The following is a 72,089-nucleotide window of genomic DNA, read 5'->3' as shown; positions in this document are numbered from 1 at the left end:
AACGGCTTCCCAGTGGCAGGGAGGCTAGCTAACGCGTTTCGCCACACACCTGTGGCTTGTTCATATATATATATATGTATATATATATATATATATACACACTATACATTTTTATTAGCTACTTTCTTTCATTTCTCTTTTGTCATAAAAAAATGCAATAAGTGTGCAGTGCTCCTCATAGTCATTTTAGTAGTCATTTTAGTAGTTTGGCAGTTCTTGCTTTCCCACCTAATGTTTTAATTCTGGCACTACTACATCACATTCCTCTGGCTCTACTGTCTGTGGTGCTACGCAGTCATGTGCTTTCCTTCGTCAGATAGATCCAATATTTCAGGTCCACAACCTTCACTGCTGAAGCAGTACAATATATTACTTCAAAAGGGCCATGAAATCTTAGAGATTTCCATCTTCTGACAAATCTGTGAACATACACCAGTTCTCCTGGCATCAGTTGTGTTGTGGGGCTGTCGGGTACTGCTGTTATTGTGTCCATTTCATTATTGTGTGTGAAGGTTGGCGCTATCTGCTTGGCAATGCTTCTTACCGCTTGTGTTAGCTGTGTTAAGTACTCTTTAAACTCTTCTCCTAATATTGTTGCTGTTTTGTGGGCATCTGACACTCTTCTTACTGGGGATAGTGGTGTTTGCATGCGCCTCCCCTTCACTATTTCTTGTGGTGACAAGTGATGGTCTTTGCTGGGCTTTGTGCGGAGTTGGAATAGTGCTAAAGGTAGGCAATACACCCAGTTTTTCTTGAGGGTGTGACATAATTTTCATAATCTACTCTTAAGGAGACCGTTGAATTTCTTGACAAGTCTATTGGCTTGCAGGTGATAAATCGAGCACATGTTATGCTTTATTCCCAATACTATAGTTACTTCTTTCAATAGGTAATTCACAAAATGCATCCAGTTGTCAGAGCAAATTACGTCACAAATTCCCCAACCTCAGGAATACCTCTCTCACTAGAAATGTTGCCACGCATTTGCACAAAGACCTGCCTTTACCTAACATGTAAAGAGGCAAACCACCACTATTAAGTATCTCGCTCCGTTGCACCTCTCTCCCATGTCCACTTACTCAATGTGCAGCTCACGGAAAAGTCCAATGGGGCAGGGTAGTGTGCCTCGTAGTGTGCAAAGAGTCATTTTTGTATGTTTGACAATAGATTCAATAGACATTTTAGTAAGGTATTCTTGGAGGTTTGGAACAAACTAGTACTCCTGAATGTCTGCAGCTATGTGCTGTTTTGTCGTATGGGCAGGGAAATGCAATTGTTGGAATGCTATTTGCAATAGCTCTACAGGCATTACCACCTTTCCTGTTGCATTCTGTCCCCACAGGAGATCTGTTGGTGATTTTGTCTCGAAATAGATATGTAGGTAAAGGCCCGATGTGTGCGCTCTACACGCCCCTGACTAGAAATTGTGGAGTTGAGCTGCGCTGCTGTGGTCAGATTCGGTGCATACCTACTCATACCCAGTAAACAAAATCGTTTTAATGGGCGATGACCCGCAAGTCGCGCTCCTCCTAATAATATTATATACTAATAATATTATATACTTGTAGTAATCAATTCAACAGATATATATGCAATGCGATCAAAAAGTCCATATATTTGTGGTGTTTATTGTCACAGTCTTTCAGCCGACACGTGTTTCGACATAAGCGTTGTTCTCAAGGCTATAATCTTATGAATCATTTGAGATATGATCCAAACACATGATTCATTCAGGGGTAAATCCTTGTTTGAATTAATATGTTTCCATCTGCTAAAATACATTATTCAGGCTCTTGAATAGAATAATCTGTGAGAGACCAGTAATTTGGTGTTTCCGTAGTGCTTTATCAATCAGAGGTTTCTGTTTATCGGGGTTAAATCCCTGTCTGTAGTCTGGTATGGATCTCTTGTTGGTGATTGTGTACAATCCCTTTTAAGCCATAAATCCTGTTCTGCGGGTGAAGCTCTCTTTTGTAATTCTAACACCTGTGCTATTGACAAAGCATTGTACCCGTCTTTCCTTTGTTCTTCAGTTTTACTGTTTTGCATACACTCTGCAGGCAGCGTTTTTGAAAAATATGCTGCCCTTTTTGCTGCGGCATCTGCCACTGCGTTTCCTAGTGATCTTTCGTCACTGTTATTGGTATGTGATTGGCATTTTATCAGTGCTACTGTTGATGGTTCTGCAGGTGCCTTTATTAGTTAATTTAAAACTTCAGTGTGCTGTACTGGGGACCTGTCTGCTCTTCTGAACCCCCTTCTCCTCCACCTGGATAGCTCAGCATGTACAGTAGTGGGTATATATGCTGAGTCTGAATAAATCGTCACTGCACACCCTTTAGTTGCATGGAGTGCTTCTATTAGTGCTACCAATTCAGCGCTTGTGTGAATAGTGCATGGGCAAATGTTTTTGTATCAATATTTCACATTCTCCTTCTTGCAACCTCACCACTGCTGCTCCCACATGCTTTTCACCCGTTTCGGGACAAATTGAAGCTGATCCATGTACAAAATACACTCCTTCACTCAATGCATTTTCACTCGCTTTGGGAATGTCGGCTCCTTCCCCCTCACACGTGGCGCAATCATGATTCTGCAGGTCTTCTACTGTACAGGGTTCTGTGAGAAAAGTGGCTGGATTTACTGTTTTACAGCATACAACATGAATGTTTGAGTTTGATATTATTATTGTGTATGCTGTTGCTCTTTGGGTTGTTAGGGGGGATTTAGATCGTTCAAGTATTGCGAACAGGGATTGTTCCACAAACAGGGTGAAAGAACATCCCATCACGATGGTGGAACTTTATTCAATGGCGAAGGCCACTGTAGCAAGAGCCTGTTGGCAAGCAAAATGGCCCTACATCACAGAATCAAGGGTGCCGCTGTAATATGCTAGTGGTTTGTGACCTAATGATGTCTTCTGTGTTAACACCGCAGTCATTAGTGTTCCATCCGAGTGGGAGAATAAGAAGAATTCCCGTTCATAATCTGATGTGGTAAGGACGGGTGCTGTACAAATGAGTTCCTTTAATGTGGTAAAGGCAGTGTGCATTTTGGATGTCCGTGTTATTGTTTTGTTTTCCTTCTGTGCTTCTTTCAGCCCTTGTAATAGTGGTCTTGTATAGGCGGCATAGTATAATATCCACCCTTTGTAATAATTACATATGCCAAGGAATGTTTGCAGGTATTTCACTGTGTGGGGTCTTGCTGTTGCTCTCATTGTTGCAGCCCTATCGGGTATTATTCTCTTTCCATCCTTTGAAATCAATTGTGCCAGATACAATACTTCTGTAAGACAATATTGTAATTTGTTTTTGTCGACCTTGTACCCCTTATGGGCCAATAAGGTGAGTAACTGAATGGAGACTCTACTGCACATTTCTTCCCCTTCAATGCAAATTAGCAGGTCATAAACATACTGAATTATTTTACTTTGCCCTGCAATATTGCCGAGGTCTTCGTGCAATATTCTGTTGAAAATGCTAGGGCTTTCACAGTACCCCTGGAGCAATCTACAATGTTCGTACCTTTTCCCCCCTATTGTGAATGCTGTCAAGTATTGTGAGTCTGGGTGAAGGAGCACAAAGAAGAAGGCGTTTTTCAAATCCACTACAGTAAAATGTGTTGCCTTCTTTGGGATACTACACAAGATGGATGCTGGGTTCGGAACAAGAGGGAATTATTTTTGGCCAATATCATTAAGTGGGCGAAGGTCCTTCACCATCCTCCACGCCCCCCCCCTTCGCTTTTTTAATCGGATAAATTGCAGTATTACATGGGTAGTGGGCGGGGACAATAATACCTTGTTGGAGTAATACACGTATTGTTTCTCGTATTCCTTCCTCTACTTCCCTGGACAAAGGGTATTGCTTTACTCTGGGCAGCACTGCCCCTGGCTTTATTTTTATCCTTATGGGGGTCACTTCTTTTAATAACCCCACATCTTGGGGATTGGTGGTCCATACATTTGTTGGCACTTGCTGCAAGTCTGTATTGCAAAATGGCGATGCTGCACTGCCAATGGCCATGATGGGGTTCATGATCAGTCTGTTTTGTATCATTATATGACAGGGCATGCATATTTCCATGATTATTTCTCCATCTTGGTCATTGTCAGTGAACAACTCTTAATCTGTCAATTCAAGCAAAGCTTCATTTGAGTGTATGCATAACACAGTTCGCCATTCACACCTGTGTGTCCAGTCCAATTGCCACAATACGTTCTGCCGACACCTGCATTCCCTGCAAATCTAGCGACAGCACTGTACCAGGTAATATGTCAGGTGCTGCTACTGGGCGGAAAAAACAAAATCTGAAGGTACTCACCACTCTTTCTGTGTTATTTCTGATACTACTCTTGTTAAGGTTTTCAATCAGGCGATAGACCCTGGTCTCAGCCTACCATGCATCGCACAACTGAAATGCTTATTTTGTTTTATATATAGGTTCAATATTTGAGAGATACACCACTCATATCACATCTCTTTTTCAAATACCCCGGGTCACGGTGGACCAGGAACAAACCTGGTTGGTAAAGGTAATATTTATTTATTTAAAATAAAAGAAAATCACACTTTTTAATATGGGGCAGCAATCACCAATGTGATGATAATACAATAGGAGAGTAGGCAATGCACTTAAATGAACCCTTTAGCAACACAGATAGAAAACACCAGAGAATAGAGACACTTTTGAATTTTGGCAAAGATAGCACTCAAGTTAGGATTTCCCCCTGCAATATTCCTCAACCCACAAATAACAAATTCTGAATAGATATAAGGAAGCAGCAGGTAATGAGGAATAAGAAACCAAATTCAAATCCAACCTTCACTCCCCAAACAAGAGAGAAAAACTGATTTGAACCCTTGCAAGGTTAAAATGGCACTCGGAAATGGCTGAATAAAACAATGAATGTGTGCAAAAATCCTTAAATAAGTACAATTCTCTATGGGAGCAAAACTGGAAAGTTACAAGCAATCATAAGCAATAGATTGAGCAAAAGCATACAATTCAAAAATGAATTGAAGGTTTAAAACAATTGATAGTAAAAATAACACGTATAAAACTTTACAAAAATGCTAATTCCCGCCTGAAATTAACCAAACGGTTTCTAATGAAAAACGAGTGAAATATTGTAAATCTGGATGCAGTTTTGGGTTGAGGTGTAGCTATGGATCCTAGGTACAATATGAAAGTGAAATGAGGTCTCTAACTATTAAATTGAGTGAGTTATGCCAAATAGAATGAGGTGCGTTTTTGGAAAAATAAAGGTGCGACAAAGGAACAGAAATCAATTTTGACAAGGACAGTTTTACTTTACGCTAGGGCATTCAGGCTAGGCTACCAGCTTCAGATACAGTACACTCCAGAGTTGATCGGCGGAATCAACCCTAGCACCTCCACGCCCACCCTGGCGAACGCAGTCCGATTACCCGACGGAGGACTAAGAGTTTAGGATTTCACAAGACAAAATTATTAAAGATATTGGCGCTAGCACAAGGAATCAATGCAGGGTAGCAAGAATTATTATGACAATATTACAATTATCAGGATAAAGATAGAAGGGCTTAGAGATTGGGATGGAACAAAGCAAGGCATGGTTTACTATGTTTCTATGGTTCCTATTGATACTCACAGTCCACTTTTAGTTTTGGTTTTGGACAGTAACCAGTTCTGGTCACCACACGGGTCTGGTCTAACACAGGGCGCCCGGACAAACTCAGTGGGACAGAGTCAGTTGGGCAGGGACTGGATACTAAAGCATAGTTCTTCTGGACTGGCAGTTCTGGTTACTGGATCCTATAGGGCATCAGGATAGCAGGGAGTGGCATCTAGCCAGGTAAATTCAGGATGCTTCCCCAAAACCCCACAGCGTTTCCCTTGGTTATGGGGATTATTTTAGAATTGAGGCCTAGCTGAAGCAGGATCAGCAATTGCTTAGCCTTGTGGTTGGGATCTGGAGTTTAGATGGATAGATGCAAGATGAAGACAGGAACAGACAGTAAAAGGACACCGGCGTAGGAATCAGGAATCAGTGTGTGTCCTGAGTGCTAGTCAGGGGCCCTTATTTATAATGCCCGATGACATCATTACAGTATATGACCGGGCAGGATTCACTACCCACGCCCCTAACAATAGGATTTGGCAAGGGCATAGTCTCCGCCTTGCTCACAATTGGTTGGATATCAGAAAAGTGATGTCATGTTTATGAGCTGATTTTTACTGGATCTAGAAACTCCCACATTTCCTTTACTGAAAATCCGATTTTGCCAAAAATAGATATTTATGCAGTAAATCAGACATACAGGTTACATTTTGTGCAGCACAGATTAGTCCAAACCTCCAGTCTGTGCGACCTTGTTTCACCTTTCTGACACATTTTGGTAATTTTACACATTAAAGATTTGGCCCACAATTCCCCAATTTATTACACAGATGCGAATTGTCCCAGGGATTTATGTACAAAATTTGACATTTGCAACATGGATACTTTTCTGGTAATACAACATATATCACCGTTTCTGTCCAGAGTGTGCCACAACATTCTACCAAGTTTTCAAACACAGCTCACAATTCCACTTTTACGCTGTGAAAATTACACATTTTTACCAATTTTGACAGCTGAGATAGAAGTCTTTTTAAAGTTCTTTCTAAAATAGCCTTAAGACACATTGGAGTCATTGTCTGTCATTTTTTTCTTCCCAGCTGACACCAACTGGCAGTTTCTTCCAAGCAGGATGGGGCGCCTCTCTCTTAATTGAAGGTTTTATTACCCTTCAGACTTGACAGGTGAGTGTCCCATGCCTGCTATTGTCCCAGCCTGGAGCAAAGACGAATGTCTGATGAGCATGTGAACTGCCATTGTCCTATCCCATTCAAAGTTTTTCAAGCTGGTACTTCGCACCTAAGTGTCCTGGATTCCTACGAGGAGTTTCATAGCTGGCAACTGGAATTACAAGTTTCTGAGAGCTTGCAACTCCAGCCTATGTGTATTAAACTGTTTAATTTCTTACTTTAATTCGGTTTGCAGCTCCTCAGATTGCCACTGTCTTGGCATCTGTAGTCATTTTCTTTGCAGCAGGACTCTTATCTAAAGTATAGATATGGTTCTCCTGAACTGGCTCAGAGGGTAAAAAGTCTCTTTGAACTGCTGTGCCTGGGTACATTTTTTGTCAAGAAATAAATGTGTGTTTCCCATGCGAGTGAAAATGAAGTTGCTTTTGATTTCTCTGAGAGTTGGTTTTAATAGGGCCTTTTTACTCACCGTGGTTTCAGAATGACAGATGAAACGGCATCAAAGCATCATTTTGAAAGGATGAAAACAGTTTCATTTTGAAGGGGATTTTGGCTTTTGCAGCAATGGCAGGCTTTCCTTTTCACTTGATTCCATATATGTTTCAGAACACACTGGCCTATTTTTCACTGTGTCCCCTTGTTCCAGTTTCCCCAAAGTGTGTGAGGCAAAATGGTACAGCCATTTTTCTGTTGTTGCTGCCAAAAGCAGTTTTGAGGTCCTGGTGCGCACAGGAACCAGCGCAGCCAGGTTACTGTTTCTTGCACACAGGCAGCTCAGTGATGTAAGGCAATGCCGTTGAGTGGATCAATATATCCCACACTTGTATGCCATATACGAACATATCTGCATTGGTGGCAATTCCTTGCATTGCTGTTTCATTTGCTATTGTATGTATTAACATCGCCCGTAAGGTGTTGATTCTCTTACTGAGGAGATCCTTTCCCAATAAATTTACGGATGAGTCTTCATGGTACAGTAGGGGTGCTCTCAGTGTTCTACCCCCTATCTTTACATCCAAATCTTTAGTGTAAGGAACGGGATTGTTGCCAGATAGCAGAAACTTGCCTTCACATAGACATGATTTCTCCGCCCTGAGTCCACCATAAAGATGAACTGTTTGTTTCCTATCTCTGCTCCCAACAGTGGTTCCTCATCTGGGCGTAAGGTAGTTGATAGGACTGAACACGCAAGGGCTCTCTGTGGGCTGTCCTAATCTAGATGAGTGTGAGTTCTGGGGCATGAGAAAGCATTGTCGCTGAGCACACTTGCGCCCCGAAATGGTGCTGGTACACCATTTGCAGTGGTGACGAAGGGGTTGGCATGCGTGTGTCATTTGGTTTTGATGTGTGAGATGTGTTTGCATGTTTTGCAGTGGCTGTCTGGGTGCGTTGAGTGCTGCTGTATATCAGTTATTGTTTTGCTCATCCTGTGCATACCCTCCCATAGGCAATCCATAAGGGCTCCCTGGATGCGGGTGCCCATATTGGTATCTCTGACTGTCCTGATAGTTAGCCATAGGATGGCTACGACATTCCCTCGCAAAGTGGCCCCACCTTCCACACGACCAACATGCACCCTGTCCTCCTTCCCTAGGTCCTTGCACTCCGTACCCCCTCCGTATTTACCTCGGTACCCAACTCTTCCTTGTGCGAGCCTTCCTTGCCGTTGGGGTACTGTGTAGTGCTTTTCTCCACCCACCTGCCCTGGACCGTTATCTGCCCATGCAGATGCCATTCTAGCTTGTAATGCTATTGGACCCCCTCCTTCGTTTCCCTGCCGTTCTTCAGGCGTTCCTGCTGTTTACGCGGTGACCTTCACAAATTTTCTCTGTACCAGCTTTGCTTCGTCTGCTAATCTTCTTTGTGCTATTTATTTTTCTCTCTCTTTGATCCTCCTACAGTGGTGTACTATGATGCTCTGAATTTCTGGCCATCCCTTGGCTTCTATCCCAGCAATTTTATCAAGGGCCTTCTATACCTCTTTTAGGAGGCCTTTCTTGATAATGAAATAGAATAGGGAAGTGGATTGGTCCCAGGCTGTACCTGTCTCCACCCGCACATATCCTGCAACTGAAGAATGAACTGCAGAGCCTCTTTTCCACATCACCTATAGTGCATCGCAGAACTCAGTGTAAATCTGGGGTGTCGGGAAGGTCCTCGGCAGTGCATCCCATACTTGTGCTCTTACGTTATTAAAAGACGCCCGTCAGGTCGATCACTGCCCATTGTCACAGCCAGGAACCCCGCCTTCACCCACACCCCATCTGCTTGGTCACCCACTGCGGATACCAATAGGCTTTTAACAGAGGCGTTGCTAGGTCTGGAAAATATCAGGGACTAAGCTAATGTCGGGACTGGCGGGACTTGGGGCAAGCTAGCATTTGGTTGTAGCACCTGTGCTTTTATCTGGGGCTACAACCAAAAGACCTGGGGCTCCCTCTCAGCTCCCCCTAGAAACGCCTCTTGCTTTTAATATCCCCATTTGCTAGGGGGACCCTGAAGTGTTTTTCTCAAATGCGTAGATCCATTCCCAACCCCCCCACCCTGAGAGTGGAGGGAGTGCTTTTAGTAAATTTGTTTTGTCCATGAGCGCCGTAATGGGGTCGCCCTGCCCCCTTGTGAATGAGTGGCATTTGCAATTCTGACCTTACTTTTCCTTTACTTCCCTTCACTCCTTTTGTTTTTGCTATTGCCATTCGTCTATTGCGAAGCTTTCCATCCCACACCCCTTCTCCTGCTTCTGTCACCTGTGGAGTTGCCCACTTTATCTGTTGTGTTCCTCCCGCTGCCCCCTCCTCTAACTCAGCAAAGTCGCTCCAACATTCCTCTTCCCCATCTGATGCTACCTTTTCATATCCTAGGCTCATTGTTTCTCCTTCTCGTTCCACCCGGACCTTTCTGATTGGTGTGCTGTCTATTCGGAACAGGAAATCTCCAGATTTCCATTCATCTTCTGGTAGTGCTGTGCAGCTCTGTAATGGGGCGGTAACTGTGGCTGTCCTTCCCTCTGGGTTGGCAATGCTGTTTCTCATAATGTCTGCAATCGCGCTAATTCAGCCTGTGTATTCGTCATTAATACTTCCAAATCCGGGGCACATGTGGGGTTATCTGGGACATATGGAGGAGGTGGTGGAGGTGGTGCAGCTACTGGGGTTGTTGGTGCGCTTGGTTGTGCTAAATACAGTGGGTCACAATACCCTTCGTTACATTACATTATTATTACATTACAACATTTTTATAGCGCGCTGTGGACCCTCAGGCATAAAGGCACAAACAGTTGTACATACAAATACCACATAACAGTTGTCGCGTCGTAGTAAGAGAATCAGAAAAACATGAGAGGGACGGGCAATAATTGTATATGAACCAAACAGATAGGTTTTTAGCTCTTTTAAATGCAGACGAGTTCAGGAGTCAAGTTCTTTGGTAGAGTATTCCAAAGTTTGGGAGCCACTAAATAGAAGGCTCCCTTCTCTGCTTTGGCAGTTCTACATCTGGGCTGAGTAATCAGTTTCTGCCCACTGGACCTCAACCCCCTCCCATTAGGTTTATCGGCAATGGAATCCACCAAATAGGCTGGCACGGCAGCTAGCCTGCACTTGAAAGTAATTGTGAGAAGCCTGTGCAAGAAACGTGCTTCAATTTGCAGGCAGTGGAGGGCCCGCCTCTCACCTGTTACGTGATCTATTCTTGAGAGACCCAGTACTACTCTTACCACCCTATTTTGCATGGTTTGAATCCTAAGTAGATCACGTTTACTGATTCCGGCCAACAAGCTCCCGCAATAGTCGATCTTTGCACCAATGATGGCTCTGGCCATCTCTGGCACCAAGCAACATCCCTGATCTGCAGTTGGTCCACTGGAAGGGGGACAGCCTCTTGTTCTTTTAGAATTTTAAAAATGTCCTTGGCATTTGAGGTGGCGTTGGATATTCTTAAATTGTGGTTGTTCTTTTGTGCCTCTAGTATTGCTGATTTGTATTCCTTAGCTATAATCTTATACGATTGCAAAAGTGCAGTGGTCTGCGCAGATTTCCATAGGAAAAAGGCTTTAAGCATTAAGGCCTTAAGCTTTCTAAGGTCAGCCGTGAACCAGGGTTGGCTTTTGAACTCCTCATTCTTCTGCTTCTTATACCTCAAAGGTGCTAAGGTATTAGAAATACTGGCTAAATTAGAAGCCAAGTGTGCTGACATATCTAGAATAGTGGTATCGGGCGAGAAGCTTATAGTATTGTCCAATAACGGCACAATGTTGTCCACAGTAAGACGTTTTAAATTACAGCACAGTGTGTGTCCCTTAGGGGGATTTCTGAGCTTAAGAGGGAAATGGACAGTTATTGAAAAGTGTATTAGTGCGTAATCTGACCAAGGACATGGTGTGATGTTCAGCAGGTCTTGAGTAGTGGGTATAATTTCTTTGGTTCTGCCCCCCCCCCTCCTCCTCCTTTTCCTCTACCCCACCCTTTGGCATGGCTGGTGTTTCTTGGTTTTTCTCTTTGTTATTTGTAGGGGGTGTTTCTTCAAATGTCCTCCACAAATCTAATACTTTGCATCTGTTTTGGAGATTCTTCCCTTTATATTTGCCATTAAATATGTTTCTACACGGTCGAACACCACTTTATCGAAAGACCCTCCTTCTGGCCAAACCCGGGGTGGCCTCTCCCCTTTTACCTCTGTCAACCACTGTCTATGATATTTATTTATTTTGTCGCTGTAGAGAGGGAGGTGCTTACAAATATGCGAGAGTCAAGTATCTAAGCCCATGGTATTGCTATTTTTCTTTCCCCGTAAGATTGTGTGTGTTTTCGTGCTTATAGCACTACGCTTCAACCTTCAATATCCCACTTATATTTTCAATTAAATGAATATATCAATTACTTATGCTTTGCAAAGATAACCAAACAGAAGCATGAAAACATTTAACCAATTAACATTTAGACATAATGAACTGACAAATTTTACGAACAATGTTAAACAAAAAACATGAAACCTTAAAATCTGTCACTTATGCCCCTGCCCCTTGTTAATCCAAAACCTGTTTCCCTGCTCAAGTTCAACATTCACATCACCTCCGCCCCTCCTGGGCCTTCCTCCAAAAGAGTATAGATAACTAAAAAGAAGAACTACTACTATTTTCCCGAGCCCTCTAAATATGTGAGGCTCCTACTTTATCCTTATCGCCACTTATATTCCTGCACTGGTCAGGGCAGTGCTATGCGGCGCCACCTTCCACCCCCTTTCGGAGATAGGTTCCTGTATCTCCTCTTATTTCATCACCTTATTCATATAAAATCCTAATGGCCATAGAAGAAAGAAAAAACAATCTTGTTAAATTCAACAATCACTCTATTTACTCGTATGCAGCCCAACCCATAATGCTATTCCCTTAATTAAATCTGCTTTATACTCCTACCTTTAATTCTTTTTGCAATCAATACTCACATGTCCATGCTATTCCGAGGGCCTCTGTTCACGGTCTATCCAGAACGGGGGCTTCCCGTGGAAGGCCCTGCCAGGCTCCAGCGAGCAGTTGAGTATTTGCAAAAGCTAGGACCCACAGAGCGTGCCCTTTTTGTAGAAGTCTGCCAGCCATAGGTGAAGCCCCGGATCTCGCCGCAATACGGGAGCATCAAGAAATATCACATCAGACCGGTCACCACTTTGAAGGCGCCTGGTCACAACATGATACAAAATAAAACCAAATAAAAGGACGCACCCCAGTAGGGAATTAGACCAGGAGATAGGTTGCAAGTTGAACAAAGTTTTATATCAATAAAATGTGCATGCAGAGAACTCTGCTGCCCTGAGAGCGCTCTGCCAAACAATACATGAGCAGCACTTTATGAACTGAAACGTCGTCACGACATATAGTACAGTTTGACAGTTTCGATTGGATGGCCCACACGGCGTAGTATGGGCTGTAGGTGACGTCAGGCTCCAATTGGTTGCTGCGACTGGGGCGGTCAGTTGGCACATGGGTCAGCTGGGATTATCTTCACAGGGTGAAGGTCAGGCTTGTTTCACAACGTGTCACTGTTTACCCTCAATTCGCAGGCATCCCTCTGCTGGGTTCAGATTTGCCAGTTAACAACTATTCACTGTGGGCATCCCTCAGCCGGGTTCACACTTGTCGCCACAGTGTTCATAGGTGTGGTAATCCTATGCAGAATTCACTTCACTTGGTTTTCCAGCCCCCAGTTAGGTTTTCTCTTAGCCCCAGTCAGGCTTCACACATTCACATTTCAATCAGTGTTCTCCAATATGTCAAAGACTTTCGAGTGTATGAGGGTTTTGCTTGACCCTCGTAGGACCACTTTCACACTTCACATTGGCCTCTCCTATGGCCTCTTGGTTCTCGTAATTTCAACACACAACACAACCCACAAAGGCTTCAGTCAGAGTCCTTCGAATGAGCGCCGTGTGATGCCTGACCACTCTGCTTCTGACCTTACACTAGGGTTTATTTAAAGTTCAATTACACAAGTTCATTGTTCAACAAGGTTGCCGCCTGCAACCTTGGGCCCAGCACAGTTCGGTTTTACTGTCTTCGACTCACTGGCTGTGCTGAACTGTTGACGTTTCTTGTCTTGTGAGTCAAGGACGGCACCACAGTGACAATCGCTTCCTCCCGTTTTGGCTATCAGCACGGGAGAGCCGCATGTGCCATCGACACCTGTCACACCACATGCCAGCCAGACTTCCTGGTCTTATGATTTCCCTTTCGGAGGCTTTGCAGGTCTGTGTTGAAAAGGGCAAGGGCAGTTCCCCCTTCGTCGTCCCTCCAGGTCTCGTCACCGTTCTCCTCTCCTTGAACTGCCGGTCCGGTGTAGCTGTTTCCTCATGCGTTCGGCCTTGCTCAAAGTGTGCTCTCGTGCTCTGCCTTTTATTCCTGTGGGAAAGGGTGTGAATAGTTATGGTCAAATGCCTGACTCTTGTGTTGGAACATGTCAAGCGGCTTTGTTGTTAGCCCATTGTCTGTCACGGTGTGAGAAAGTGTTTGTGTCGGAAAAGGGGGGGGAGTAGATTTTCTAAGCATCCTACAGGGTAGGATGGGTAAAAGGTGTCACAGGAAAGGGGGTGGATGGTTAACTCGGAAAAGTGAGCTTTGTAGGGTTTGTGAATTGAATAGGGGGAATTGTGGGAAGGATAGCGTTTTGTCACAACAGATTAGTAGTTTGGGAAATAATAATAATCAGAGGGACCTGGAGGAGAATGATTGGGAGTATTTGGATACGCAATGTGAGAACAGGGATTCTGAGAGATGTAGTGCCCTAGTGTAGAGGGTTTGTGTACCTATTGGATTTACCATAGATGGAGCGATCATTGAATGTTGGTAAGGTAGATTCTTTGGGTGGAAAAGAGATTGAGTTGGAACAGCCTATAAAAGCCTCAAGGACTTCGTCCTCTTTGTCCTCTTCCCTGATGGAATAATGCATCTCACCTGGGGCATTCCCCCGAGCATAACCCCGGCCCCCCCCACCCAGGTGATCCTCTCAGATCCCAACCTTGGGGATGGATGAGCGAGAGAGCACCAGCCCTTCCCTGGCCACCTGAATAAGGGATTCTTGAGGTCTGCTTGGGAGAATACCCTCAGGTTTCTCACACTAGAGATACAAAAGAGAGGATTTACAGTGGGGCAGGTGCACAGGCTAGGATTAGCCTCCCCTTGCATCTCTCTGCTGCCCCTTCCCCCTCTTTGTTATCTGCAGAAGCCTTAAACAACACTTTATAACCAGTTACCAACCAAAGGAAAAGTCACTTCCAGTCACAATCAAACGGTAAACCAGCATTGGAAAATGTGCTATATAGGTGTCCTATTCACTCACTTCACTTAAATCACAAATATTGCTTAATGAAGTCAATAAGCTCAACATCCCCCTTGGACTATTTGCCTCTCTTGAGTAAACTACTCCAATGTCTGATACTTATGCTGCCCACTTTACTAACATCAAAGCGGCAGATCATCCACAATATTATGGCCAGGATTGTTGTCCTTCTTAAAGTGTCTGACAATACCAAACACACGTTGAAAGCTAGTGCTTAACATTGAATTGAATTGTAGGACCTTTGAATTATTCACAAAGTCCACCACAAGTTCCCCCTTGTCTTCAGGATTGGATCCTTCAACAAGATAATTCAAATCCAGATATTCAAAACTGTCACTTACAGGCCAAATATTTGCTGGTTGAACCCAGACCTGCTAAAGGCATCTCTTCCATAGTCAGCAAAGGGAACCACCCCATGTTTCAAGGGAAATAGAAAATTAATAATCAGTCTTGCATCATATATATATGTATATGTTTTCAGACACCTTAATATTGCCTAAAAAACACAAAGGACAATCTTTATTATAACATTATTCAAAACCCTGTAGATGAAACAGGGTCACCATTTTAATGTCTTTTTGTTAATTAAAAAAAGTGATGTCCCAGATATGGACATCAACAAAACAATAATTCAATTTTCCTCATTCTCTTGTAAATGTTCATTCAAGGCTTCCTTCATTTTGAAAGGCAAAGTAAACATTTATCAAACAGGGTACACAGAGCCTGGCTGAACTTCACATGCACAATACCTCTTGAATGAGGATGTGGAGTATGCTCAAAAGAATTGTGAAACCCATCAAAACATTAATGATACTGGAAAGGAACCACAAGGAAGAACACCTTACTTAACTTACACTGGTAATGTTCGTTCTGATGGATGTTCCTCCGATGGATTCCTCATTTTAGTTGTATATTTTCCTGCAGCAGAAGATATCAGAAACTTTTCTCTCGGGGGCGCTGTGCTGCTCGGGCATCAGAGATCCTCAGCGCTGTCAGCGTAGAGTCCAGACAGGACATCAACATTGGTATAAATAGTGCACACTGTGCCCTGTGACCTCAGGTATAATTTTTTCCCATGCTCAGGCACATTGGGGGTCCCGAAAGAAAGGAAGCATCTTGTAGCGTTGAAGAAGACAATAGGAGAGAGCTCCTTGATTGTGGGGTAGCCTAGGAGGGCAATGAGGAATGCATGGGAGGAAAATCCATCAGAAAGAACATTACCATAGATAAGAAATATGTTCTTGAAATTGATTAAATGGATTATTTCCCCCATGGATTCCTCATCCTAGTGTGGGATACATTTACCCACTTAGCAGAATTACCCTCCTTCTCCAAGCTGCAGAATGGCTGCACTGGCTCCTTTGAGCACCATTGCCTCGCATCAAAACTGCGTTTTGCAGCTACAAAATGGTGGCTGCACTGTCTTGCCAAGCACATATTGGTCAAGAGGAAACAGGGAACACACAGAGAAAAGCTGCCAGTGTGTTTCCTTATGCGCACCAAAGAAGAGAATCAAAAAGCAGCGCTGCTTTGCTGCTAGCAAAAGATTTCCCACTGGAAAAGGACATATTTTAGATTTAAAATGATGCAGTTCTGTTGCTCTTTCGTTTGTTCAATATTGCACTGCTTTTATTAGTGAGACCCTGCTATACCCATCCATATTCAGATTGTGCTCCAACAGAAGAGAGCATTATCACTGTGGCAGGCAAGATCTGGGAAATCACCTGAAATTTACTCTCAGCCATACGGAAAAATGCTTGACTTTTGCTATTAAGTGCGAAAAATAAACCCTTCAAAAGAAACCCTAGCTCTCTGTGCACATGTCCATTTCAGTGGTCATTTGCCTTGAACATACTGCTGTTTAAGAGAAACTGACTAGGACTGCAAACAATGTTTGGAATCCAGATTGGAGAGAAAACCGAATTTGAATGAGACATCCCAGCAGAATTCCCCACGTGCCAAAATGTGCTTTTTACAAAAGAGAAAATGTCTGTTTTAAAAGTGCAATGTGATAAGGCCCTGTCCTTGCCTAGAAGTGTAAGGGGGGTTTGTGTAAAGGCTAGACAATGTTTTATTTTAACAGACTTGCTTCTGATTCAGAATAAAACAAAATAAAATAAATTAAACAATTAAATGCCTTGGCTGTACTTGGGAACCAAACAAACAGATTTCCTGCTCAGTTTACATGGACATTTGTGTGCTGACAACAGGAGTGGTCTCCACCAAAAGAAGCCACAAAGAGATTCTGGGACACATAATTGTTCATTTCTGCCCTTGAAAACTTTGAATGGCCAAGAGGAAGAATATCACACCCCTTTCAGACATCTGTCTGGGCTTCAGCTTGCGACAATAGATTCCGAGAGACCTACATGTTACTTTTGGAAGTGAAAGCGACCAGTCACTCAAACTGGGGAAGCTCCAGGGCAGCCCCGGGCTAAACTGACATTTGGTGGTAGCCTGAAAAAAATTGTCCTAGTTGGAGGACAAAGGCCAGCCCATTTTGGCTCAAAGACTATTAAATGAATATACTTTAAAGACTGTTAATTCTATAAATGGACAATGCAGTAATGTAAAGGTTTTACAGTTTAAAGGTAATTTTTGTGGCTTTAAACAAGGTAGCGTGGCTGTCCATAGCATGCATGGGACGTAAACCCCAGGAGAATGTGAATCATGGGAAAAGTATATATGGTGGAACGTTAAAAATTAATGATAATAATATGAATACATGCTTAAAATTGTGCGACTTTGGGTGAAGCGGTTCCCACTAAAAACTACAAAAAAATATTAGAAGGGTGAAATAATGTTGCACAGACCTGGGAGTGGGAACACCATGCTCTGTATTAAATATGCAATTTTCCCATGTAATTGGCAAAAGTGCCACAACTGTATAAATGTGCGATTTATGTCATTATTGATTTTGTGCAAAAAGGCCTCTGGGATGGCTTTGCACCTCATAAAAACACAACCCCATCAACAGAGTCCCCTCCTGGAGGAGGCGAACAACATAGGCTGACCTATCCGGTTCTTCGGGGTAGGTCTAGCTTAGTCCTGCCCAACAATAAGTCCTGTTAGTCAACCGCCTTATAAAAAGGGGAAGCTGACAGAGACAGGGACACACTCTTCTGAATTTTCGAGCGCGTGCATATCCAGACATTCCAGATCTACCCTGCAGGTTCCAGACTCCACTGCCAGAAAAGGGATAATTGGTTCAGGCCCTCCTATCCTGGCAGAACCACCCTTCATAACTAAATCCCATAACAAAATCCCACTAACTCAGGGAGAAGGGGGAAAAGCTGGGGAACCCTTTTCCATACCAGACCAGCTTTTTGCACACTACCTGCATGCCAGCTGTACCCTTGTGATCCAGTGACCAGACAGGCCCAGCTGTTGTTCTGCTAGGGGAGTCTGCTGCCTTGCTGTGACCAGGGCTTTTGAGTCCAGAAACCGGTTGATTGTCCCAAATCCCAAACTCAAGTGTAGTTTGTGAGTATTTCCCCATCCCATAGCAACACAGTCTACCCCATCTTGAAAATTGTCTTTGTTCCACTCTCTAAGTAATCCTATCCATACCCTGATAGCTTGTTTAAAACTGTCAGAATTGTTTGTGTATCCTGTCCTTGATTTCTAAGTGTTATCGCCATTCTTCCATTCACTCCTGTCTTGTAGGTCCTTAGCAATATTTTGATTAAATAAATTAATTCTCCCTAAAGAAAAGGGGCACACTGCGTGAAGGGATACAACTGCAGCGCAAATTTTCTATTCATGGTTGGCGTTCCTCTTTTCTAGCTATTACTTTTAGTGTAAGTAAAATTTGTCTTTTTCATTCCAAACCGATTTTCTTTCCTAACTGCTTTATTTTACCAAAACTGAATCCCTTCCCACATTGAAAATCTCATCCAGGTATTCAGCTATAGCCACTCATTCACTTCTATATTGTCCCTGTGATATGCATCTATCACCCAGCCTAAAACCCACATTACGATTCTGTCTATTTCACCAGTTTTTTTAAAAAGAAATTACGTTTTGACATTTAAAACTGAAAAAGTGTAAAATGCAACTTTTCAACATGTGATTTGGCTGCATAGTGGTTTTAATTTCAAGTTGCTTTCTGAACTGTATGCCCTTTGTTGATACCTTGCTTGTAGTTACTAGTGATATTATATCCCTGATACTGTGACAAATCATATTTACCTCCTTGATTCATCTGCAGGTAATTTCATTCTTTGTCAATTCCAAGTGTCATTTTATGCAATTGCAAAGGGTTTTAAAATCTAGTTTCACCTCTTTTTTTGTGAGGGAAGGTCGGATGTTGATTCTGTGTCATGATGCCTACCCCCGGGGATCCAGATCAAGTCCAGCAGCCCCGGAAGCAGGCATCAAGTTATTCCAAGCAAGCCCAACAACCCCTGCTAGGGGCCATTTGGGTGCAATCCTGGCGTCTATGGCGCCAGGATCATATGGAGAGTCAGTCCTGGCGCCATAGGCCATAGGCGCCAGGCTCATAGAATAAAACTTACCTGATGCAGACCACACTGCAAGAACTCCAAGCCAAAAGAGGCTTAAAAGGGACTACTTTACCTTGGGACTATTTTCTACTCAAGTGGGGTCGGGGAGGAATGCTTACCTCGGACTACTTTGGAGGCTATTTAAACCACGCCCGGAGAGCAGCACACGCTTCGCGTTATTCTGCATCCAGCAGCGTAACGCTCACCGTGCCTGCAGTCAGCATCCAGTCTTCTGCCACGCCCGCCTCGAGTCTGGAGCTCCTAGGAAAAGGGAGAAAGAAGGAGAAAAGGTTAGAACAAGAGCAATACCTTTGATCCTTACCTGAATTCCCATTCCACCGCGCCTTCAAGCTGGAAGAAAGAAGTTATTTTATGTGCGTCGTCTCGCTTGCTGCAGCGCCACGCTGAACTCACCGGCCTTCGCAACATCTTCATTGTCCACCGCATCCTTCTGCATGTTCTCGCCGCACTCCAGCACCTAAGGGGAACACAAGAACAGCAAGGTGAGCCAAGGGAATAAACAGAGGCAATATTAGTTACCCCCATAGACTTACCTGATTTTACCACCGGGGGTACTATTCCTCTTCACGGGTCGGCACAGCCTCCACTGCATCCTGGCCGTACCCCGGCCCCTAAGGGGAACAAAAGGACAGCAAGGTGAAACAAAGGGACAAACAAGAGGAAACCTCCTTGCCACAATAGACTTACCTAATTTTACCGCCGGAGGCATTAATTCCCCCGAGACTTCATACTTTCTCTCAGCGCCTGAATAAGGGAGAAAGCACCAGGTTACATACTGACATTATTTTATCAAACTGTTGGATAATACAAATCCTTACCTGAATATTACCGGTTGCCACGAGGAACTCTTCGCTAGGGTCAAGCTGCAACCTGCAAGGAATCGGACAAGAGTGAAAGTCAGACATTGGAACTCTTACGAACTACATACTTACGGCGTCTTGCCGGAAATCTCATGTTCTGGAACTCACCAATTCCTTCGAACCAGTGAAGCAACTGGTTATCTACGCGCCCCTGCACTCAATGCAGGATGGAGAGCTCATCTTTCCAAACCATCAGCTGAGACTATAAGAGGGGACATCCAAGGTGATCAGTGGGGAGAACAGCGGGGGTAGGGGTTTACGCTCAACTCCACGGGTGGTTAATTCCCTTTCTCCATTTGCAGAAGAATATTCCTACGGGCCAAGCAAACGACGCTAGGTGGGCCAGTCCAGTCTATCATCTCGGCATTACCATCACATTGGTGGAGACCGCAGCTGTCCAGTTCAGATCGACGCCCTTGTGGGAGCCAGGTGAGCGTAACAGAACGCAAAGCCTAACCACAAATTCCCACCCGGGCGTTATGGATACCTCAGAAACTGACCAATTGGCCCAATTACTAGGGGAACTGAAGGCTGAAGTGCATTCCGCCCGTCAAGAAACCAATGCTCTTAGGAGAGAACTGATTTTGTCAAAGGAGCGAACTGATGACCTTGCTAGGCAACTACTGCAAAGCCAGGCAGGACAAGCACTCCTACCAGGACCCGGGGGAAATCCAGCTCCTGTGTCATCGAGTAACCCTGTGCAAATAAACCTTCCAGGAACTATTCCATTAGCTCCGCCCAAACGCTTTGCCGGGGACCCCAAAAGGTTTGCCGTGTTTATGAACCAATGCTGCTTGCACTTTTTATGCAGACCTGGAGCCTTCCCAAATGATCAAGCCAAGGTAGCCTTTGTATTGTCATATCTCAGCGGCAGTGCAGCTGATTGGTCAATTCCACTAGTTACTCAGGATGACCCAATTCTTCGGGATTTTCAGGGTTTTCAAATGAGCATGGAAAGACTATTTGCCCGGCACTCTCAAGTACAGGCCCTGGATAACGAACTTTTGTCCCTAAGACAGGGTAACCAGGACCTTCTAGCCTACATCGCGACCTTTAATAGGTTGATAGTGGAAACTGGATGGGCCGAGGTAAAACGAATCACGTTATTTCATCGAGGGCTTTGAGGAGAACTCAAGGATGTCTTGGCTCAAGTTGTGAACCCACCTCAAGACTGCGCTGAATATATAGACTTAGTGGTCCAGTTAGATCACAGACTTCAGAACAGAAAGGCTGATCGAGCCAAGTTTGAGAATCGGGTGTTGGTCAAAACCCACGCTAACCCCAAAGGAGCAGATGCTTCAGAACCCATGCAAATCGGAGGGGTTAAAGGACCCTTAACCCAGAAGGAAAGAGATAGGAGACGGCAAATGCAATTGTGTCTATATTGTGGAACTTCTGGGCATTTTCTATGGGATTGCCCTGTAAAACCACCCAAGACGGTGGTAGGAGCTGCTGATAAAAGCCATAGGGATTCAGACTCGGGAAACGACCACGCCCAACAAGCGTAGAGGTCCGCTTGCCGAGCTTGAAGAAGGATCCTCAGACCTTGCATTTCATCATACCAATGGTCCTCGTAGATCCCAGGCAGCCATCGCGTATTCACACAGTAAGGGCATACATTGATAGCGGGGCCATAGGAAACTATGTGGACTACGAATTGGCTTCCAGGATGAATCTACCTCTCTGCTGAAAAACCACCTCAGATGTCATCACCACAGTTGATGGAACTGAAATTGCCTCTGGGCCTGTAACTCATTCCACCACAGAGATGACACTATTGGGTCAGGATGGGCATCGAGAGAATATTGTGTTTGATCTAATCAAGGCCCCACAGTTCCAAATAATACTGGGGATACCTTGGTTGGAAACACATAATCCTTGTATTGATTGGCAAGAGAAGAGAATAACCTTCCCGGATTGTGCACAAACCTGTGACCCAAAGAAAAACCTGAACGCAGGCCTGGCCACAGTAACTACATCAGTCGTGCAACTACCTCCAGAATATCAAGAATTCCAGGATGTCTTCCAAAAAGAACAGGCAAATACCTTACCACCTCACAGATCGTATGATTGTTTAATCGATCTCATACCCGGTGCGCAACCCCCTTGTAGCAGGATCTACGCCCTTACGGAACCTGAGAACCTTCACCTACGGCAATACCTAGACCAGTACCTTGCTAATGGCTTCATTCGCCCATCCAAGTCCCCTGCATCTTCAGCTTTGTTCTTCGTGCCCAAAAAGGAAGACCTCAGAATGTGCATAAACTACCGTGCATTGAACCAGATCACTGTTAAGAACCGATACCCATTGCCTCTGATCCCCGAACTACTAGACCAAGTAAAGGACGCTTGCATATACACTAAGTTGGATCTCCGGGGGGGCATACCATCTGGTACGTGTGAAAGAGGGCGACGAATGGAAGGCTGCTTTTCGCACTAAGTACGGGTTATTTGAATACCAGGTGATGCCCTTCGGGTTGTGCAATGCACCAGCAGCCTTCCGATACTTTATGAATATGAACAATGTCCTTCGTGAACTCATTGACGTTTGTGTTGTCGTATATATCGATGATATTCTAGTGTACTCCTCTTCAGAATCTGACCATGTGAAGCACGTCCGAGCAGTCCTTGAGAAATTGCGCCAGCACAAACTATATGCAAAACTGAAAAAATTTGTTTTTCATGCCACGGAAGTTGAATTCCTTGGGTTTATCCTGAGCCCAAAAGGAGTCCGAATGGACTCACGAAAGGTGGATGCAATTCTTAAGTGGCCATCACCGAGTTCAGTTAAAGGAGTACAAAGCATGCTCGGCATTGCCAATTTTTACCGCAGATTCATCCCGGATTTCTCACATGTTGTACATCCCATCACAGCACTCTTGCGAAAATACAAACGCTTTATGTGGACTGAAGAAGCTGAAAATGCCTTCCAAGAGCTGAAAGCGAAATTCACGTCTGCACCTGTACTAAAGCACCCACGCCCTGAACTTCCATACATAGTGGAAACTGATGCATCCTTTTTACCCATGGGAGCTGCCCTGTCCCAAAAGGACCCCGAAACTGGCCAGCTTCACCCAGTAGCATTTTGGTCCAGAAGGTTCTCAGCACCCGAGTTAAACTATGCTGTTACCGACAAGGAGTTATTAGCCATTAAATCCGCCTTCAAGGCTTGGCGGTACTATCTTCTCGGTGGCAGGCATACCATTACTGTGATCACCGATCACCGGAACCTGCAGTATTTAAAGACAGCCAAGGCCCAATCGTCACGCCAGCTCCGATGGGCATTATTCTTTGCCGAGTTCGATTTTGTGATAACCTACCAACCAGGTTGCAAGAACGGTAAAGCAGACTCCTTATACCGAATAGGGATGGGCTAGGCAGAAGTGAACCCAGAACCTGTACCTATAATTTCCGAACAAAGGATTCTTGGCATTACTACTCCCCAAACACTAGAGGACATTCAGGTGAAGATCCAGCAACTCTTTGATTCCACAGCCCTGCAGGACTGGGTAAAGAAAGGCCTGGACTACTCTGTCACCAATAACCTGCCTTATTACCAAGGGCGGCTATTTCTGCCACACAAGGAACTACAAGAGCTAGTCATTTCCCATTATCATGACACCCTAATGGAGGGGCACCCAGGTATTGCAAAGACTGACGCTAAAATTAAGAAACAATTCTGGTGGCCCACCTGGCGAAAGGATATTAAATCATTTGTAATGTCTTGTGGCATTTGCGCCCAATACAACAGTCAGAAGAAAAAACCAGCTGGACTCTTACAACCTTTAGACATTCCACCTACACCATGGCACACCTTATCGTTGGACTTTATTACGGATCTACCACCATGCAATGGATTTAACACCATTCTAGTTATTGTGGATCTTTTTTCCAAGATGGCCCACTTTATTCCTTTAAAGGGATTACCTTCAGCTTCAATCCTGGCCAAGGAGTTCCTCGAAAACATTGTTCGCATACATGGATTTCCATCCGTATTGGTCTCTGACCGGGGCAGTCAATTCATTTCACATTTTTGGAGGAAATGTTGTCAATTGGCGCAAATCGATGTGAGGTTATCGACCAGTCACCACCCGCAAACCGATGGTCAAATGGAGAGGACCAACCAGACTCTTGAACAATACCTGCATTGTATGTTACATCAGACTGAGAGTAATTGGAAAGCCATTCTTTGGAACGCCGAATATGCTTACAATAATTCAGTACATTCTGGAACTGGACAAAGCCCCTTTTATACCTTATATGGGCACCATCCTCGAACCTCAGACCTTGACTCACCCCAACACTTAGAAATGCCCGCAGTGGACCATCTGCACCTTACGATTACACAAGCCTTTAAGGAAGCAACTGCACATTTAAAACAAGCGAAAGAAAAATACAAGAAAAATGCTGATCGTCATAGAAGCGATACTCCACAATACCAGATAGGGGACCAAGTATGGTTGGCCACAAAACACATACCTCTAAAGGGAACATGGACCTTTAACCCCAGATATTTGGGACCTTACTCTATTAAGGCCATTATCAACCCAGTGGCCGTCAAGTTAGACTTACCTGCTAATATGCGAATTCACCCCGTTTTTCATGTGTCACTTTTGAAACCAGTGTACCCAGGGACAAGACTAACCAAGCCACCAGACCTCATCCTTATAGACGGGGAACCCGAATTTGAGGTCAAAAACATCCTGGACTCCAAGTTGGTGAAGTCAAAGCTTTTTTATTTAATCGACTGGAAAGGTTACGGACCACAAGAAAGGTCATGGGAACCTAGTGACCACGTTCATGCACCCCGATTGGTGAAAAAATTCCACTGAACTTTCCCAGACAAACCAAAACCACGTGGAAGAATGACTTTAGGAGGGGCCTGGGGGGGGTGCTGTCATGATCCCTCCCCCTGGGGCTCCAGATCAAATCCATCAGCCCCGGAAGCAGGCATCAAGTTATTCCAAGCAAGCCCAACATCCCCTGCTAGGGGCCATTTGGGTGCAGTACTGGCGTCTATGGCGCCAGGCTCATATGGAGAGTCAGTCCTGGTGCCATAGGCGCCAGGCTCATAGAATAAAACTTACCTGATGCAGACCATGCTGCAAACTTACCTGATGCAGACCATGCTGCAAGAACTCCAAGGCAAAAGAGTCTTAAAAGGGACTACTTTACCTTGGGACTATTTTCTACTCGGGTGGGGTTGGTGAGGAATACTTACCTGGGACTACTTTGGAGGCTATTTAAACCAAGCACGAAGAGCAGCACACGCTTCGCGTTATTCTGCATCCAGCAGCGTAACGCTCACCGTGCCTGCAGTCAGCATCCAGTCTTCTGCCACGTCCGTCTCGAGTCTGGAGCTCCTAGGAAAAGGGAGAAAGAAGGAGAAAAGGTTAGAACCCATTCCACCGCGCCTTCGAGCTGGAAGAAAGAAGTTATTTTATGCGCGTCGCCTCACCTGCTGCAGCGCCGTGCTGAACTCACCGGCCTTCGCAACATCTTCATTGTCCACTGCATCCTTCTGCATGTTCTCGCTGCACTCCGGCACCTGATGGGAACACAAGAACTGCAAGGTGAGCCAAGGGAATAAACAGAGGTAATAATAGTTACCCCCCATATACTTACCTGATTTTACCACCGGGGGTACTATTCCTCTTCACGGGTCGGCGCAGCCTTCACCGCATCCTCGCCGTACCCTGGCCCCTAAGGGGAACAAAAGGACAGCAAGGTGAAACAAAGGGACAAACAAGGGGAAACCTCCTCGCCACAATAAACTTACCGAATTTTACCGCCGGAGGCATTATTCCCAGAGACTTAATACTTTCTCTCAGCGCCTGAATAAGAGAGAAAGCACCAGGTTACATACTGACATTATTTTTTCGAACTGTGTTGGATAATACAAATCCTTACCTGAATATTATCGGTTGCCACGAGGAACTCTTCGCTAGGGTCAAGCTGCAACCTGCAACAAATCGGACAAGAGTGAAAGTCAGACATTGGAACTCTTACAAACTACATACTTACGGCGTCTTGCTGGAAATCTCATGTTCTGGACCTCACCAATTCCTTCGAACCAGTGAAGCAACTGGTTATCTACGCCCCCCTGCACTCAATGAAGGATGGAGAGCTCATCTTTCCAAACCATCAGTTGAGACTATAAGAGGGGACATCAAAGGTAATCAGTGGGGAGAACAGCGGGGGTGGGGGTTTACGCTCAACTCCACGGGTGGTTAATTCCCTTTCTCCATTTGCAGAAGAATATTCCTACGGGCCAAGCAAATGAAGCTAGGTGGGCCAGTCCAGTCCGTCATCTCGGCACTACGCGTCACATTGGTGGAGACCGCAGCTGTCCAGTTCAGATCGACGCCCCTGTGGGAGCCAGGTGAGTGTAACATTCTGTTTGCTGCATAATATCCCCGACTTCTTGCTGCTCCTTCCTATCCACTCAAAATTCGATTAATTGGGTTTTGAGAGAACATTGCAATAGGAAATCTTAAATCGTGTGCTATCCACCTGAATAGAAAAAGTGTTCCTATTCATTTGTGCATTGGATATGTTTTTGTAGGAGGTCAACCAAGTGCATTTAATTAGTTTACATTGTAATTATCACCCCATTGGTGATTGCTGCCCAATATTCAAACTTTGTGATTTTCTTTGAACTTAAAATAAATAAATATTGTATTCCCACCAACCAGCCTGGTTCATGGTCCATTGTGACCCAGGGTATTTGTACAAGGGGGTGTGATGTGGGTTGGGTGCCAGCTCAATTCGAATTTGTTGAAAATAAAGAAAAAGTATTCTAATTGAGCGCTACATCTTAGGCTAAGGGCAAAAGTCCTGGTCTGGTGTGATGCCCGATTGGAATCCTTCACACTAGATAGACCCTCACTGTAATAAATTGTAGGAGGTGGGAGGAGCAAACTCTGCAGCTATAAAGGAATAACATGTTTAAGGATGGTTCTGTGAAAAGTGGTGTCCTGACCTGACAGAGTATTCAGACCATAGTGTTTTGCAAATGTGTGGATGGATGCCCACATTGGGGCCTAACAAATATCCTTTACAGGGACTTCTCTTTGGAGTGCCCCTCGTTGAATTTGCCCTGAAGCCATCAAGGATATCTTTCCCCACTTGAGAGCAGCACTCAGAGACACATGGTACAATCCACCTGGAAATACCTTCCCCGTTTTCAGGCCGGTATAACCTATAAAGAGCTGGTCTTCCAATATGAAAGGGTTGAATCTTGCAATATAAAAACTGAATGTCCTTCTTGGGTCAAGTTTATGCAGTCTTTTCTCCTCCTCATAGGGAGGAATTACAGAGGGTAGAAAGCTGGTAAGCAGGTTGTGATAGGTGAAACTCTGGCACCACCTTAGGTAGAAAGGAAGGGCGTACTCCGAGCAGTGACATATCTTTGGAATAGATCAGGAAGGGTGGCTTTGCAGGAAGAAGCCTGCAATTCACTGACCGTATGTGCAGATGATATTGCCACCACGAAGGCGGTCTTCCATGTGAGGAGCCCCAATGGACATGAATGCATCGGCTCAAAGGGTGATATCATCAGTAATGTCAACACCAAATTTAAATCCCACGCCGGCGCCACAAAAAGGGGTCTGTGGGAAGGTGTTTTTCAGACATTTTAAAAACTGTATCACTAAGGAGATCATGAAGTACGACACCTGCTCGGGCGTGCACTTAAAAATGGACTTCGCTGCCAGATAGCCCTTCACAGTGGCAAGCTGTACACCTTGTATCGCCAGGTGCGAAAGGAATGACAATACCTTTGAGATGTTGCACAAAAAGGAATCCACATCATTGGTTCTACGCCAGCTGCAATTTTATTTTCTGACCGCAGTGGTACAGAGTCTTATTGGCTGGCCTTCCAGCCAAAAACAACATCTCATTACATCTGATGGTAAGTCCCAATCCCTGTACATCAGCATTTCAGAAGCCAAGCGTGCAGGTTGAGCATATCTGCGCTTGGGTGTAGGACCAGCCCTCTCGCCTGGGATACAAGTTCTGATCTCTGGGAAAGAAACTGTGCGGGACAGGTGGACATGTCCAGAAGGACTGGGTAACACGCTCGCCTGGCCCATTTAGGAAAAATAGGACATTGGTTGTTTGATATCTCTACAACCTCCTGATCACTTGCGGAATTAGAATAGTTGAGAATGCATACAGAAGTTGGAAATCACAATCCACTATGAAAGGGGGACACTAAGGGTAAAATTCATTGGAGCATAAAAGTTCACACTTTGTGTTCATAGTGGAAGCGAACAGGTCCACTTGGGGGTTTCTCCAAAGGGTGAAGATCTCCAGAAGCACTGCCTGGCACAGATTCTGCTCGTTTGAGACTGAACACTGCCTGCTCAGTGCATCTGCCATTGTGTTCTCCATCTCCGATTTGTGAATCACTGACAGGGTGATCTTGTTCTGTAACAGCCAAACCCAGAGCTGCATTGCACAGTGAGAGTGACCCTACACTATCTATCTTGTTGATGTAATGCATGGCCTCTGTGTTGTCCATCGTGATCCAGACAGTCTTCCTTGCATCGAGGGCAAGAAAAACCTCAGCGCCAGTCTCATTGCTCTGAGCTCCAACAGGTTTATGCACAATTTGTCTATGCCAGGGATCACGGCCCACTCACCATCAGTTGGTTCAAGTGAGCAGCCCAGCCCTTCAGTGATGGGTCTGTCGACATGGCCGCTTCCAGCCATGGTTGCCAAAACTGCTCTCCCGCCATCAAGTTCTTCCTGTGAGTCCATCACAGGAGATCCTGTGTGACTTTGTTTGGCACTTAAATCATCTGTCATGCTGCCTGGGAACTGTGACCATTGAGATCTGAGGGCCCAGTGGAGCGATATTCTCAAACGGGCTTCCAGCACCAGGTAACATGAGACGGGGCAATCACAGGAAGTCCAGGGCTGACAGATATTGGGTGTTTTCAAATCTAGTGACCATCTTTTGGATGTGTAGAGCATTTAGGAGGGTGCCACTTGAATCTGTGGAGGACGTAGCAGGTGCAATCTAGGTGTCCAGAGACTGGCATGGGGAACATGCGCTGATCCGCCAATGGCACAGGTATGGAAAAACATGAAATCCTCTGTTCTTGCGCAGCTGCTACTACCGCCTAAAGGTTGTATTACACTCACCTGGTCTCTGCGGGGACATTGGGGCACAGTTGCAGCCCTCGAAAGATCTGGCTTCCTTGGATCAGGCTTCTTCCCCTGCTCCCATGTTGTGAACTGCTCTGATGGTTGGAACTGCCTCTGTAAGGATACGAAAGGTCGTGAGGATGCTGTGATATAGCTGTAGTTTTAGAACCCTTCTTCCCAGAACATGGTGAGCATGCGTTTGCCATAGTCTCACCTGTTAAACTATGATGATGAGCTCTCCGTCCTGCTTCTCAAGTGCAGGGGTGCTTTAATTGGGCCTAGTTCCTTCACTGGCCCTTGTGCGTGGCAGCCCAGACCGACTGTGACTGAGCCACTTCTAAGGTAAGTGTTCTTCAACAATGATTATTGTCCATATTCGTTAGCAATGTTTTTTCCACATGATTAGTGTTCATATCCCTAGTAATGTCTTTCTTTCTCCCCAGTAGGAGATGAAGGCCCAGCGGAGTGGCGCTGCTGGAAGTGAGCCTGAATAGAGCCCTGAGAAGTTTACAATGTCCCAAATAGATGGTAAGTTTGAGCCCTAAGGTCAGCGCGAGGGTTATGTCGCGCGCAACCTTAGCAAATTGTCTGTATGTGGTTTGACCTTAATTATCCTTTTCTTCTGCAGGGATGGCCTGGCGACGCCGGACGAGGAGCAGCTGTCCGAAGACCTGTCGGCGGGTGATGGATGACTGTAGCTGCGAGGATGCAGGCCGAGGAGAACTCCCGCGTAAGTGTTCGAACTCCGGAAAAGATAATGAGCGCAGCAGGCGGTAGTATTGCTGGAGTCCGGTAGGTGCACTCTACGCGATGATAGATGGTGTTGCCGAAAGCAGGTAAGATGAGGTTCAGGCGAAGGTAGGATGTGTCTCGGGCGATGGATTTGCTGGAAAACAGGTAAGATGCGGTTCAGCAATGATTTTGCTGGAAAACAGGTAAGATGCGCTTCAGCAATGGTTTTGCTGGAAACGGGTAAGAAGCGCTCCATGCGGCGGTGAGCGTTATGCTGCATGAACACACTAACGTGATGCGCTGGCATGCGGGTGGGGCAGGCTTAAATAGCCTGGTCCCAGCCACGCCCCTTTGCTCTGCTTGATGGCTCCACCCTGCCACTCCCAGAAGATGCTGCACGTGTAGCCCAATGCATTCCTATGGCCACGCCCGGCCTGGGTGTATGTGGGGGCTCAGCAAAAGATGAAATAGCATGTGCACTAGGAAAAAGTGTGCTGGACCCTTTAAGTGATGTCAGTTGTGGTTCTTGCCCTGTGGCCATGACAGGTTGGTGAAAGCCCTCTGGCAAAGTGAGCCCGAAAAAGGCAAAAACCAGAATTGATAATGGGAGTTGCTGATAGCAAACCTCAGCAACTTTCTGTGCTTTGGATGGATTGGCACATGAAAGTATGGATCCTGAAGGTTGAGTGGCACCAACCAATCCTGAATCTGCAGTGCCGGGAGGATCTGCAAGAGTTACCATCTTGAACTTGTCCCTCCTGAGAAATCTTTTCAAGCATCACAGGTCCATCGCAGACCTCTGTCCTTTTTTGGGACTAGAAAGTAAAGGAAGTACCAACCTCTGATCCTTTTCTTTTGTGATACCAGCTCTATGGCACCCTTCTCCAGCAGAGAGGGAACCTTGTTCAGGCGCAGCGGGTCTAGAAAAAGGGGAGGCCTGATGGAAGTGGGGCAGTCTGGTTGAAACTTTAGAAAAGGAAGGCAATAAGCCTGACAGATTACCTGCCGTGATCATGTGTCCATGGTAATAATGCACCATTCTGAGAAATGGTTTAACAGACCTCCCCCTGCCAGAGTGGAATAAAAAAGGACTCAAAGAGGTTTTGCAGCTGGGGCCGCACTCAAGGGCACTAAGGCAGGAGCAGATTGGGTTGACATCCCTTCATTGGAAGGCAGCTGTCTGTAATCCCTATTGGCTGGTGTAGCTGACGTACAGAAAAGGTTCGCCTTTCAACTGGTAGGGAGGACTAAGTGGGTTGCCGTACAGCTGCTCTCAAGGATTTCGCTGTGACCTTGGAATCCTGCAATATTTCTAGGCTTTCGTCAGCTTTTGGGCCAAACAAGTGGGACCCATCAAAAGGTATGTCAAGCATTTTTGTCTGCACTTGCCATCTCCTATGATATTCAGGACACTATCCCTCATTTCCCCTTTGGGATATGCTCTGCTGCCTCGGATATCACAGATCATAGTGTATGTGTATACTTGGCAAGTGCGCATGAGGCATTAACTTCAGACAGAGCCAAAACCATTTTTGGCAAGAGTGCCTTATCTTTTGTCATCCCTATCCAGGGATTAGGAAGTATAAGAGGTTGCCTTATGTGTAATGGTTACAGCTTGCACCACAAGGCTGTCATGAGTGAGGTGTCTTGCCAGAAACTCTGGGTCAGAGGGAACTGGTTTCTGCCATCAAGCAGGTTGTTTTCCACAACTCCAACAATGGATCTTTTATAGCTGCATGGAAAGAGAGGAGCTGTTCCACTTGTGAGCCTTACCCAGGATGTCAGTCAAATTATATTCAATTATCTTCTTTGCAGGAGGCCCAAACCAAGGGCATCAGTCATCTTGACCAACATTTTTCAGTATGCCACCTTGGGATGACATCAGGATCAGGTTGAACAAAATCAACCGCTGGAGAGGTGTCTTGTTCACTGGCATCTTTTAAAATTGATGCTAGGTGAGCGCACCTCTCCTCCACATCTTGAAACTCCTCAGGGAGTCGGGATGTTCCAAGAGACTTTAGTCTGAAAGGAATCAAATCGTCCACTCCATCAAAGATACCTTGCAGCGAGCCCATGTAATCCTTTCTGGATTTTGGGGCAAATCTCAAAGCTGAGGGCCGAGTCAGCACTGACGGAGTGTCAAAGAATGCAGCAGTTGTTGAGGTCATCAGTGGTGTCGGAAACTCTTGAATCTTGATTGAGGTTTGAACCCCTCCTGGGCTCTTAGGTGCACAGGCAGTGGTCGGAGTGGGCACGAGCGGTTGGGAGTGGTGCTCCTCTACTTCTTTTAATTAAGTTTTACTGTTCCTATGCTTTTATTTTAAAAAGAAACTGTTCCAGGATGTTTTCGTTTTAAAATAAAAGTGTAGGAAGAAGTTGAAACTTGCACTTACAGTGCACTGAACTGAACGTTCACCTAAACAGCAGGTGCATGTGTTTTGGAGTTTGTATTGTGTGTGGGATGGGGGGTGGGGATGGGGTTTGTGGGGAGCAGTGCAGGCCAGTAGGGAACATAGTTTCACTACTTCTTTTCGTACACTTCGACCACTGTGCACAGGGAGGATAATGCTCTGGGACACTGCCGGCTTTGTCGCGCGCTGTGGGCTTGGCTGCCTTCCTCATTATAGACGAGGAAATAAGTGAACCCACTTTCTCGAAGACATGCAGTATTTTTAAACAGAATTCTTCCAATTTTTAATGCCAAAGTGGGTTTTGAAGGAAAGCGTACCATACCTGCCTCCGTCTTTTCTTCTTCATTGAAGATTAGTGGCAGCAGTCATTTTTTGGACCATTTTTCTCCCTCTCCAGTGATTTCTCCATTGCAGAACCTTTACCTTTGTTGGGTCTCTGTTTCAACAGTGTTTTCCTAGGTGTAAAGACTGGAGGGGGCATCTGTACTCCTGCTCTCTATATGGCAGAGTAGAGGCACAGAGCACCCCAGCCAAGATTCTCTATTCGGTAAATGTGGACGAGAAATCAAGGCTTAAGCTCTCAGGAGGTGATACAGGCTGGTTCTTAAGTACAGTGTAGTCCCCAAGCACCCACAAAGGAATGTCCACACATTATGTTAGTGAAAACACAGTTCTTTATATAAATAAGGCTCAAGTTATGTATACTATCACAATAACACACTTTGTGTTCAGGTTAATCTAAAATGATAAATATCTACAGTTTCTATGTGGTACCACTATTACTTCTTAGATTACATTAAAATGCATCAACTGTACTCAGTTAAAATGTCATACAAATCAGTTAATAAAGTGAAGCAACACTAGACATAAAAGGAAAGCAGGTTGGTTAAAACAATAGGCAGAATACTGGGCCCTTACCACTAGGCACAGTTCTGAGTGAGGATCCCCCCCACCTGGGCAACCTGTAAATAAAGATATAATACAAGCTCAGTCCATATATTGTTTATACAAGTCTTAGTTCCCTCTAAAAAGGTTCTCCTACCCCAATTTACCCGGAATAGCAGATTTCTTCAGTGGGTCGTTGACAGATCCTTCTTGAGTGACCCCCTTTAAGGCAGGAGCCGGGGATCGTCGATAGTCCTCGAAGAAGGTGACCCTTGCCATCGAGAGTCATTGATGAAAAGGTTTGGTGGTGTTGAGGCGACAGCTTTGGTCCTGACCACTAGTGGATGATCGTTCGTGGACGCCCTGTGAAGACAAGGCTTTGCCGTGCACCTCGACGACGATAGTTGGTTTCCGCAAAGAGTCATTGAAGAACTTTGGCCCAACAAGGGCGTCGGGATGTCGGCATCTTTGTGGTCTTCGGGTGGTGGGAAACCCACCGGCGGATTCTCCTCGGTGCATCGTCAGCCTCGACTTTCTACGGCGGGACAAAAGTGGTCAGCGGCGCGGACGAGAGAGTCCTTGGATTCAAATGTCTTAGGCAATGGAGCATTGCGGCTCCGGTCATCGGTGGCACAGCGTCAAGCGGTTCCCGCTTCTGGGCAACACGGCTTCGACGGGCCTCCAGCGGTTATGGTGGTCCTCAGAACACTGGTCGAAGACGGTGGACGGAATGTCTGGGTGATTTACTTCGTATTCCTAGACTGTCCCCGTCTCCAGTCAACAGTCTTCCAAAGGCTGGCTTGCAGGGCACTTCGGCGAAGTTAACGGTCTGCATGATGCTCGGGAAGAGGTTTTCTAGCCAGGTCCTCTCTTGGATCAGTTCTTGAAGACCCAGCAGCTTTCAGATTGCGTCAAAGGGAACATCAGTTAACCTTCTTCTTCCAGCTCGGCTTCGAGAATAAGCATCAAGTATTGACTTCAGCTTCTGAACGATTTCCATCAGTGAGAGGTACCCAGATATAATGTTTAGTCTCTCAATCACTCTGCTGGGTCACACTCAGGCAACCAATCATCCAGAAGGGCATTCATTCAGGCAGGCAGCCAATCAGGCTCACAGTGCGTTCAGGCCATTCTCCTCCCTTCAGACACTCCGAACAAGGAACGTGTATTGGGACAGGTACCCAGCCATTCAGCACACCACACTGCATTCATACCAGCTTTGGGAAGGGCTGTCTCAGTCTTTTTAACACATACCAGACGCCCATAACATGAAGTGCATATTGGTCACGCACTCCATTCACCCAGGTCCCATCCCAAGGCTGTACCCACAACAAACAGTCGCTGGGAAGGATCCAGCCAGTAGGACCTGGACTTCTCCACAATACCATATGGAACTTCCACCCAACAGCCAGTCAGGGGAAAGGGACAGTGTCAGGGATTCCCAGGACTTTGGGAAAACAAGGTAACAGGCAATAGAAAGCACGAGGCCACTGGGCCATCTTGTCTCCTATCAGGAATGAACTGATTCCAATGGCAGGGCCTGGGCATCCCAACATGGAGGCTACTCAGAGCACCTGTCAAATTCAGTATGGCGCTGCCTCCAGCACATACCCTGCTCTGTGGGCCACACGCAGGTGCCCAAACACATACACTAGGGGCACAGGGTTGTACCCCCACCCAGGGGTGCCATAAGGGTATCCCAAGGGTCTGTAGACGAAACCAAAACGAAGAAGAGCTGCACTGCCAGGAGTCCCACATGGACTTAAGTGCAGAAAATAACTCAGAACACACATGATAAAGGGAGAACAGGACAAGGGCATGGAGGCCCTGTCCCTCCAATGGATTTCCAGCATCACAATAGGCAACTTTGATGTTGAACATCCTAATGCCAATTCCGATGTCTTCTCCTTTAAGGCTTTGAGCGTCATGTTCTGACATTACCCAGAATCGGCCACAACATGTTTAGTGTTAAGGCAACACAAACTGATGCTATGTGGGTCGGTTAAGGACATCTTGGGTTCACAATCCTGACATTGTTGTGACCACAGAGTTTCAGAGTCAACATGGTTGATACATTTTGAAAGGTTTTCGAAGTGCGTCAAAAATGGGTTCCCAAGAAGCATGCCGAGCAAGCAGAAAAAAGAAACTGAGGTCACTGGGCGCCGTACTCGCTATTTATACCAACATCAATGTCATGTCTGGATCTGACATTGACAGCAGCAAGGATCATCGATGCCTGAGCCGCGCAGTAACCCCCTGCTGAGAGAAAAGTTTCTGAGATCTGCTGTTGCAGGAAAGTATATATTTAGAATGAGGAATCTCTGGAATTACACAATCCATTTGAAACTAGATACTACCCATCAAAGAGAAATCATGTTTAAAAAAATAATTGAGTTCAAGAAGATTTTGGGAGACCGAAGGCATTGAAATTATAGAAATCTGATGGCTGCAGCTGATCAATCGTAAGACACTTAACAAAAACAGCTAGCTTTCAGGAATCCATTGTTAGGCAAAACAGATGTATATAGGATGGCTCATCAGAAACAAAAAAATCCACTGGGACACGCACAACCATTTCCTGGTGGATCGCAAGGTAGCCATTTAATGATTCTTAGAGAATGGAGCACATGATAAGGCATTAAATTGCCAGTAACCAACCAATGTAAATAATGAAACACTGCAAATATCTTCTTGGAGTGACAGAAATGCTGCACACCTGTCAATATGCCAAATGCTAATCTCTTCACTTTCCACATTTTAAAGATGACAAATAACCATGAAACTACTGCAGCGTGGCCCAAATGGTGCTTTGACTGCAACAGGCACACTGAATGACACAAACAGAGAGCTTGAAATAGAATAATCCATAATTGAGCATACCTCCCTGTGAATCTGGAGACTTTGAAGCAATTATAGCCCTGGAGCGGAGTTCTGTGGGCACCGTCCTTGCAGCAGAAGACAAATTACTTATTTTCTTTCAGATGGATGTTTCTCCCACAGATTCCAAACCTACTGATATTCTCTCCATGGCGCAGTCGATCTCTGTAAACATTTCTGCCACCACGGGGTGCAGTGCAGCTCCACGTGGTTCTGATCAATGCATCTACAGACCCTGCACTGGACATGATGTCGGGGTCAGTATATATTGAGGTGTCACACTGTGTGATCTCACTTCAACCATTTTCCTTAGCACTTTTGACACTGAGGGACAGTGGAACTAAAGATGCACTAATTATCCTGCAAGTAGGGCAGGAAGAGAGGGCAATGAGGAATCTGTCAGAGGAACATCCATCAGAAGAACCATTGATTTACCTTTCAGTAATGTTCTTTCTGATGGATGTTCCTCCCACTGATTCCTCATCTAGCATATCCCTATCCCAGCACATAAATGGATTTCGTAGGAGGCCTCCAAGCTGAAAGGAGAACATTAAGGACATTAACCGAGAGGTCCCACTCCTTGCATCTCAGCTTCTCAGAAGCCAATCATAAAGGTTCAGGCTGCTGAGGTTTGGGGGGAGGACATGCCCCTCCAGATGGAAGAGCAAGTTGACTCTCCTCGGAAGTTACCAGGGAGGGCAGATGGACATGTCCAGCAACTCTGGATGCCACATTCTCTGTGCACAGTCTTGAGAAATCAGGATCATTGTGGTTCCAAACAGGAGTATTCGCCTGAGAACTAGCGAAATGTCAGGGTTCGGCAGGAACTCAAAGGAGATTGAAAGTCCACTCGACCGGCAGCATGTCCTCCAGAGCTCCCCGATGAGGAAATTCCCTGGAGCAGATCAACTCACACTTTATGTTGAGGAGTTGCCCAAAAGGAGAAGATCTCCAAAACCTTCTGACAGAGCTCAGATTTGTACAGAGGCTGAAGTCTGTCTGCTCAAGGCATCCGCTGTGACACTCTCACGTTCAGCCAGATGAGCCGCCCATCAAAGAGACACCATTCTACAGAGCCCAGAAACACAGTCGCATTGCTTCTCTGCACAGAGGCAAGGACCCCATACCACCTTGCTTGTTGAGGTAATGAATGCATGGCCACTGTGTTGTCCATCAAGATCAGCACAGTTTTGCGTTTCACAGAGGGGAGGAAAGCAATCAAGGTGAGTCTAATCGCCCTCATCTCCAGTAAGTTGATGTGTTACCATGACTCTGCGGGAGACCATAGTCTCTTTACCCTTAGGTCTGACAAGAGAGTGCCCCAACCAGTTAGAGATGTGTCTGTGACCACCATCACCTGGGGCAAATGTTGATGAAATAATGCACCCATCAGCAGGTTGTCCTGCATGGCCGACCACAAGAGCCTGAGTCACTTGGTCTGAGACCTGCAAAGGGTTCAACCTGTGGCCCTGAAACTGCAACCATTGGAAACGGAGAAGCCACTGAAGCAATCTCATGTGCAGCCTCGCCTCTGGCACCATTAGGATGCAGGAGGCCATGAGACCCAGAAGGTGCAGGAAGGCCGAGGCCAGTACTTGCCCGTGGGATTGGAGGACATTGTCCATCAGAAAGATGTTCACCACAAGATCCTTGGATGGTAAGGCCCTACCCAGGTAAGTGTTTAAGACCGCACAGATAAATCGAAAGGACTGGGACAGCAAAACCTGAGACATTTTGAAGTGCAGGGAAAAGCCCAGGATGTACCATAGAGTGCATGTGCAGCGTAGGTGCTCCAACACTATATTTGGGGAGCGAGTTCGGATGAGCCAATCATACAGGTAGAAAAAGAAATGAATGCCTTCACTCCTGATGCAAACCACTACCACTGCCAGCAGCTTGGTGAAAATTCTGGGTCCCGAAGAAAGGCCAAGTGGCAGGACTCTGAATTGGTAGTGATGCTGGCACCAAAAGAAGCCTCAGATACATCTTGTGCTTTTGATAAATGGACATCTGGAAGTAGGCATCCTGAAGGACCAGCAACACCAACTAGTCCTGCAGATCAAGCGCTTCGACGATCTAGGCTTGAGTTACCATCTTGAATTTGTCAGCTACAAATGCAGATGCCTTAGATCGGGTATTGGGTGAAAGCCTCTTTCATAAAATAAGTTGATTACCAACCCATTGCTTGTTCTGAGCATGGAACCAGTTCTACTGCACTCTTTGAGAAAAGTTGATGGACCTTCTCCAAGAGAATGCGGCCCGGAGGAAATGTGGTGGTGTAGGAAAGTGGTCTGAAGAGGTAAATGAAAGGAAGACAGTAAGCCAGCTGAACTAAATGCAAGGCCCATGTGTCAGACTTGGTTCTAAATCATTCAGAACTGAACAGGGAAATTCTCTCCTCACAAGGGACTAGCAGAATTCCTCACTGGAGTTTTCCACCCAGGGTGGCTGATTTGACAGTGGTTGCTGCAATTACACCCTGCAGTTACACATCTAGGGGTGGCTCTTCCTTGAGGGAAGTGTCTTGCCAGGGGCCAATTGTCCTCTTCCACGGGTGGCGTAGGTGGGAGAGGGGCATAAAACATGACCCCTTGCAGATGGGACAGAGGGTTGCTGTACCGCCAGACCCAAAGACTGAGCTGTCACTTTTGAGGACATCGTCATCCTTGGCCCCAAACGGGTTCTGCCTGTCAAAGGGCATTATTGAGTAGCTTTGCCTGCACATCCTGTGAAAAGCCAGATGTACTCATCCAGGAGTGATGTCATACCACTGCACTCGTGGCCATGGAGCGCCCCACACAGTTCGCTGTGTTGAAACCTGGTTGTAGGATTTGGCGTCCTGTACAAACACCAGAAAACTTTTTCTCATATCCACTTCAGGGATGTGTTCCGCCATGTTGGCTACCACAGACCAAAGGGCAAAAAAGTACATTACCAGGGATTGGCATGTTCCGCAATTGTGGACATCGTGCCTTTCCCCCAAGCAAAGCAAACCTACATGATGGGGATCCAACACTGACATATGCAAGCTGCAATCCATGCAAGGTTTGAAAACTGTGGCCTTAAAAGGGCTGGGCATTTTGTTCAATTTAATAAAGTAGCGCATTCCAGAAGCATCCATAGTGTGTGGATAAAAGGAACCAAGGTCATATAGCCTCAATATATACTGGCCCAACATCATGTCCAGCACAGGGCATTAAAACCATGGTGTGCCCACCTGGCAGTGGAAACGTTTACGAAGATCAGCTAGGCTGTGGAGAGGATATCATAGAAGAGGAATCCATGAAAGGAATCCATTAGAAATACATGTTATCAGCCAACTGATTGGTTGATCATTCGATTGATTGTTCCCAAGAGTTTTCCTAACTCCTAGAGCTGGAGTCCATGAATGCTTTCCAGATCTTAAGTTGCAGCACCCACAGCTACTTCAGCATTACATGTTTTTGCTCTGCACACTTCTTCTTACCATAGACTGGTCAGCTAAAGCACTGACCATTTACAAGGGTCTACTAATAGGAGGCAACAGTTGGCAGATCATACCAACACTAACCTACACCTGCTACTTCTTAACTGAACATGAATAGTATAGACTCTTTCCTCTGCAAAATGGCCCCTCCCAAGTTTATGAGGAAGGATATAGCCTCAATGCTAATAGCAGGTGCAAAAATAATATCAGACCTATCCAAACTAACATCTCGTGGACCATGTTACGCAGTCGTAGGTTGATGGCTGAGTGTTGGAACTGGGGTGACCTTTGGGCTGGCTGCCAGCACCTGCTATGTTATGTAGGCCCAGAAGACTTACACAGAGGAGCCTCTCAAAGCTGTTTTATCCATTGCCAGCCTCTCCAGTATCATTACCCCCAATAGGTGGTAGTTAACCACCTGCAAGATACCACAGATCGGCTAAAATCCAAAGTCCTGAACCATCAGTATTATAAGTAACTAGGGAGATGCGTAGTAAGAACCAACCCATTTGTTGGGCCTCTTGGGTGGGATAACTGGATGCTGAGAGCCCACCGGGTTGCTGGTGAAAATGAAGTCCTAGGTATAATAGTATAATAGTTTTATATAGTTCTGTAACCACAAGGCACCCATCAACCCACCTAAGTGGGGAACCCATAGTTCGAACTAGAAGGTTTCTGCCCTTCACATTTTAGTACTCCTCCTAATCAACTTAAAAGACTAGCACTCATGTTGATGACACTGACTGAATACGGGAGGAAAGAATGGGTACGGCAAATGAAAGGTCACTTCAATACTGCAAAAGCCTCCTGGACTGCTGGGCCCTGCGGGGCCCTATGGCCAGGGAAATGTGGACACAATGAAGTGGTCCTAACAGCCATCATACACTGCGTCTCCTCATCCCGCTGCTCCAGAACTGGAGTTGTGGGAGATCTGGGAGAGCAGACACATGCAGGACAACAAATGCTTACAAGGAGCAGAGAAACCAGACTGAGTGGGAGGACCGGTAAGTGTGCTCCTTGAACTCTGTATAGCAAACATGGTGGCTCCACCTTGACAGTTGGACCATATAGGCCATTTTACTACGCACTAACATAGGTAGGGTAGCTGGAGGTTAGGTAGTTTGGACTTCAGTTATCTAATCAGAGGACGGCCTTGAGGCTGAGACGAAGGTGGCAGTGAATTGGGGAAGATGAGTGGAGGCAAAGGAGGGAGAAACTAGTACTATCAGGAGGAGAACAACATAATGAGAGAAGGTAGTAAACATGTGGGTAGGAGAGGTGAAAGGGAGTCGAGGAGGAGGAGGAGAGAACAACAGAAGGGAAGGTGCTGGAAAAGAATAAGAGAGCTGGTTTGTAGGTACCACAGGGGGAGATAAGATTCTAGGCAGGAGGTGGAAAGAACCATGGGCGTAGGACATGGGGGGACAATCCCCCCACAATTTTAAGTGGGGGGGATGTAATGTCATTTATCCCCCCCAGAATATGTGTTTGGTGTGTCGTGCAGGGATCTGTTTTTGAAGTGGGGGAGGGGCTGCTTACTATGTAAGCTGCCCTCTGCCACCTGGCCCCCAAAGTATTTGGGCAATACCCTGGGGACATATGGGTGATTATCTGCCCCCAGGGAAGGGGGGCAAACAAAATAATATATTTTTTTAAACGTAGTTTTGGGTGGGGTGGGTGCGGGTGAGACCACTAGGCACCAGGGATTTCTGCAAGGGGGGGTAGCCCTCTTCCCTCCCACCCTAAGTGGATGGGGGCACCTTATGTAGCCCTCCCTGGGGGTAGATTTCTGCCCCTAGAAAGGGGTACATGAGATGCCCCCATCCATTTGGGGTGAGGGGAGAGGCCACTGGATACATACGCAGAGCCACCACCCCCCAAGCCTGGTACAGTACATTTTGCCCCCCCGGGGGGCAGATGGCCACACGCATGTGCCCATCTGCCCCTAGGAAAGGGGCAAAACAAAAATAAAACAAATTATAACTTGTTTTGGGTGGGTGTGGGGGGGCCACGGAACCACCATGAATGTTTTTAGTGGAAAGGGGGTGGCCCTCTCCCCCACCCCGAATGGATGGTGGGCATCTCATGTAGCCCTCCCTGGGGGCAGATTGCTAGTACAATCTGCCCCTAGGAAAGAGGTAAAACAAAAACAAAAATTCAAAAAAATTGATAACTTGTTTTGGGTGGGTGTGGGGGTCACTAAACCACCATGGATATTTTTAGTGAAAGGGGGGTGCCCACGGGTGTCTTCTTTTCAGAAATGCATGGGGTTCTCTGTTTTCCTTGGTGGCTTCGACGCCCTAGGCCCAAATCTGTATGTTGTCCACATGAGCAAACAGCTCATGTGGACAACATACAGCTAGCCCCTGAATGTATTACCCACAATCCCAGACAAAGTGAAAATTGCGTTTTTTCCACTAAATTTCAGACTTTGTCAGCGATTTTGGGTCATAAATTATGGGGCGATTCGCGCAAGTCAGACCTCTGTGGATTCCCACGGGTGTCTTCTTTTCGGAAATGCATGGGGTTCCCTGTTTTCCTTTGTGGCTTCGACACCTTAGGCCCAAATCTGTAGGTTGTCCACATGAGCAAAATTCCTGAAAATCTGCTTTGCGAAAAGACGTGGGGTTACCAGTGTTTTAAGCTTTTCCCTTTGCACCCAGGTAGGTGCACCCACACATGTGAGGTACCGTTTTCATTGGGACACCTGTGGGAACGTGGGACGGTAGGCCATGTGTTGTTGGCTGCGTGTTTCAGTGGGTGACCAGAGTGAAATGTGCGGAAATTGTGTTTTTTTTCTGTCATTTTCCCGATCTCCCCCCAAACCATGGAATCTTTCCCTACATAGTTGCTGCCTGATCTGTGCAAATCACCCCTTCCTAAACTTGGAATATTGTCTACTTTTAAGAAATGTACGCCTTTCGGCTTCCCATTCAGCTTTCCTACCCTTTTCTTCCATTCCATCCACGCATGTCCTATTGGACAAAAAAACGCCAAAATCGCCCACCTCTCACAAAACGGCTGATAAGCATATCAAAATATATTTTGGTTTCCACTCAATCTGTTCTTGAAAGCCTGGAAAATGGTGAATCCAGCACATCAAACCATTTGTTCCTAGCTCTTACAAGGAAAACACCACAGGCTTCTTTGTACAACATTTTATTGGCATTTTCTGAAAAAAAAACAAATGTTCTCCTTTTTGGTTATTTTCTCTCACCCCCCTAAAGCAAACTAGGATTCCTGGGTGCGTTATGACCGCCTACATGTGGGAAAAAAGGGGCCAACTTTGGCGGAGATATCTCATGTAACGAAGTTACAAGGGATTGAATGGCGACATACCGAAATCACCAAAAAAGGCCTTGGCATGAGGGGAAATACCCATGGCAGTTAAGGGGTTAAGACGGTAAGCCCCAGAGGAGATATCATTTGTAAGGTAACTCAGTTAGTTAATTATCCAAATGCAGATTATGCACAGGAATATGTAACACCTGTGTTCAGTACCTGGCTTAATCTTCCGGTGGGATAATAGTCAGAGTGAATGCATTCAGCTTTCGATGCAACACAGCATTTTCCAGGTCAATTGGTTCAGAAAAAGTGGTGGAAAACACTATTACTGTCGCTTTTTCTAATTGTCTAGATTTTCGTGCATTTTCTGTGTGGAGTTCGGGAGCCGAGTGGACACACCAGGACCCCCTGTATTTCCCACTCCACCAGACAAATGCGGCCTTACTGCCAGCATGGATTCTCATGCTGGAAATAAGGAAAGGGATTCCTCTGGGATCTGCTTGGAAAGGAAACCTGGTAAAAGCGGGCAGAGTCCAGCGGAAGCCATTGTCAATTCTGCCAGCAATCGCTAATTGCGCAAGGTATTTAAACTCTTCCAAAGTGGAAAAGCAATGTGATTTCACCTGCCTTTTACACTAAAATCTTCAATTTTGTGGTGGAAAAGTAAAAACATGAGCTAATGGAAGTGGTCCACTCCATGCAGTTTACTTTGCGCCTTGATGCTCGGGGGTTTTGGGTGATGCTACACATGTAATTAATAAATACATTTAACATGACCCCAGATAAATGCCAATTCATGATCAGAATGAGTGAGCATGGCAAGTCGCTGGTAAGAGGTTGTCCTTTGCTTCTTGAGTGCATTGGCAAATACCCCTAATTGCCATCTCGCGTTAAGCAGGTGCTTAAAGACATCAGTGTGGATTGAGCAATAATAAGTCGACAGAGGTATTTCAAATGGCCAATTTTGCTCTTTGGGTGACATTGTCAAAGTGGGAGAATATTGCCACTTTCTCTGCGGAGTGAATTGTGCCCTTCCCGAGGAAGAAGTGTGAAAAACCCAAAAGGGCACTGTGCCCTGCTCTTGCTGTGTGTGTCTTCCCCACAGGGCGACAGATGCCGACTCAGACATGGGTAAGTCTCAGGTGGCAAGCCTGTACCCTAGTTGATGTGGCAAAGGATTCCAGACTTCTGAGGCCGATAACATTAGTAGCATTGAGTTACATGCCACCTGACAGGTATGTGTGATAAAGTTGCAAAGCAGAGCTGTTAGTGGGCTAAAGCAGGAGGCAATGTCTGCCCACCCTCAAAGGATACGTACAACCAAAAGTATTAGGCCCCTCCCCCATCATGGCTGTAGGAGCCAGGATCCAAACCAGGGCAAGAATACCCTCCAATCATCCATGCCCACGAGTAGGGTACCCCTCGTGCTCCAGGAACCCTGTTGAGCAAACTCTGTGCTTTCCAGGTGATACCAACATTATTTAAAGCCAGAAGTCTAAAAGGTAGTCGCTTAAATGCAACTGGAACATAGCTCCTGGCGTGATCAAAATGTCTTGACCAAGTGTGACATCATCCCCTTCATTTATAAGCAATATGTGTGTTCTTGTGTTTCTTCATCCACTGACCTACTGTTAGAAACAAAGGCAGGCGTTGTGTCTCTTGTGTAGGCATTAGGAAGGCAGTTGCCAGCCTCTGGCATAATATGCCAGGTTCTTCCAATATTGGCTAGCTTTTGCCCTCTTATGGCCAGGTAGAACCATCATGGCATTGACTGGCAAATGCCTTTCCCCTGCAGACAGAAAAGCAGAAATAAGAGGCCAATTCAAGGCACGGAACAAATAGAAGTTAAGACAGACTGCAGCTGCCATTGCTGTGTTAGGGAGAATATGTTGGTGTTTTCAAGCAAGGATGTATGTATTAAGCAAGCAAGCAGTGAGACAAGGGAGAGGCAAAGAAAGGCCAGAGGCGGCTCTTTGAATAATGTAACAAGGCAGAGGACCCATGTTCTGCCGTCCTAGTAACATATGAGAGAATCAAATAGATCAGGCTTTGCAGCAAATTTTAAACGGGAAAGGAACAGAGTCCAGCTCTGCATTCAGAATAACAAAAGCAAAGGAAGGCTAGGCTCTGAAGCCAGCACGAGATGGAATAAGAGGGACCACACTCATCATGAGTGGCTGGCCCATTCCTCGCAGGGGCACTAGAGGGGCAGCCCACATAGCGGGCTGCCCTGTGGCCACCCCCCTGGGTCCACATACACCCCACCTACTAGGCATCCCCCGGGTCCGACACAGCTGGCCGCGGACCTGGGGAGTGCTTATAAGGGGGTGGGCTTGCAATCGCTCATCCTCCTTGTTTGCAGTACCTCACCCCCTGCCCCCAGAGGACAGTAAAAGCAGCAACATCACACACCTAGTCCCTCTACTCCCATAACAGGGCTTACTCAGAGGTACAAACAAGATTTCCTCTTTCTTTGAAACCCCCATCTTTCCATACCAAGAGACACACACGTCTCCTTGCCCCACACAAAAAAGTAGCAACTTGCAGTTGGTAGAAAACTCCTTTATTTGGCAGGAGTCCACTTACAGGTGATCTGCCTCTTAACAAGCTGGTGTCCTAGCTGTGACCCACTGGAAGTAATTGCTATTTCCTCTCTCTTACCATGAGCTCATAGTCAGATGAAAAATCCAGAAATGCAACATACAAAGACATGTTCTTTGCTGCTGCATCCTTTAATTTTCTTCTGTTTTCTTTTCTTCTTTTCTCTTGTTTTATACAGTGATATTTGTAATTTAATATGTACTGCTATTTTAATTCTAATTTTGTGAAAAGTCGAGTTCTTTGACTAAAACACAATAAATAAATAAATAAATAAATAAATAAATAAAGCAAAGTCCCCCAGATGTCCCCTGTCCCCTCAGATTGTATGTGTCTCCTACGCCCCTGGAAAGAACAATAAATGAGAAACATGTGGTAGTGACAAGAAAGCAATAGATTATGGAGAAAAAAACATTGGAGTAATTAAGAAAGTTGAGGAGAGAAAAAAGCCAAGTGCTGAGAAAGTCTATGGCAATGCCTGTGACCTGCACGTACGGGGTAAAGCCTAGCATCCCCAAGGCACTATGCACTCTTGGCACAAATCCAATGAAGCCTGCCATCTGGTCTCCAACCAAACGACCCAGATCACTAGGGATATGTGTCCCACCCCTACACCTAGAAAATAGCACTATCCTGACAAGTTCTCCATGAAAGCCAAGTATACAACAACAAGAGCCAGGAAATATTTAAACCCCAAAATACTGACCTTTTGCCCACCAGCTGGTGGTGACAGTGCTTCCCAGCTAGGCTTGCAGTTTATAAATCCCTTACATGCAAAGAGGAAAGGACTGTTTGGCTAATTTCCTTTAGACAGCATGCTTATGTGTATTTCTTTAAGCTTTCTTTCATGTGTTTGCAGTCATACCCAATTTCCTAGTGTTTCTGATTTAAATGAAGACCTTTAAATCTTAAGATTTTGATTTTGGGTTGTCTGTTGATCCTTCAATCCTTTGGGAGGAAGTTGAGGATGGGCCCCTTCTTGTACCATAACTCCCCATCATACCTCGAAAGAATGGCAAGGTGTTAAGAAAGTTTTTCTGAAGTCCAACTAAGGGCTTAGCAAAACCATTCTACTGAGGCAGTACAAGAATCCACTCTTAGTATAAGGCTGTACCACCTGAGTTCGGGGTAGCGTAGACAGAGCAGCCAGGCTTATCTTAGGAGGGAGAGAGGGCAGTAGGTACAGTACAAGTGAAATTGTAATACAAAGGATCCAAAGAAACACTGAAGCACTATGTATTGTAAAAATAAAGGATTTATTTAAATACAGGTAGGCCCAGATAAATCTAGGGGTTAAGTAAGTACTAACACATTATATGAAATCACAATATAAAACACAACACTATACTTGAAAGTACACATACCCAAGTATAGACCTTATTTGGAACACCTAACAGTAGTTCTAGGGAAGTCAAAACCTTGTTATACACATTTAGTATAGGTCAAGCCTATTCTTTGGGAGTAAAAGACCAATGGTTACTTTTAGATTACTTTTGGTAATACAAGGACAGTAGGCCCTTCCAGTAGTACAGTGACTCTTGGAACAAATCACATAAACAGTCAACTGGACAATATACCTTTGGTGAATAGTGAAACACTTATTCTAGGTGCAGTAAAAACCTATAACTACTTTTGTCATAACACACAGTTATACCAGGTGAGTAAAACCTAAGGATGTAATGTACAATTACATATGCTTTGGAAATCAGGGAACCCCAGAATGAGATAAGCAATAACTCTGGTAACTTGTTTTGGATGGCACACAGCTAACACAAGGTAAGTAAAACCCACTTACTTTAACTTCACAATGAAGGGGAAAGTAAAACCTAATGTCACACTTTACTGAATAGTTATTCTAGGTAGGCAACAGCCTAATGTAGACTTATTAAGGACAGGCTAGCAGCAAGTCAGGGGAAGCAAGACCCAGTTGGGGGGACACTCATACAGTTATCCTAACAGGACTAACCTGATGATACCAACAGTTGCAGGACACTCATACAATTACCCTACAGGGATAATCTGGTGAAACCAACATATTACTTTTGTAAAGAGGCACAACCTAATCACAGGAGAGTAAAATACCTTTACATCTACTTTCTTTTAGACTGGTAAAACAGTGGCTAAGGAAGAAAAGAAGTTAACCATACTTTTAAGAATAGTGCATCACACATTCAAGATCAGTAAGAACGCAAGGTTGCAGCAACCCGTGGAATGGCTCAAAATGCAGGTCTTCTTGAGTCTAGTGGGTCTCACCAGCCTCTGGGTTCGAGTCGTCATTTTTGGAGACCCCAGGTCGATCGGAAGGAAGGGCTTCAGCAGGCTCCGGTTACACAGCAGGCTCTCCGGTCGCTGGAAATCATTCCTGCCGCTTTTCCTTCGTCATCCTCTTTGGTTTTCTGTTCCAGTGGTCGACATGACTTCAGCTTCCAGGTTTCCAGTATTTATCAGGAACTGCAACACAACCTCTGCATTCTCTCCCCTTATTTTACAAGAAAGGGGCGTTTGGCTGTCCAATCAGGACAGCCAATCCCCCCACTGGGATTTGGCTCAGTTGAAGGAAGGCATGAGACAAAGGAGGGGGAAGTTGTGGACTCCTCCCCCACTTCCTGTGCTTACAGACTGACTGGAGCCTGGGCAGGAGCCCAGGGGACTCCCGCCAAAGACAAAACTCAAACAAAGGAATTTCCCGCCCTGGATGTCAGGGGAAGGAATAAGAAACGACACGAAACACTAAAATGGAAGAAAAAGAAGACAGGGGCCATTTTGGTAAAATGAGCACCCTTAGGTGCCTTTACTGCAGGTGTGATTACAGCCCGTGGTAAAGGTGCACCAAATTAGTAAAAGGTATCACTGCCACCAGCCATTAAAGGTAAGCTTGTCACTGTAACAGAATTGTTACAGTTTAAATGTGAAAGGGGATACATTGCATCTCCCCAGTACTCCACATAAGGTGGGGTGTGCTGGTTTCACAGAATAAAATGTAAAAGGGATCCAAAGATCCTTTCTACCCTTGGGAACTGTAGTTCACTCAAGGTTAGCACAAGAAAGTTAAATGGGGAGCCCCTAGGGCAACCCAGCAACAACAGGCACTTATTGCCAATAAGTTATTAGACATGATAACTTTAATAAGACACTATGCAGAGTCTTAAAAATGACACCCATGAAAAGAATTAAAGATTAGGTGAGTGTGGAAAAAGGTTGCCACTCACTGAGGTATTAATGAAAAATATCCCACTAGAAAAGCAAAAAGTTCTGGGGTTGAACCAGGAAAGGAAGATTTACCAGCTCTGTGGAAATTGTACCTAACACAAGGGTGTATGATACAGGCATGGTATCAAGAGAGATGACACAAAGAGAGGTATATTTTGAAATAGAACTTTTTTAATGATCAGGATGGTGTAACGCCTAACTAACCCTATGCTACGGACTGATTTTCCCTGCCTAAACACATCTAAGGAAAGTCTGCGTCTATAAGTCTAAATCAAAAGTCTGTCTGTGTCAAAACCTATGCTTGTCCTCACAACTACAACCAAATCTAGTGGGGAAATGTTCTCAACCAAATATAAGTGTTCAAGTTCAATACAGTTCCAATTTAACGTTGTTTCAAAGAGGTTTGATCGCTTTCTGAAGTTACCTTCTGTAGATTCACAGGTATCACTGTTCGCATCAAAAGAAGGTCTTGGGTTTCCCTTCCCCAAGTTCCAATGTAAACAAGTTCATACAACACTGTTATCTTGGTACTCCCTTGTCCAAGATAAACAATCTCCAGTTCTTTGGTTCCCTTCCCCAAGATAAACACTCTCCAGTTCTTTGGTTCTCGGGGTTCCTTTCCCCAAGACGTATACTGAGCACTGTCCACTTGACCCTTCCTTTTGTTAGCTTTCCCAAGGACACACACTTATTTGCTGCTTTTCCAATATTCAATGGTTTCTGGTTTAGGCACATTCATCAGACCACACGGTCCACCCACTACAAGTCACGCAACCAGCAACCACATGCCTTGTCTGTACTTTGACTCTTGTGTCAGTGTTTGGGAAACATCCTGGTCTAGGTGCACTTATCAGACCACACGATGCACCCATTATATGTCAGTAGTATTCAAAACAACTCTTCAATATCCTTGTGATGCTGGAAATGCCTTATGGAGGGAGAGGGCCTCCTGTCCTTGTCCTACCACTTCACTGTGTGTGTCTTCTCTATGTTTTCTGCCACTGAGGTCCCACCTGGACCTCCGGTAGTACAGCTCTTCATTCTTATCTTTTGGAGAATATCACACATGGGATACCCTTATGGCACCCAAGGGTGGGGGTACACCCTTGTACCCCTTATGTGTGTGTTTTGGGCACCTGTGTGTTGCCCACAGAGCAGGGTATGGGCTGGTGGCAGCTACAAGCTGACTTGGGTGTGGCCCTGAGTGTCCTATTTTTGAGACACCCAGGCCCTGCCATAGGAATCTATGGATTGCCTTTTACCTTGTGTCCCAAAAGTCCTGGGAAGCCCGGACTCTGTCCCTTTATCCTGACTGGTTGTTCGGTGGAAATACTATGTATGGCTCTGGGGCTGCCTCCTACCAGACTGACTGGAGCCGTCCCAGGTGTTGTGTGTTGTGGGTACACCCTAGGGGTGGGACCTGTGTGAATGGAGTCTGAAGTGAACTCACATTCTCTGTTATGGGTGTCTGGTTTATGTGTGTGTGACATAGTGAATGAGACAGCCCTTCCTGAAACTGACATGAATGCAGTGTAGTGTAGTGTGCTGAAAGGCTGGGTGCTTGCCCCAATCCACATTTCGTTAAGCGTGTCTGGTTGGAGTGAATCGCATGAAAGCCTGTGAGCCTGATTGGCTGCCTGCCTGCATGACTGTCCTACTGTGTGATCGGCTGACTGAGCCTGGCTAAGGCAGAGTGAATGAGGGACAGATGTGTATATCTGGGGACCTTTCACCAATTTGTTCAGTAGCTGAAGTTGAAGCTTTGCAAGAAGCTGCTCTTTGAAGCCCTTTTGAAGAGAAGTCTGCTGCTGCATTCCTTCAACAATCTGAAAGTTGTTGGGTCTCCCAAAGACGGATCCAGTGAGGACCTGCATAGGAGACCTCTCCCAGAGCTGCGAGGGACCTTTGTGCAAAACTGCTACTCTTCATCGAAGTATCCTGGAAGCCAGTCCTGTGTTCCTGCCGTCCGGAGAAGGGTTTGTGAAAGTCTAGAGGAGGAGTGCTGGACATCTTGAGCCAGAGAAGTCAATTGATGTTGCCCAGGGTCCGGAGGTGCGTTTCGTGACGAGTGGAAGCCGCTGCTATCTACCACTCAGAAGAGGGGATACCCTGACATAGTGATGCTGGACAACCGGAGCTGCGAAAGTTCAAAACTGCCTAAGAACATTGGAAAGGACACCTTTGCAGTCACCACTAACTACTTTTTCCCACCGAAGAGAGGCCAGAGTCATTGAGTGCCGTGGAAGGTGCGCCGGTCAGTTTCCCGCCACCAGAAGCTATCAAAGTCTTCACAAGGATCTAGACTTGGTGAGTGTTTGAGGTCCACTCCAGTGGTCGAGTCCAGGTCACCAGAAGCCGCCCAGAGGTCCATGCTGCGGCTGCAGCACCAAAGAAGTGAACGTCAGAAAACTGTGATATTCATAAACCCGACACCAAAAGTGACCTATGCCCCCATCGCCGCGAGAAGTCATCAAAGGGTCCCATGGTTCTTATCTTCATCCACCAAGCCTTTAAGGAGACGACAGCAAATTTCTTCTTCACTGGACTTCTACAGTCGGAGAAAGCGTCGACCAAAGGAGAGCAAACTGCTGCCATTCCGAAAGACTTTGGTCCTCTTTTATTCTTGAACTCAGCATACCAGTGCCTCCTTCTTCCAAAGGGGTCCATCCTCAGAGGGAATCGTAGAATAAAGCCAAGAAACTCTGCCACTTCGCCTGCCAAGGCACCAAAGATACTGTGACGAGCAAGAGCATCTTCTAGCCTCAGGAGTCATCCAGGCATCCCAGATTCGTCTTGGATCCTGTTCTCCTGTGGCCTCTCAGGTACTTTGGGGTAGTATAACTTTTTTAAAGAAAGCACAACGTTAATGAAAGATATTGCGCTGGGTTGTAAAAGACCACATAAATTACTCCCTAACTTTACTTTTACAGGTTGCCTAGTGGGGGGGGGATCCTCACTCAGAATTACCTGTCTAGTCCAAAGAAAGCGTGCTGCCACTGTTCATAACTAACCTGCCCTTCTTTCCTATTCTATGCTGGTTACACCTTATATAAGAATTCACCTGGCATTTAAAACTGTCTGCAGTGTGTGGTACCACCTAGAGTGTATATATTTACCATTCCCTGAATAAGTATCCCATGTACCAAGTGTTATTATTTATATCTATATACTGTTGGTAGAAGTAGCAAATCTTATTTTATATAAAGAAGCTGTGTTATCCCCTAACATAGTGTGTGGACATTCCTTTTTGGGGGCTATGTGGAAACACTGTACTTAAGAACCTACCTGAATCACCTCCTGAAAGCTTAAGCAAAGCTGCTCGCCACATTATACCAAGTTTAGAGCCTTGCTGGGGTGTTCTGTGCCTTAACCCTACCATATAGAGGGCAGAACTCCTCCTCCTCCTCAGTGGCCTCAATATACATTTTGACTCCCCTTGTACCTCCTCTGCACTCTACTGTGACCTCCGCGACTCCCTCTCCCTGTCCATCCTCCCCTCTGGCCCAACTCACTCTGCAGGGCACACACTTGATGTCTTGACCTCCTCTGACCTCCCTCTCTCCATCCCTCTGACTACTCCTCTCTCCTGGAGCGATCACTCCTCCCTCTCCTCTCATCTCTCCCTCTCTTCACCCCATGCCAAGCCCACCCCAACACTGCCACCTACCTTCTCGGACATCCAGCCCATGAAGCGTGTGTCAGTTGAGGATATTGCCACCATTTTCTACCCCCCCCCCATCTCTGGCTGTCTCGCATCCTGACACAGCCCTGTCTGTGCTATACTCTTCAATTGCTGATACTCTTGATGCTCTTGCCCCTGTCATGAGGATCAGTTTGAAGTCCAAAGCCAAGTGCAAATCCTGGTATGACTCCGAGCTAGATACACTTAAACACAAGTGTAGGGCGGCTGAGAGGAAATGGAGGGCTTCTTGTTCATCCTCTGACAAACTGGCCTGTCGCCTGCTACAAAAGCAATACTGACTCTCTGTCCTCACCAAGAAGAGAGTCCACATTCAAGCTTGTGTCTCTGCGGCATCTAACAACTCAGCTGAACTCTTTAAAATCTGCCAGGAGCTGGCCAACCCTGCTGCTGTCTCTACCCCTCATGTTGCCTCCCAGGCTCTTTTCAATGCCCTTGCCTCTCACTTTATCTCAAAAACCCAGGACATCCTGTCCAGCGTCTCCACCCCCACCCATCCTCTCCCCTCTCCATCTGTGCTTGCTGACCCTCTGAAGTATCTAGGTGTGGTTAAGACACAGGCAGGAAACTCAGGAACCACACCAGAGCCAGGATTATAAAAAGGTAAAGTCTTCTTTATTGTTCGAGTTACAGTGGGAAAGTAAGACGGGAGATAAGGTGATGTGCTTCTGCTTCCCTTGGCTCTCTCCCTGCCAGTCCCCCAACCGTCCTTTCCTGGAACCCTTACACTAACCCCATTCCAGGCCTCGCACCAACATTCCAAGCTCCACTGCTCACTCATATAGACACACAGCACACAATGTAGATGTTATGCTAGGATACTACAACATCCCCCTCCTTTGATGAAAAGGAAAAGTATAACCATCCATGCGTATAAAAAGGAATTTACCTTCGAGAAACAATTAAACCTTTTGTCCTGGTCTGCCCCCCAGGACCTCAGGCTGCCACCCCCAAGCACAACCCGCTCTCTCTGAGCAAACATCTAATTCACCTAACCCATCAGTACAAAACCTCTTCTCCTTCTGTAAGGGCCTGCCACGCCCAAACCCTGGACCTGCCACGTCCCGGCACAACCTCACCCTAATACAGGACACTACCGTCTCTGTAAAACGAGCAAACTCACTACATTCAACATCCTTTAAAATTAATCAAAAACAAAAAACAATGGAGAATAACTAAAGTCTGAATGTCACTAACCTTGCTAATAACCTTCCTAACCACTATCAACATCACCACCTCTCTCTTTACATATAACAGAAAAGAAAAAATTTAGGATAGCCACACACAACAAAAACATCACAAAAACACGACACAAACACAAAAGGCGTGGTGCGTAAAAAAAATGGGAAGGTGCACAGATACAACTGTGCAAACACAGGAAATTCTTACACAAATGTTGAAAAGATGAAAATAAAACACTTGCAGAATATTCCCGAAAACTTCAAATATACACACAAGATGAAAAAATGTGGTGTATTGCAAAACATACATTTGCAAAAAATGTGTTTAAAATGCACATGAGAGATGAAAAGTTAAATGTGAAAATCTAAACTCTCCCAAAACATTTAGAATAAATATTAAACGGGTGTCAGTGTGGTTCAACTAAGTATAACACTGCAAACTCCCAAAAGGACCACACTAACAAAAAATCCAAAACTGTGTGCCACTCCAAAACAAAATTATGATAGCAAAATCAACTGGCAACCCACTACTCCTCTTGAGGCATCGCCTGGCACCACAGAAAACCCATTAAAAGTGTAAAATTCACTCTCAAAACAGTAACCTCCACCGTGAGGAAACAAATTGTGCGATAACCTACAACGCACCAAAATCTACTACATGGGCCCCGTGCCCTAAAACTCTAACGTAACAACTTACGTAAAGACCTCCAACTACTTCATGGGACCCTTGCCCTGGCAACTACGCCACTACCAGAAACCAAAAGGTTTAACTCTCTGGAGCACTCTACAGTAAAGTGTCCAACCCATGAAGGTTTTTCAAACAGCAACCACACTTGGCCATAGTTCGGAAGCCAAAACCCCTTCATATGCATGCAACTCCAGTGCAGACGCGTCACACAAGACACATACACTACAACTACAAATGTGTCACACTACTCACATGTACACACTACAACATCCACTTCTAACTACATTGCACTACAATTGCAGAACCTGCTGCTTACTGTGCGCACTCTTAGGTCACACACCCAAAACTCCATTTGCACACAAAACTGCAAACTTCAACAACCAACCCATACTGCAATTCTATACTCCCACACATGCACTCCAAACTCACTGTCCACAAAATAACAACCCTATACATAAATGTGCATTCTTATCTACATATTCTAAAACGGAGATGAGTTGCACCACCAGCCATGGTGGTGATCAGTTACCATGCTGGGGCACACATCACTATAAAACATCAAAAGTGAATAATGATTTCCAAAAAAAAAAAATTATGTAAAATAGTCTCCAAATTTATAACGTTCCTGTATAATTCAAGACATCCCTGCATATTATCTGTAAAGGAACTCTGTGGACAATCATAAAGATTCAACTTCATTATAGTGCCTTTTTGAATAAAACATCGCATTACTTGTCAACATAAATTATGTGAAATCCTCACATTGCTGTGCATTTCCCCAAAATGCAATATGTTCCCCATTTTGTACGCCACCTTGCAGCATTTAAACAAATGTCTTCATGAAAACGAACATTCCTGAAACGCTTCATTGTCCAATATACTGCTCTAACTACAAATTAGTGTGGCAAATCAAAGTGCATCTGCCTCCACTCAGGCACACTAAACATTAATCACAAATCAAACTTCATCCACAAGCTTATGGCAATACACAGTTTGCTCCACTCCATCAGCAACTCCAACTGTCTCTGAAATGTCAGGCACGAACCGTCATTATCCTTTTGATGCCACAAGAGGAAAAAAAATAAAAAATCACAGTACCTTGTAAATTCCATGTTTCATAAAATATAGTTTTTGGCTTACTGCACAAAAACCCAGACTCATTTAAAAGTGGAAAAGGTTGCTTTAATCTGACAGGCCCAAGCTTACAATTAACGCTTACCTGGCTCCATGGCCTTACAGACTAACAAAATATTTAAACAACCAATTAACTAATAACACATTTTCATTTCCCCCAATAATTAAATAATTAAATAAAGCCATTTCCTCCCTAACTGTTCCTTGGACCCTACCATCTCCTTGCCCCTTTTTCCAGGCATCCCACTTTCTCCCTGGGGCCATGCCCCTCCAGGCTCAATACCTGTTCCCCCGGGGTGGCCCGCTTGTGCAAACAGCACCACCCCATCCTTTCCCGTGTCATTCCCCCATTGTGCTTCCCTCCCCCCACATCAAAAGGGACCATGCCCCCGGCACCAGAAAAACCCTCCCCCGAGGTGTTCTTTCTGCCCCACCACCCCAACCACCTTCTTTTATTTCCAACTCTTCAACCAATCTCCCAGCCAACAGCACAAGTCCGCCAAATAGTGATTGTTCCCATAAACCGACAAATGCACCCCATCCTCCCTAAAAATCATAAAGCCCTCATACACTATTTCCTTATGTTCCATCACCTGTACTGCCACAGAGGCACAAAACTTCACCATTTCCCTGTTGATCCCCTTTCTAGCCCTCTCTGTAGCTCCCTCGCTCCTCGCTCCCCTCCATACTCTACGCGGCAACAACTTAGTCCACCACACCTCCGCTTGAGGCCACATTTCCCGCACCCAAACCAAATCCCTTTTCATTTTCCTTAGCAGGGCCACCCCAGTATCCCTCACCAAGTCATTCTCCCCAGCGTGAATAATCAACACCTCCGGCGCCCCATAGCGCTCCCGCAACCCCGCCAGCATAGGCAGCAACTGGTCCCAGCGCAGCCCCCCTAACCCGTGCCATCTTACCACAACATCCTTATAGCTACACTCAGTTGCCTGCCCATAACCCTTTTCTCTGCTTCTTTCCCAGCCCATTTAACAATTGAATGGCCGACAATCCACAATTGCGCCAACTCCCCCTCCTTTCGCACAGCATCTGAAAAAGAAATTACAAAATTAGCACCACAATACAATACCAACCCCACGTTGTTGTCAGCCCACTTTTACCCCCTTCCTTCAACAATCCCCCTTATGAAAATCCCTGACGTACCCCTTGTATCTCCCAGACTTCCACCGCCCCAAACTTTTCACCTTATCCTCCGTGAAACCCAACCTCTTTCCCTCCGATGCTGCGCCCATCCTGAATGAATGTGTACCAAATTCCTCGCCCTTTTCTCCTAACACCCGCAGAGCCTTCCGCAGTACCCCCAAAACTTGTGCCGCTGAAACCGATGACCCATCCTCATACTTGAACACCAAGCCTGTCTTCACCCCACACTGCTCCTTCCACAACGTACCTGCCAGCACTGGGCATAAATCCTTACTCCCCCGCCCCAACAAAACCCAGGAACCCTTTCGCTTCTGGTCCGTTTTAGACTTATTAATCCTTATGTCCAAACCCAATTCTGTAATGTGCACATCCTCCCACTGCAGACCCTCAGATCCCCCTTTTCCCCCCACCAACTCCGAAACCCAAAAGGCCCCGAAAAATAACCACGTAAAACATGTTGCAAACAGCTCCCCCTCCCATACCGACCAGCAAATTCCCCCTACTGCCTTAACCAACCTCTGCAGCAATTCCGCCGATATTGGCCTCCTCCTGTCCTTGTCCCTCTTACTTTCCCTTGCCCATCCTTCCAACATCCTACTCGCCATTCCCCCCCCCACTCTGCTGAAAACCCCAAAACCACTTCCCGTAAAAAGCAATTCCTGCTAACTTCCCCGCTATAGTCGCTCTTGACTAGCCCCTGTCCATACACCTCAGGAGGAAATTCACGACATCGCCCCTCCTCCTCTCTTCCGCATCCCATCTGCCCTTCCAACTACGCGCTCCCCCCCCAATAAAATCCTCCCATGCCCTCCTGTATGCCTCCTTAGACGCCCCGGCCAATGAACCCTCCACCAAAGCCAGCGCTCTCATCTTCCTATCTTCCACAGTTCTTCGGGAATCTGCTGCCCCTCCTGATCCGCCTCTGGAGCCAATCCATGGAATCTCTGCCATTGAAAACGAGATAATGCATCAGCGATGCCATTATCCTTCCCTTCCCCAGCACCTGTGTTGCCTTAAACACCACATTCAGTTCCATGCATCTCAGCACAAACTCCCTCATGAGTCTTGCCACCCTCTGATCCCTTGCTGACTGCCTGTTTACCACGTGGACCACGCATTCATTGTCCACATTGAAATTCACTTTCCTATCCCGCAAATCCTTCCCCCACAGCTCCAATGCCACCAGTAGTGGGAAAAACTCAAGGAATGCTATACTCCTTCCCTCCTTCAACCACAGTTCAGGCCATTTCTCCGCACACCATTTTCCCCCCCAAAACACTCCGAAACCCCCCGCTCCTGCTGCGTCCGAAAATATCTGTACCTCCCATGTCACCGGGTCCCCCTGCAACCACATTGACACGCCATTAAACTTCTCCAAAAAACGCAGCCAAATTCTGCAGTCCTCCCGCACTGACCCCGATACTCCGGTGATGTGGGCACTTTGCTCCCGCCACAGCCCTCGCCATGCTCCTACAAAACGTCCTTCCTGGGGCTACCACCTTACATGCAAAATTCAGATCCCCTTCCAATCTCTGCATGTCAACCAGCGTCATTTTCTTGGCCCCCACTGCCTTTTCCAGCAACACCACCAGTTTGCTCACCTTGTCGTGTGGCAAGCGTGAGGTCATAGCCACTGAGTCCAGTTCAATTCCCAAAAATGTCAATACCACTGCAGGCCCTTCTGTTATGTCTTCCGCTAACGGCACACCCAACTCCTCCATTAGCTCCTGAAACAACTTCAGCATCCCTCTGCACTCACCCTCTCTATCTGCCCCGCTAATGAACAGAAAATCGTCCAGATAGTGCAGCACACTCTCCCAACCCGAGTTAAATGAAAAAACCCACTGTAGGAATGAGCTGAATCGTTCAAACAGCGCACAGGAAATTGCGCACCCCATTGGCAAGGCTTTGTCTATGTATATGCGATCCTCAAACTACAAACCTAGCAACCAAAAATCCTACGGGTGCACCGGCAGTAACCTGAATGCCGCTTTGATGTCACACGTGGCCATGAAGGCCCCCCGCCCTTCTTTCCTTACCAGCTCTACTGCCTGGTCAACACTTGCATATACAACCCCACATTCTTCCGGGGCAATGAAATCATTCACTGACATGCCCTCCGGCCAAGACAAATGGTGTATTAACCGAAACTCCCCCGGAGCTTTCTTGGGCACCACCCCCAACGGGGATATGACTAGGTCACCCGGCAGGTCATCAAATGGCCCCACGATCCTTCCCGCCGCTATTTCTTTGCTCAATTTTTGCCTTACAACTTCCACATTTTCTTTGGCTGACTTCAGATTTTCAGCCCACCCGCGCACCCTTGGGCCCTGATACCCCAATCTGAAACCTTGACTGAACCCCTCACTCAAAATCTACGCCCCATCCCTGTCCGGATAAAATTGCAACCATTTTTGCAGAACCCCCACCTAAATTGGCGTAAAAGCCTTTCCCCACAACCCCTCTGCCCGAACCTCTCCCTCTCCCCCTGTCTCCCTGTTGGAAGCACTGCGTAAGCGGGTGTTTTCCACCAAACTTGCTACACTCATGCCTGAACCTACACAGGGTCCTAGTGCAGCCGTCCTTATTGAACGCCCAACATGCCGCTGAGGACTGCCCTCTGCCCCCTCCCCCCGTCCCTTCATGGGCAGGGCGACCAAGAAAGGGCCGGAAGGGCACCGGCAGCCCACTTGCTGTGTGCAATGTCAGGGCAGGCCTCGTTGGAGCCATCCATTGCAGCCAAAGATCCATGTCTATCTCCCCCCAGACCGCTTGACTGTCCTCCGCTCTGAATTCCTCGTCATACCTCACCCATGCAAAACCCCCAAAACTCGTGAAAGCCTTCCTAATTACGTCCATATATTTAAGTAGGGCCACACAACGCTCAGGAAATTTTTCACAATAAACACTGGCATAAATGATAAATGCCGATGTCCAATTCTCAATGGTCACCGGTACCCTTGGTCGCGCAGCCAGTTCCCTCTCCTCTTCTTTAGACCCCTCCTTCGCTCTCACTTCCCTATGGAGCAATTTAAAAACGTCTACAAATTCCCCCGCCTGAATCTTCTCCCTGGTCGCCGCCATCAAGTGCGCCCCCAACGGTTTTGTTATCCCCATGTATGGCAATTTCTTCTCCTTTCCTTTCACTTCAACCTCCTTTTCTTTTCCCCCTTGCACCTCGAGCCCCAATGGCTCCACCACCTTGTCCGTTTGAATCTCCACTGAGCAAATGCTCTTCTCAACCCCCAAGGCTCCAATGGCCTGTACACCAACTTCTTTCCTCAGCCCTTGCAAACCCGACCCTTCATTTCCCGTCCCCCCCCCGGGACCCCTCTCTGCCATGCAGATGACCATTCCCTTTCCCGCTCACCTCTTTTTGCACCCACCGTCTGCTGCCTTGCGTCCACACCAATGCTCCTCATCTCCTTCCTTATCGGGCTCCTACTGCGGGGACAAAACATGTCAGCAGACTCACCCAGCCAACCTTTCCCCCTCCCGCTTGCCCCCTGACCCCCCTGCACCTGTCTTTCCATATCCCAAGCCCAACTTCTTCTCTCCTCCCCCCTTTCCCCCGCCGTCCTATAACCCATCCACCTCCCACTGCTCCACATAATCCTCCAAACCCATTTCATCACCCCTCAAATACCATTGTGGCTGCGAGCTCCTGCCCCAGTCGAGTTGCTCATCCTCTTGTGAGCCCGGGGTGTCCACCCCGCCACTCCTTTGATGTCTTCTCGGCGGGGCCGTGGAAACCCCTGCCTGGTCCTCTTCTCTCGGGTGAGGCGGTACGACCTCCACCCTGGGGTCTTCATTGCTAGGGGCCGTGCTGCACCCTCTAGGCTCTCCGTACGCTAACCGAGTAGGGGCCGCTCTCAAACCCTCTACTTCCATTTGACCAGCGGGGGCTGCGCAGCGCCCTCCGCCCTCACTCACCCTACCCGGGGGGGCCGTTCCGCACCCCGCCCTATCCACCTCAATTGATGGGGACCTCCCTCTCCTTCTCCCACCCGCACTCTTCCGTAGGTATTTCCCCCCTCTTCCCCACTGCCCTTGTACCCCCTTCTGCACCTCCACCATAGCCCCACCGTCGTTCCTTTGAGCCACCTCCATTTGCGCACTCGCTGCTCCCTTAGTGCTATCCCTCATTCCCTCCCCACGTGGCTGCCCACCCGCATTCCTTTCTTCCCCAGACGCCCTCCTGTCTATCTCCCTCCTCACTTTCCTGCCCCTGGATTCCCAAACCTCACCTCTCCCTGCTGCGGGGGTGCAAGCCACCACCGCCGCAAGAGCCCCATCAGCTGCCGCCCTATGCTGCGGCCTACCCCCACATATCTCCCCTTCACCCGTGACCTCCCCCACCGCCCCCTCCAGCTGGGCCTTAGTTGCCCTGCTAATTATGGCTAGGGTCTCCCTCAGCGCCCTCGCATCCACCAACCCCTCCCTGCTTGCACCTTGTCCCACCATCGTGCACCAACCTTTCTGGCGCACTAACTATGCCCCTTGACGCTCCCTGCTTCCTAAGCCCCCCGAGCTGGGACCTACCCGTGGCCAGAAAAGCCCCTAGTAGCGGCGAAACCGCCCACAAAAATTGCTGTAACCACTAAATACAAAAGGAGTTAAAATAACCCCCGCTCCAAAACAACCTTATTCTCTCAATAAAAAATTTATTTTATTATTTGTTTGCCAACACCCCCAGTCCTCGATAGAACCCCTCCTACTGGCTCTCTTGCTGAGCTAATAATAAACCCACACAGGCCCCCCCCACCCACCACTGCTGCTGATGAACCCCTAGAAAAAACCCTTTCCTTTCTCTCCTGTTGTGTATTTTATTTATTTATTAACTGGGCTCCCCGTGCAAATCAACCTAACAGCCCGCCCCCTGGTGGCCCACCCGACGCACCGCAGTTCCTTGCGCCCACTTACAGGAAAGAGAGAGCGGACCCTTTAAGAGGACCGCTCAGCCCCCTTGCGGCAGAAGGCCGACACCGTACGCGAGGACCTGAGAAGCCCGGCACACACGGGCTCAAACAAGGCCCCCCCAGCCGCCCCACTGCACCCGCACGCCCCGAGCGAAGCGGGGCCGGCACCGGGTCACTAAAACCCTCTCGGGCCCCCACTACAAACCCAATGAGGGATGCACCTCCTCCCCGGCTCCCCGCGGCACTCCGGCTCCCACCCAGGCAACCCGAAACCCGGGAAAACGAAAACCGCGGCCCCAGCTGGCACAACCCACCCGCCTGGATAAACAACCCGCAGACGGCGGCTCCGGTAAGAGAGGGGTGGGGGTAACTTATCTACGATACCCCCAAATATGCAGAGTCCGCATACACAACTTTTTTTTTATTTTTTATAATGACACCGCCGTCACACCTCCATCCTGCCCTGCTATACCTAACCACCCGCCACTAACCCTGGCTAGCCCCTACCTCAACTCCTCACTCAACCCTAGGCCCAGCTACAGGGAAGGCTCGGGAGCAGGCGACAGGACTTCACAAGTCCAACCGTCGCCTGCCTCCCGAACCTTCCCTGCCCCCTTAAATACCCTAGAGGGGCGCTCTGCCCCCACGGCCACTCGCTGGCCGTGTGCAGCGCCAAAAACTTCCTCGGGGGGAAACGCTTCGCGTTCCCCCTGGTGCCCCCCTACTGCTGCCTCCAAAAACGCCACAGCCTCCATGTCCTGTGACCGATTTTTCCGATATTGAAGAAAGAAAACATATGCTGCCTCCATGATAATGTGCCACAGACCCGTAATGCATTACATTCCGTCTTCAGAAAGCCTCTTTTGATTTCTTCCTTCAACGTTCCACGAAGCAACGTCAACGCTTCTGCGCACGTCCGAATGACATGCAGAGGGCCTTTCTTCCAAGCCAAATCCTCCCCGAGTTCCGAGAAAGGGACAATGGAGTCAGCTGCAACACACACATACCAGCCCAACTGCTTGGCTGGAGCGCAAAGGCTGTACAGGACGTGCGCTGCCCAACAGCCATCAAGACCCCAGCTGGGTCGCAACATTTCCTCCGTGGTCCTCCGCTTACATTTTGAAATGCTGGGGCCTACCTTTGTATGGACCTTAGGGCGGACCACAAGTCCCATAATGCTTTTTTCCTTCCTTTTTTTTTCACTCCTCCGTATGCACAATTTGCTTGTGGCTGCCAAAATTTGGCAACATTTTTCTGTTACTCCTGTCTCCTCCTTGTTGCCAGGGCACAAGCCTTTTGCCCCACTTCATGCTCCATGGATGGCTACAAACTTCTTTACAGTCTGTTTGATGCCACAGTCTCCTCCAGAGCCCGTCTGATGTCACGGCCTTCACTTTCTTTGGTACCAGATTTCACTTTTTTACCATCAGCTTGCCAAAACAGCATTCCTCCAAACTGTGGTTGTCATCAGGCTTTTTCTCCTTCAATTTCTCTTTGCTGTCACACCATCCCAGGTTCTTTAGCCACCCCTCACCATCCATCTCGTCCTTTTCTCCCCTGACGAGGTCGCTAGACAAGTCCGATCTATGAAAGCCTTGTCAAAACAGGTTCATTCCTGTTCCTCTAACAGCATCAGGGACCACATTGACACCCTCACTCCAGCCCTTGCTGATTTTTGCACCCACTTCTTTGCCTCAGGATCCTCCCCCTCTCCTCTAAAGCACTCCCTTGTGCATCCTCTTCTCAAGAAACCCACAGCTGATCCTTCTTGTCCAGCTAACTATCACCCAATTTCCATTACTCCCTTTCTGAGCAAACTCCTGGAAAGGTTGGCCATCTCTCAGCTTAACCTTCATTCCAATTCTGCTGGCTGTCTCCATGACCACCAGTCTGCCTTCAGAGCTGCCAGAAGCATGGAAACTGCTCTCCTGAACATCCGTGAAGATCTGCTCTCCAACCTTGACTCTAACATTCCCTCTGTCCTCATCCTCCTCGATCTCTCTTCTGCCTTCGACACGGTCAACTATACCATCCTGCTCAACCTTCTCCGTGATAACCTGGGTATCACTGATCGGGCTCTGGCCTGGCTGACCTCTTTCCTCTCTGATCGACCCTCCCAGGTCCAACTTGGATCCTTCATAGCATCGGTCTTCCTCTCTACCTGTGGTGTTCCCCAGGGGTCTAACCTCTCGCCCTAGCTTTTCAACCAATACCTGGCAACTCTCGCCCACTGCATTGCCATTTTCTGCTCAAATTTCCGGTGCTACGCTGATGAGACTCAACTCATTTTCAGGCTGCCCTCTGCCACCTCCTCTCCCTCTCTCATCTCTGATTGCCTAACTGCCTTTCAAGATTCGTGTGCCGCCAATTATCTTTTCCTGAAGCCAGCAAGACGGAGATCCTCCTCATCGGCACACCTTCACCATCCTTTCCCCTCACTCTCTGGCCAGCCTCCCTTGGCCCTCCTCCTACCCTCACCTGGGAGGCTAAGAACCTCGGAGTCATCTTTGACTCCACACTTTCCTTCTCTGCCCACAGCTCTGATGTCGCTAAAAAGTCAAACTTCCTACTGCACCTCCTCAGAGGTACTCTGCCTTTCCTCTCCTTCCCCCAGAAGCTCATGGTCTCCCAAGCTCTGGTTCTCTCTAGGTTGGACTATTGTAACAGCCTCTTTCTAAATCTACCTGCCTCTACTCTCCGCCCTCTGCAACTAATCCAGAACAGGACTGCAAGACATGTCCTTGGCCTCGAGCCCTGGGATCGAATCTCGCCAGTCCTGAAATCTCTCCATTGGCTCCCAGTGGATACAAGGATTAAATTCAAAACCCTCTGCATTGTCCACAAGGCTTTCTGGGGCCTGGGGACAAAATACCTTCAGCTATCCCTCCACAAATACCTCCCCTCTCGAGATATTCGCTCCTCTACCTCTAACTCCCTCAGGGTCAGTTGTTTTTCAAAGAAACGACTTGGGGTAGGTCACTGTCTTCGGCTGGGGCACCCTCTGGAACAGCCTCTGTGCCACTCAAACTTGAGGAGAACCATCTCTGGTTCCGAAACCACCTCAAGAACTTCCTCTTTTCTTCTGCCTTCACTCCCCCTCTCACCTGCTGATCTGTTCTCTCTTGGCACCGTGCACCTGGCCACCCTCTGTTCTCCGGGCCCAGGTACCTGTTCACCCTGCCACCCTCCCACACTGCCTCCGGGCCACCCCTTGCACTGGCATCTATCTGTACCCATACAGCCCCCCCTTTTTCTTCCTGCACTTATCAGACCTACCCTGTCTGCTGCCTTAAACCTAGCACTTGCCAATTGCTGGCTGCACTACCACTGCTTGTTGCCTTTATTATTTATTTATTCATTTATTATTATTTATCTGTTTCTCTTTTGCTTCGCACTTTCCACTTCTCCCCCCTTCCATGTACTTTTCCCCTCCCCCTGTCCCCCATCCACTTGCGCGTTCTCAATGTCACTGGGCCTAGTAAGATCATTGTTTTGTTCTCCCCGTTCCCCTCCCTTGCCTTGTCGTGCTCTGAAACACTTGTGTACAAGCGCAATAGAAATAAAATATCAATATCAAAAGTACCCCCCTCCAGTCTTTACAGTTGTTATATGTCTTGCACATTATTCTTGAGGCGTTTACTTGATACACTTGATTGTCCCAGAATGTTTATGCACTCTTTAGCATTTCATAGTCTGATCAAGTAACAACTTCCTTTTCCTTCAATCCTCCAGGAGTGATCAGGTGAGCGTGGGTGAGCCCCCGACCCTCCTGGGCCTTGTTATTTTGGCATTAATTTATATTTAGAGCCCCCCCAGGCCCTGCTTACAGCGTTCTTCCTCCCGTGCCCCTGCTTCCCCTTGCCTCCCTCCTCCCGCCTCCCATGCCAGATTGGCTCTTCGTTGTGCAGCCAGTGAATCTAGTCACCGTCCGAGCTCCTGACCGCCTTTCCCCCAGGCATGATCATGTGAGCGTGGGTGAGCCCCTGTCCCTCCTGGGCCTTGTTATTTTGGCGTTAAATTATATTTAGAGCCCCCCTTGCAGCGTTCTTCGTCCCGTGTCTCTGCTTCCCCTTGCCTCCCGCCTCCCAGGCCTCGATTGTCTGGTTTGCTCCTTTTCATTGACAACCCCAGGGCAGTGCTCTGCCCGTGCAGTTCCTGCGGCTAAGGGCCCCCAGGCAAAGGGCAGCTCCTACAAGAGGCAGCTCCATATCATGTCTGCAGGTGTCAGCAGGAGAAGCCAGCGTTCAGCCGTCAACCAGCAGAGACTAGTACGGTGGGATTGGCCAGGGTGGGGCGTAGAGCAATTCCTCTACTCTGGAAGCCCAGCTACTTATCAAATGTACCCACACCTGTACAATACTGTGATTACTATCCCCTGCCTCCCTCCCCCCCACTGTACAATACGCTGAAATCTAGCTGTGTTAGCTGTGTTCAGTTTTGAACTCATTTGCATTGTTAGGTGTAGGCCTCTCTCCCACTATACAGGAATCTCAAATGTAGCACTGTTTAGTCTTGTACTTATTTGAATTGTTAGATGTAGGCTTCTCTCCCAATATACAAGACTCTCAAATCTAGCAGTGTTTAGTCTTGTACTCAAATCTAGCTGTGTTTAGACTTGTACTCATTTGCATTGTTAGGTATAGGCCTCTCTCCCACTATACATGACCTTCAAATCTAGCAGTGTTTAGTCTTGTACTCAAATCAAGCTGTGTTTAGTCGTGTACTTATTTTGGATTGTTAGGTGTAGGCCTCTATCCCATTATAAAGGACTCCCAAATCTAGCTTAGTTTACCTTATACATAACGTGAAACTTAGGCCTCCATAACAATCCATAACAGTCATCTAGGTGCCATGTCACACACAGGCCAAAACAGTGCAGACCCCTAGCGCACCATTAACCCAATAAGACCCACCACAGTCTTTCCCTACCCCTGCTATCACACAGCGCACCGTTAAACAGCATCCCTCGCCCCCTTTTTCTCCCCCGCCCCAACCACTCCCACCTGCCTCATTCCATCACACTCGCCCCCACCCGTAGATCCCGCTCTGCACAAATAAGAGTGGCAAGATGGAGAGATGGATTAGAGAGCATCCCCGCACGAAACACACCAGCGAATGCAGCAAGACACCTAACATGCCTACCACACACCAACGGCACCAGCAACCACCCCTCGACACCTCCCACTCACATTCTCCCCAGTCATCTTCACACCACCCTCAACTCCCATTTCCCCACACTTTGCGCAGCAAGAGAAGCTCTAGCCAATACCCCTTTTACCAGAGAACCACCCACTCGCTCCCATTCACCCATGACTGCCCATAATTCAAGGTAAGGGCAAGTCTACAAGCACCTAATGCCCCCTTGTTACCCTCACCTGGTATCCACAGGGGCGCCACACGATACTGGATGGAGGTCTAAGCGCTATCCCGGACCCCTCTCTGCTTGGTTATGTGCCAGACATTGGGTAGCACGTATAACAGGAGAATGGAGGGTCAAGATACTGGTTCTGTGATGGGTGGACTCACACCTCCCTCTGGTCCACATTCCCTCCCTTGGGGTTATTGCTCACTTTAGGTTTTAGTGTGTTGAACTCTCCGTCCTGCTTCTCTGTGCAGGGAAGCATGGTTGGTGCGGGCGTTACGTGGACCTAGTTGATTCACTGGTCCGTGTGCCCTTATGTCGGGCCCAGACCGGCCGTGACTCTGACTCTGCTTGCTCTCTTCCAGGTGAGTTATAATGTCTTTTCCATCTTTATTCTGTCTCTTTCTTTCCCTCCATTTTCTCAGTCATCTCAGCGTCTTGCTCCACTACGCTGTTCCCTAATAATGTCTCTTTTTGTTTTCACAGGGATGGTTGCGATCTCGGAGTTGCCACGCCGATGGCGAAGACCATAGTGAGTTATTGATGCACGGAGAGCTGCGCTGTTTATTGGTGTTAATTGCTAACCTGTGTTCTCTTCTCTTCTTTGTACAGGTTGCGGTGATGTTCTGGAGTGATGAGGGATCAAAGCGCTGCTTGCCCAGGTAAGTGCTTTGTTAATACTGACCTTGTTTCCTTCTCCCTTGCAGGTTGCGGTGAAACTCGGGGATGGGCGAGGTAAGAGAAGTGCAGGGTGCTGCCAGGACTCGCTGCTGACCCAGGTAAGAATTATTAATGCTGTCCTTGTTTCTTTACCTTTGCAGGTTGCGGCGAACTCCAGAAATTGGCGAGGTAAGCGAAGCGCAGGATGGTTTCAAGGCTGGTTACTTCATAGGTAAGTGTTCTTGCTCGCTAATGCTGTTCTTGGTCTTCCAGGTAATTAATGGAATCCGCTCTAGGGTTTCAGGATCGGGCCAACGGAGAAGCAGATGAGCAGGAGCTGGACACGGTGAGCGTTACGCTGCAGGAGTGCAGAATAACGCGAAGCGTTATCTGCTGTTTGGGTGTGGTTTAAATAGCCTAGGTAAAGTAGTTCCAGGCCAAGTAGTTCCAGGCCCACCCACACCCAAAACACTAGACCGCATGGCTTGGTTCTAAAGAACTGAGCTGTGTAATAGGCCTCCATGTTGGATTAAGATCCAAAACTGGTATTGCTTTATTCCTGATAATGAGACTGGCGCCAAAGGCGCCAGGACTGACTCCATGTATGTTTCTGATGGAGTTTTAAGGCCCTTGGGGCCGGTGTGAGGGGCTTTAGCTCCACTGCTGCCAGGGGGGTTTTATACCTGAGGGGGTCAGGGGCATGGATTGTGACACCCCCCTAGCTTCACCTATTCTCTGACACAGCTTACAACCACTGCCACCACAATATATGAGCGAAACCTCACCACCCGCACTCAACCCTAGCCTAACTCTCTTCCCTCTGTACCATGTCCAACTGCTCCCTCAGCCCCACACCACACCTCCCCCTACCACTCACCAACCCTACCCCACCCTCCACACACAAAGCCATCCCACCAAATATCTTGCACCCTCTTCAATGCCAGGTCAGTATCCAAAAACAAACTCCACATCTACGACCTCATCCCAGAGGAAAAACCAGATATCCTATTAATCACCGAGACCTGGTTCTCGGATGACTACAAACCCCTCATGCACAAGACCTTCCCACCTGGTTACACACTCGCTGTTTAGAACAGATCACGAAGGGGAGGTGGGCTAGCAATATTACACAAAGACCAATTCAAGCAAATAACCAAGGACACCTCCCCCAGCACCACAGACTACAAATCCCTCCTGGTAAAACCCCAACTCACACCATCTGCCTCACACATCTTCCAACTCATCTACAGACTCCAGGCTTTACCAAAAATGTCACAGACACGCTTGGTGAAGCACTGGTCGCCACCCTCATCCTACACCCAACCCTCGCCATCCTAGGAGATATCAACATATATGATATGATATGATATTTTATTTCTATCGCGCTCATACACAAGTGTTTCAGAGCGCGACAAGGCAAGGGAGGGGAACGGGGAGAACAAAACATTGATCTTACTAGGCCCAGTGACACTGAGAACGCGCAAGTGCATGGGAGAGGGGGAGGGAAAAAGTGCATGGAAAGGGGAGAAGTGGAAATTGCAAAGCAGAGGAGAAACAGATAAATAACAAATAAATAATAAAGGCAACAAACCGTTTTAGTGCAGCCAGCAATTTGCAAGTGCTAGGTTTAAGGCAGCAGACAGGGTAGGTCTGCTAAGTGCAGGAAGAAAAAGGGGGGGCTGTTTGTGTACAGGTACAGACCCCAGTGCAAGGGGTGGCCCAGGGGGAGTGCGGGAGGGTTGCAGGGTGAGCAGATACCTGGGCCCGGAGGACAGAGTGGCCAGGTGCACAGTGCCAAGAGAGAACAGATCAGCAGGGGAGAAGGGGAGCGAAAGCAGAAGAAAAGAGGAAGGTCTTGAAGTGCTTCCGGAACCGGAGATGGTTCTCCTCAAGTTTTAGAGTGGCAGGGAGGCTGTTCCAGAGGGAGGCCCCACCCGAAGACAGAGATCTACCCCCAGCTCGTTTCTTTGAAAAACGACTGACCCTGAGGGAGTTGGAGGTAGAGGAGCGAAGAGCTCGAGAAGGAAGGTATTTGCAGAGGGATAGCTGAAGGTATTTTGGACCCAGGCCCCAGAAAGCCTTGTGGACAATGCAGAGGGTTTTGAATTTAATCCTTGTATCCACTGGGAGCCAATGGAGAGATTTCAGGGCTGGAGAGATTCGATCCCAGGGCTCGAGGCCAAGGACATGTCTTGCAGTCCTGTTCTGGATTAGTTGCAGAGGGCGGAGAGTAGAGACAGGTAGATTTAGAAAGAGGCTGTTACAATAGTCCAAGCTTGAGAGAACCAGAGCTTGGGATACCATGAGCTTCTGGGGGAAGGAGAGGAAAGGCAGAGTACCTCTGAGGAGGTGCAGTAGGAAATTTGACTTTTTAGAGACCTCAGAGATGTGGGCGGAGAAGGAAAGGGTGGAGTCAAAGATGACCCTGAGGTTCTTAGCCTCGCAGGTGGGGGTAGGAGGAGGGCCAAGGGAGGCCGGCCAGAGAGTGAGGGGAAAAGGATGGTGAAGGTGTGCCGATGAGGTGATCTCTGTCTTGCTGGCATTCAGACAAAGATCATTGGCGGCACATCAATCTTGAATGGCAGTTAGGCAATCAGAGACGAGAGAGGGAGAGGAGGTGGCAGAGGGCAGCCTGAAAATGAGTTGAGTGTCATCAGCGTAGCACTGGAAATTTGAGCAGCAAGTGGCAATGCAGTGGGCGAGAGTTGCCAGGAATTGGTTGAAAAGCCAGGGTGAGAGGTTAGACCACTGGGGAACACCACAGGTAGAGAGGAAGATAGATGAAAGGAAGGACCCAAGTTGGACCTGGGAGGGTCGATCTGAGAGGAAAGAGGTCAGCAAGGCCAGAGCCTGATCAGTGATACCCAGGTTTTCACGGAGACAGTTGAGCAGGATGGTATGGTTGACCGTGTCGTAGGCAGAAGAGAGATCGAGGAGGATGAGGACAGAGGGAATGTTAGAGTCAAGGTTGGAGAGCAGATCTTCACGGATGTTCAGGAGAGAAGTTTCCGTGCTTCTGGCAGCTCTGAAGCCAGACTGGTGGTCATGGAGACAGCCAACAGAATTAGAATGAAGGTTAAGCTGAGAGATGGCCAACTTTTCCAGGAGTTTGCCAAGAAAGGGAGTAATGGAAATTGGGCGATAGCTGGACAAGAAGGATCAGCTGTGGGTTTCTTGAGAAGAGGGTGCACAAAGGAGTGCTTCAGAGGGGAGGGGAAGGATCCCGAGGCAAAGGAGTGGTTGCAAAAATCAGCAAGGGCCGGAGCGAGGGTGTCAATGTGGTCGTTGATGGTTTTAGAGAAACAGGGATGAACCTGTTTTGACAATGTTTTCATAGATCGGACTTGTCTAGCGACCTCGTCGGGGGAGAAAAGAGGAAAGGACGAGAAGGATGGTGGGGGTGGCTAAAGGAGGGTCAGCAAGCACAGATGGGGAGGGAAGAGGAGGGGTGTGGGTGAAGAGGGTGGACAGGATGTCCTGGGTTTTTTAAATGAAGTGAGAAGCAAGGGCGTTGCAAAGAACCTGGGAGGCAACAGGCGGGGTAGAGACTGCAGCAGGGTTGGCCAGCTCCTTGCAGATTTTAAAGAGTTCGGCAGAGTTGTTCGATGCCGCAGTGACACAAGCTTGAATGTGGACTCTCTTCTTGGTGAGGACAGAGAGTCGGTATTGCCTTTGTAACAGGTGACAGGTGACAGGCCAGTTTGTCAGAGGATGAACAGGAAGTCCTCCATTTCCTCTCAGCCACCCTACACTTACGTTTAAGTGTAGCTAGGTCAGAGTCATACCAGGAATTGCACTTGGCTTTGGACTTCAAACGGATCCTCATGACAGGGGCAAAAGCATCAAGCGTATCAGAAATTGAAGAGTAGAGCAGAGACAGGGCTGTGTCAGGATGTGAGACAGCTAAAGGTGGAGGGGGGGAGAAAGTGGCGTCAAAAGCCTCAACTGACACACGCTTCATGGGCCGGATGTCCGAGAAGGTAGGTAGCAGTGTTGGGGTAGGTTTGTCTTGGGGGGAAGAGAGGGAGAGATGAGAGGAGAGGAGTGAGTGATTACTCCAGGAGAGAGGGGTGGTCAGAGAGATGGAGAGGGGGAGGTCAGAGGAGATCAGACATTGAGTGTGTGCCCTGCAGAGTGAGTCGGGCCGGAGGGGAGGATTGACAGAGAGAAGGAGTCGCAGAGGTCACGGAAGAGTACAGAGGAGGAGCAAGGAGAGTCTAAATTATATTGAGGTCACCGAGAAGGAGGAGGAGTTGAGTGGTAGAGGCCAGGGGGGAGGAGAAGAGGTCTGCCCTCTCAGAGAGAAAGAAGGTGATTTGACCAGGAGGCCGGTACATGGTAACCACAGTAAGAGAATGGGTAGGCGAGAGCGAAAGCCTACAGACCAGGCATTCAAAAGAGGAGTAGGTCTGAGTGGGAATGATAGAGGCAGGAATCCACTCAGGAAAGATCAGGGCAACCCCCCCTCCGGACCGGGAGGAACTGGGTGCTAGGAGTAGCCATCAGGGAGGAGAGTTTCAAAGCTTGTGACAGAGCTGGCTGTGAACCATGTCTCAGTAAGACCAAGGACATCACTGTCTAGTTCTTCAAGGAGATGGCAGATGTCAGAGGAGTGTTTGACAGCAGAGCGAGAGTTGAGAGTGGAAATATGAAGGAG

The sequence above is a fragment of the Ambystoma mexicanum genome, chromosome 4p, assembly GCF_040938575.1.
Source record: "Ambystoma mexicanum isolate Mex_15411 chromosome 4p, UKY_AmexF1_1, whole genome shotgun sequence".
Lineage (NCBI taxonomy): Eukaryota > Metazoa > Chordata > Amphibia > Caudata > Ambystomatidae > Ambystoma > Ambystoma mexicanum.
The sequence above is the reverse complement of the archived record's forward strand: the minus strand, read 5'-3'. Positions refer to the sequence as shown.